This window comes from Lagenorhynchus albirostris, chromosome 17 (genome assembly GCF_949774975.1).
Source record: "Lagenorhynchus albirostris chromosome 17, mLagAlb1.1, whole genome shotgun sequence".
NCBI classification, from domain to species: Eukaryota; Metazoa; Chordata; class Mammalia; order Artiodactyla; family Delphinidae; genus Lagenorhynchus; species Lagenorhynchus albirostris.
Genome location: NC_083111.1, coordinates 27,882,449 through 27,944,226, shown reverse-complemented (window position 1 = coordinate 27,944,226; position 61,778 = coordinate 27,882,449). Strand labels below are relative to the sequence as shown.

The window sequence follows — 61,778 nt, the reverse complement described above, 5'->3', positions numbered from 1 at the left end:
AGGGACCACTAAATAAGGATCAATTTGAACTATTCTTCTTTAGACCTGACCTAAATACCCCACAGTGAGCCTGTAGCTCCTTCTGCTTATATAGTTCTTATTGAGGTTAGAATGAAACAGAAGAAATGCTGCACCTCATATAGCATTAAACACAATAAACTTTATGCTTCTCTTGCACCTAGGAGAAGGCCTAGGCTTCCACATTCCACATTCTGTGGCACAACTGGGTTCATTTATGCCAAGAATATAATAGGAACCAAACTTTTAAGAGTAATGTCTGATCTATATTCATTTTCACCACAGAAGACAATATGCATATATATTTATATACACACACATATATATGGGTGTATATAAACTATATAAATACATGTAAGATACATAAGACATATATAAGTATCTTAAATTTATTTAAGAATGTTATCTTGAAAAGTTAAGTCTGGGTTACTTAGCTAAGCACCCTTATTCTCCACTAAGTCTATAGATATAGTTGGGGATACATGTATGCACTGTATGAATGCAGTGAAAGAGATCGCGAAAGCTCAGAATTACATGAGCCATTTTCCCATGGTGCCCTTGTCTCAGATTAAGTTTCATATTTTATAAACCCAAGGAACCTCTCTGTAAGGAGCTTAGTATACCCACTTTCAGTAACTCAGATGATTAGCACATCAGGTGAATAATGCTCTAAGTAAATGTCAGTTCCTAATGCTCAAGAATAGTTCTTGAATGAATGAATACATGAATTAATGGACCAAAACTGTTAAAGAAGTTCCAATTAGTGGCTTCAAATCCTTCCCAAATTGTTACTTTTACTGCTTGGGTACACAATTTCCTCTGGTTTGAATGTATTGTGTAGTCTATCCAATTTTCCAAAAGAGCAACCTAACTATTAGAAACAATCAAATAACAATTTATAGAAACTGGTTAAATAATCTGTAGCACATCCACACAATGGGCTGCTATCAAGATTTGAAAAGAATGAAGATCTCCATGAACAGAGATGGGATGAGTTCTGGGACAGATTTGGTGGGAAAAAATAGGAAAAAAAAAAGCAAAGGTGCAAAAGAGTGTATATAATATGCTACATTTTTTATAATTTTAAAAAAGAGAAATAAGAATTTGTATACATATTTGCAGATTTTCTCCAAAAAAATTATGGAGTTTAAACCACAAGTTAACAAAAATGGATCCTTATAGAGGATGGTTGGGGATGGGGTCTATAGGGATGAAAGTGAGATTTCTCAGTTTATCTTTTTAATTTTCTAATCATAAATGTTTTATATTTTCAAAAAAATTAAAGAGGATTAAAAAACACTAAAATTTAATTTAGGCAGAAACAAATGAACTTAACTGTATATTAATGTGATAATATAACCACACAGAAAAAAAATATGCTTTGAATAGAGTACTCTGGCTATATATATCCTTAATAAAGTATATTACATATTAAGAAGAACTGCAAAACAATCTTGAACTTTACTGCTAGATTTAATTTTGGTAGTAATATCAGTGTTGTTATTGTGAAACCATTTTTGTGTATACTTCTTATATTAAGAAAGAACAATGAGTAAATATATTGATACCCGCTGGAACCAATGATTTTCACTCTGGTTTATACAAATATGAAAGGGCAAAAGCTACAATGAACATTGTCGTACTAGATTTGAATATTCTGTTCACTGAAAGATGCTAAAAGCAGTAACACCCCAATGCCAGTGAACCAAAAAAACAAACTTTATGGCTCCTCACTTATGGACTTCTTATAAGGCCCTATACCTAATTTTATATTTGTAATTTTGTATTCTTCTTTAAAAAAAAAAAGACAATTCCAAAATTATATTAGCTTCAGGCTCCACAAATCTGCATCTACCTCTTGCTATGGGACACCTGGCCCCCAGAATTTGATTTCTGAACTCCTTTACCCTTTACAAGGAATCGAGCCCCTTGGAGAAGTGGCTGGTTTCAGAAATGGAACAAGGAAAGATCAAGGTGAGAGCCTAGAACATATTTTTTATGCCAGAAAGCTAGAAAGTGATCAAAAACTAATGAGTCAAGAGAATGAGACACAAGCCACAGAATGGGAGAAAACGCTTTCAAAAGACACATATAATAAAGGGCTGTTATCCAAGATATACAAAATACTATTAAACCTTAACAATAAGAAAATAACCTGATTTTTTTAAATGTGCCAAAGAGCTTAACAGGCACCTCACCAAAGAAGATATACAGATATACAAATAAGCATACAAAAGATGTTCCACATCATATGTCATCAGGGAAATGAAGATTAAAATGAGATACCACCTATTCAGAATTGGTGAAAATCCAGAACACTGACACCACCAAATGCTGGCAACAATCTAGAGCAATAAGAACTCTCATTTACTGTGGTGGGGATGCAAAATGGTAAGAAGACAGTTTGGCAATTTCTTACAAAACTAAGCATACTCTTACCGGACAATCCAGCTATCACACTATTTGGGATTTACCCAAATGAGTGGAAAACTTTGTCCACACAAAAACCTACACGTGGATTTTCTTTTCTTTTTCTTTTTTTTTTTTTTTTTTGCGGTACACAAAAACACACCTCACCGTTGTGGCCTCTCACCATTTTGGCCTTTCCCGTTGCGGAGCACAGGCTCCGGACGCGCAGGCTCAGCGGCCACGGCTCACGGGCCCAGACGCTCCGCGGCATGTGGGATCTTCCCGGACAGGGCCACGAACCCGCGTCCCCTGCATCGGCAGGCAGACTCTCAACCACTGCACCACCAGGGAAGCTTCACATGGATGTTTATTGCATCTTGATTTATAATTGCCAAAACCTGGAAGCAACCAAGATGTCTCCTTCAGTAGGTGAATAGATAATTAAATTGTGGTACATCCAGACAACAGAATATTATTATTAAAAAGAAATGAGCTATCATCATGAAAAGACGTGGAGGTAACTTAACTGCATATTTCTAAGTGAAAGAAGCCGATCTGAAATGGCTACATACTGTATGATTCCAACTATATGACATTCTGAAAATGACAAAACTATGGAGACAGTAAAAAGATCAATGGTTGCTGAAGGGGTGCTGAGATGAACAGGCAGAGCACAGAGGATTTTTCAGGGCAGTGAAACTATTCTGTATGATACTATTATAATGAATACATGTTATTATAAATTTGTTCAAATCCATCGAATGTAAAACACCAAGAATGGACCCTAATGTAAACTGTGCACGTTGGGTGATTATGATGTGTCAATGTAGGTTCATCATTGGTAGCAAAGGTACCCTCTGGTGGGAGAATGTTGATAACGGTTGAGGCTATGCATGTGCGCTGGTAGGGGGTATTTGGAAACTCTCTGTACCTTCCTCTCAATTTTGCTGTGAACCTAAAACTGTCACCCAAAAATAAATTATAAAAAAAAAGACCCATAAAAAAACTAATGGGGTCATGTAAAACACATACACATACACACCTCCCACAGGAGCTAGCTTACAGGAAGTCCCACTGCCAGATTTGGGACAATTTGGCCACCAGAAAGAATAATGATGATAATACATTAATCCTCTCCCTCAAATATCTATGAGTCCATAGTGGTACAGAATGAGAGAGAGAGTGAGAGAGAGTGAACTTCTTTATGAGAGAATACAGATGAAATGATAGAATTTTAAACAACCATCTTTGCAAGGCCAGTATTTCAGGCAAGAATCAGTAATGGGCGCTAAAACTTCTGGGTGAAAGGTTTGGTTATTGGTGAATAAAATATTCACACAGTCTAGGATTAAAAGACAAAAGATACATAACAACAAAACATAATGTGTGACCCTCAATTAGATTCTAGATTGGGGGAAAAGCTGTAATAGATGCTTTGGGGACAATTGGAGAAATATAAGCATGGACAGCATGTGGTATTATTGAAATGATGTTAATTTTCATAGGTGCGATGATGGTACTGAGAATACTTTAGGAGATGAATGTTAAAGCTATAAGGCCGAAGTACCTTGATGTCTGCAACTGATTCTCAAATGTCTCGGTCAATAACTGGTGACACTAGTTGAGGCATGTTTGGGTGCTCATGATGCCATTCTTAGAATTTTTCTGTGGGTTTTAGTTTTTTCAAAAGAATTTGGGGGGGTCAAATCAATGAACCCTCAAATCAATGAACCTATTAACTTGCTAAGTAAACTTTTATAACTTTGTGTGGACTTTCTCCTTAACAAGGAGCCTCTGACTCTGGGATCACAGCCATCAACTGTAAACAAGTAAAGTGAGATTAACACTGGCCAGAGAACCCAGGATATGGTCATCAACTCCACTTTACTCTTGAACCAGTTAGATCCAGTACAAGCTTCCTTCGCAGAAAAACATGCTTAGGTCACCTCTCCTCAGTGAATCAGATACTGTATGTATGAGAGGCACTTGTAAATCACAACTCTAGCCACACAAATATTCAATTAAGTATAGTAGCATATTAAAGAAATATCAAGGTATGAATTAAAATTCTTTTGTTAGGGGAGATACACAGATTCTTCCTCAGAAATACAAATTCCCCCCCCCCCCCCCCGCCCAGGGATTCTTTATACAAATTCTACATGTGAACTGAAGTGGCTGTGTTCATCTGACTTTTACCCAGCAGGAAACTGACATGAGCAAGGTTCCTCATTCCTCAGTTACCTAGAGAGGCAAGCCTCACTGTCAGGAACATGGCCCCAGTCTGCAGAGTCGCAAGTCCGAGGTGCTCTCACTTTGTACCCATTTCCTTCATTCATCAAGTCCTGTGATTTGCACAGCTATGACTGATTAACCACAAGACTTGTCATTTGATTCATTTGATGTCTGGTGGAGAGTGTTAATTTTATGGAGCTGATACTATATGTGGTTTCAATTTCTTCAATTTCCCATTCCTAAGGTTATGCTGGGGTTAGAAATGCACAAGGCAAGCTCTCCAGATTACACTGAGGCCCAAAGGGGCTAAAGGTCTTGCTCAAGGGACAGAGATTTCACTCTAGGATGAGAATTCTTGTACCAGAATTGGAAAGGTGACTACAAGGAACCACCTCTTAAGTCACTTCTCAGATTATAACTTCCAGAAACTAGAGCAAAACATTTTGTCCCATATTGTCAGACAAGAGCACATTGCTAAAACCCTGCCTGCTATATTTTTGTTCTTTCGTTTAATCTCACACTGTTTTCTACAGTAACAGAAATGTATCCACACCCTATTTTATAGTACTTTGTGTCTTATTTGAACATATTATAAGAGCAGATAAAGTGTGAAAAAGGAGAGAGCTAAGATTACTTAAAAGAAAATGAAGGGCTTCCCTGGTGGCGCAGTGGTTGAGAGTCCGCCTGCCGATGCAGGGGACACGGGTTCGTGCCCCGGTCCGGGGGGATCCCACATGCCGCGGAGCGGCTGGGCCCGTGAGCCATGGCCGCTGAGCCTGCGCGTCCGGAGCCTGTGCTCTGCAAGGGGAGAGGCCACAACAGTGAGAGGGCTGCGTACTGGGAAAAAAAAAGGAAAATGAAGCTGTATAAACGTCAGAACAGTGTTGTGTTGAAAAGTCCAGATAATTCATGCCAAAATAATAATTCAAAATAATTAACTAAAAGAATTTAGTGCATTGTTCCTTGGTTTGGAATGAACAAGTCAATGTCACTCTATTCCTGCCAACTCTCTGAAATATAATGACAGAGAGAAATTAGGGTGCTGACAGACATTCTGTCATCAGCTTTTCTAAAGTTTATTTATCCTTTTCTGTCCTCTAGGAAAGGACAGTCTATTCTATCAAGAACGATTCCCATATCCCCATCTCAGCACCAAGGAAGGCTTGATACATCCTCACTCCAGTAAGTTCCCTACCTGGATCCCACCATTCTGCCACTGAAAACTTGATGCACTAGCCTTGGACACCTAGCAAAACCTCCCACTCCCACCAAACACATACCATTATATCCTTTATTAACCTACGTTACCAACTCCACTCCTTCTTTGTCACTGCCATCAGCATACTAATGTGTTCTAGAATTTTCTCCCTTTAGGAAGAAAGTTTCTCGCAGAACATACATACAGCTCCCATTTGCTACCCACCTGTCCTCTCTGGTGTTCCTTGAGTTTTTCTCTCCTATACTCAACTATATTAGTAAGGTTTCTCCAGAGACACAGGACCACACACTGCGCACGCACTTGTGTGTGTGTGTGTGTGTGTGCTATAAAGATATTTATTATAAGGAACTGGCTCACACAATTATGGAAGCTGACAAGTCCCAAAATCTGCAGGATGAGCCAGCAAGCTGGGGACCCTGGAGTGTCAATGGTGCAGATCCAGCCTGAAGGCCAACAGGCTTGAGACCCAGGGGGAGCCAGTGTTTCAGTTCCAGTCCGAGGGCCATAAAAAGCTAATGTCACAGTTCATAGGAAGTCAGGCAGGAGGAATTCTGTCTTACTTGGGAAAGCGTCAGGCTTTTTGTTTTATTCGGGTCTTCAGTTGAAGGATGAGACCCACACACATTAAGAAGGACAATCTGCTTCACTCAGTCTACTGATTTCAATGCCAATTTTTTTCAAAAACACCCTTGCAGAAACACCCAGGATAATGTTTGACCAAATATCCTGGCACCCTGTGGCCCAGTCGAGTTGAGACATGAAATTAACCGTCACACAAACCTTTAAATTTGGGGGGGTTGGGGCTTTCCACTAGGATCTCTCCTCTCTCTACACGCTCTTCCTAGGTACTTCTATCACTTTCTAGGATGTAATCTACATAGTTCAGCTATCTCTTCCAGCATTATCCAAGTTTTACATATTCAACTATTTACATTAAAAAAAACAAGTAGTGGGCTTCCCTGGTGGCACAGTGGTTGAGAGTCCGCGCAGGGGACATGGGTTCGTGCCCCGGTCCAGGAAGATCCCATATGCCGCAGAGCGGCTGGGCCCATGAGCCATGGCCACTGAGCCTGCACGTCCGGAACCTGTGCTCCGCAACGGGAGAGGCCACAACGGTGAGAGCACTGCGTACCGCAAAAGAAAAAAAAAAAGTAGGAATTCCCTGGTGGCGCACTGGTTAAGAATCCGCCTGCCAATGCAGGGGACATGGGTTTGATCCCTGGTTCGGGAAGATCCCACATGCCGCAGAGCAACTAAGTCCATGTGCCACAACTACTGAGCCTGTGCTCTAGAGCCCCGGAGACACAACTACTTAAGCCCGCATGCCTAGAGCCCATGCTCCGCAAAGAAGAGAAGCCACCGCGATGAGAAGCCCACGCGCAGGAACGAAGACCCAACGCGGCCAAAATTTAATTAATTAATTTTTTTTAAGAAGTAAAAAGAAAAGTGAAATTTGTTTAAATGATGTCTCTTATTTAACCTGATACATCCAAAATATTGTTTCAACATGAATTAATAGAAAAAAATGAATGAGTGTGTCAATTATCAATTTATAATTAAATTGATTAACATTGAATTAAATATCATTATGAAATTCAGCATTAATTACTGCTCTGTGATAAAGGAGCTTCAAGAATTTCTTTGCAGCAAGCACAATGTTAATTTTTTTTCAGTTGAGGGACATTGCAGGAGGGGAGACTGGTTTCCTGGTTCTGGTGTGCTACTTTTTTGTTTTTTTCTTGCTCCTCTTGGCTGCTGGCAGGAACACATGTGGGTGGACTTGCAGGGGCACCCTGGTCCAGTCTCACACCCAGAGGGTGCAGTCCCTTGCCAAGCTCACAGCCTCAGCCCCAGCCCAGTGACCGTCTCACTGCACTTCCTGAAGCAGGCACCAGATACCCCAGCTCTCATGCCACCCTGCTGGCAAGCAGATGCCTCAGCTCCCTGTGCACACCAGCCCACCAGCCTCAGGCAGCCTGCACCGTGACGGTGTCTGCCATGGTGCTCTTGATCCAGACCTGTGCATTCTAGGCTGTGCATCACCCCGCCAGAGAGTTGGTGCCCCGTGCTCGGAGTCCCTTTGCAATCTGCATGCCAGACTTATCCCACTGTACCCTAGAGGGGCGTTTTCTGCTTGCCTGGCAACCCTGGACCAGCTCCTATCTGGGCCACCCTTTAAACTCCTCTGCCACCTTGTGGGCTGCAACCACACTTCTCCAGAGATATGAATCCTAACCTTGGAAAGGAGGCCAACTACCAAGTTTGTCCTTCCTTCAGAACTCGCCCTTAGCCTAAGGGTATTCCTTAGCATTCTCCTTTACATCTTATTCCCTGTTAGAGCTGATAATTCCTTACAGTAAACTTTTCTTGTACAAGTTATTGTGTGATTTCTGTCTCTTGGTTGGCCTTAACTGACACAATATATCTTTTACGTTCTTTTTTTCTTACTAAGTGTTCTAAATCTGGTTTGTATTTTACTGTTACAGAATATCTCAATTCTGGCCAGCCCCTTACAAGTGACTGATGACCGTATGTGGTCAATGGCTACTACACTGGGCAGCACAGTTCTAGATCTCCCGAACTGATTCAACTTCTGCAACTTCAGGTGTCCAGAATGGAATTATTTATTCCTCTCCCCATCCCAATCTCCTTCTCAAAAATTTTCCTATCTCATTAAATGGCACCACCACATACTTGTTTGTCATATGTCAGAAGCTTAATTCTCATACTTCCTGCTTGTCTCTTTCTCCCCTCACCTCCTAAACAATCAGTTAATATGACAAAACCAGAAAAGAAAGAAAACTATACTTTAAGCATTAAATCCAAATCCGAAAGATGTATAATTTTATAAAAGTTCTTATGCCATTCCTTCCTAATCAAAATTTCAGTTTCTTAAAAAGTATCAACATTCCATATTAATTAGGATGCAGTGAAATAGGCATGTTCATATTCTGTTGGTAGAAATGTAAAATATATGATATTTCTGGAAGCAAGTTGGTAACTTAAATCAAGTATTTTAAGTATTTGTAATCTTAGATCTTATTCCTAGTCATGCTTTCCAAGAAAATATTAGGAGATTGCTCAAAGGTTTATGTAGAGGGATGTTCATCACAGTGTATTTATAACAGAAGAAATCAAGAAACAACGGAAATGCTAATGATTAGAAGAGAGTTGAAATAACATCGAACATCAAAAAGATGTAACTTTAGGAAGATATTAAACATATTTTTAAATATACTTAGTATATATGTTTATATTTATAGATTATACACTTTTATCTAGAGAAAAATTCCAATATTTAATAAACAACAGAGTATATTTGCTTAGAAAAAAAGGTTGCCAAGAACTATATTTTAAAAAATCTAAGTGGCTGGAATTTATTCATTGTTCAAAAATATTTGTCAGGTTCCCTCTATGTGCCAGACACAATGAAGAGTAGCCCCTGCTCGCCACAACTAGAGAAAGCCTGTGCACAGCAACAAAGACCCAATGCAGCCAAAAATAAATAAATTTTTAGAAAAATAAATAAAAAAATAAAAATACAGTGGAGGCGATATTGTGTAACTTCTGAGTCTAGAGCATAAAAGACACTGCAGTTTCTCCCTTGATTTCTTGGATCATTCAGTCTAGGGGTAGCCAGCTTCCACAGCTGAGGATACTCAAATAGCCCTGTGAAGAGATTCTCCTGGAGAGGATTTGGGGTATCCTGACCATAGCCAGCACCAACCTGCAGCCACGTGAGTTGCTTTGCAAGAAAACCCTCCAGCCCCAGGCAAGTCTTCAGATGACTGCAGCCTCGGTCAACATTTAACTGAATTTCATGAAAGACCCTGAGCCAGAACCATCAAGCCAAGCCACTCACAAATTCCATACCCACTGAAATCATGAGAAAATAAATGATGAGTGTTATTTGGAACAAATAAATTTGGGGGTGATTTGTTATGCATTAGAGAACCAATATAGCAGCAAACAAAACCAGATAAAAATGCTCTGCTTTTATGGAGCCTACATTCTGGCAGGAGGAGACAGATAATAAGCAAAGTAAATACATATATGGGATGCTATATGGTGATAATGGGATAGCGGAGAAGGAGGGCAGGGATGTAGGAGGACTTGGAATTTTACAGAGGTAGTCGTGGAAGCCCCCCACTGGAAAAAAAAATGGCATTTCAGAGAAGATCTGAAAGAGGTAAGGGAGGAGCTTTGCAGCTATTTAGGGGGAGAGTGCTCCAGAAGAAGGGTCGAGAAGCAAGAGCATGCCTGGCATGATTACAGAAAAGTAAGAAAGCAGTGCAGGCGGTGGCAAGGGTTGTCAAATAGGGCTTTGCAGGCCGTTGTAAGTACTTTGGCTTTATTCTGAGTGATGTGGGAAACACTGGAGGTTTTGAGCTGAGGAATGACATGAGCTGATTAACACCTTAGCAGGATTCCTCCGGCTGCTGGGTTGAGTAGAGATTAAAGCAGGGGAACAAGTTAGGAAGCTATTACAGTAAATACAAATGAAAGAAAGATTGTGATGAGTTAAATCAAAATGCAGTAATTGCTGGTTGTTCACATCCTTCTTTATACTTTTCTGAATTTTCCAAATTTCTACAATGACTCTTCATGACTTTTCTAATCCAAAAGGAAAACAATGTTCATGAAATACCTTACAGTCCTCAGTATTTTCTGTTGCATTTATCATAATATAGATGCCCATGTAATTCTTAGTAGCATTTCAATACAACGGAGTTGCTGTAAAACATCACAAAAAAAGAGTCAAAAACTGTCTTTAGTCTGTATAGACTCTGAACATAGTATCAACTGAAAAACAACTCAAAATCATTTTTGAGCTTTAGACAACTTGAGTGTTTACATTCTCAGCTAAAATTGATAATTACAAAGCACAGCAGCCTTTCATTTTGCTTTAAACACTGCTGAAATTTGGAGTGTCAAATGGTAATTTAATAGCTCACTGCCTCCTTTGCAGTTACCAATTTTCTGAGTCTTAAACATGCACCTGCTAAATATTTCCCAATTCCTATAATTTTTAACCACTACTTGCATTTTAACCTAGCATCACAAAAAATGTGAAAGGACTTCATGTACTCTTTGAATATTTTTATTGCTGTTGTGATATGGATTTGACCTTTCTTCACCTTCAGATATTTCATGTGTAAGCTGTCCTTTATGACTGTAATTAGTTCAGGTTCAGGATTTCTAGGCATTTGGCCAGGAGATTACTCTGGATAAAATCTGCTTAATTAAATTAAAAACATATTTGCCAAGCATCTATCACTTCCAAGGAACAGTACTACAAGAAGATAAAAAGAAGTGTTCTTGTAGGTATTTTTTAGTCATGCTAAAGATGATAGAGCTTTAAAGTCATTTTTAGTGTATTGGCTACAACCTCTTCCTGCTTTTTATACTTCAAGGAATTTTATTTCATTCAGCAAATGTTTAATGCCACACCTCTCATGCACTGGAAATATGGAATCCTGGCTGGAACTACAAAGGTAAGTAATGGACCTGGCCCCTGAAAAGTGCATGGACTAGTTGAGAGACTAGTAATATGATATTTGAATTTAAATTATAGAAAATAAATAATAAAAATATAAAGCCTGTGATCTACCTCCTACAGTTTTATAATAACCTGAGGAAGTGAGTCATTTTTCCTACACTGCAAAGAGTTAATCATCTCTTTTCATTTACTGGTTCTTATTTTCCAGATATTTCCAGGAATTTGACCTAGACAGAAAGGTTGAAGGTCCTGTCTGCTCTGCTCTTCTCTACTTTATTATATAGAATATGTTATAGATGTTTATTATGAGTCTGAAAATAAATGCTTCTGTCACTGAAGAGTTAAAGGAAGAAAAGAATCTCCATTTCTATAATCAATCATGAAAATTTTCATAATAATTGGCTCCTCACAAGAAATGCAGATTTCACTGAAGGGTAGCTTTACTATTTATTTGGCCCACAAAGAAACCATAACAGAAAGGCAGAATGTATATCATTTTTACTGACTGTTCTTCACGAACTGGATACTCAAAGGAGACACAGCAGGGACACGAACATCCCAGGTTCTCTATCTCTTCATTACCCCTCATCATCATTTATTTCCTGGACCATTGCCTCCCTGCCTAAAACCATCCTTTCTTCCAAACTATTTTTATGCTGCCAACTGAATTGGTTCCATACACAAAGCCATAAAACTCGTGTGTGTGTGTGTGTGTGTGTGTGTGTGTGTGTGTGTTGGGTGACACAGAGGGAAAGGGACTCCTTCATTCCCCATAGAATAAAATCCCAAACTTTGTTATTTGCTTGTCTTCCTTTTTCTCTTCCTTCCTCCTTCCTTCCTTCATAATTCAGTTTAAAAGACATTAGGTCTTAGGAGGGAAGAGAGGGAGGTGGCAGCAGGGTAGGGAAGGTCACAGCCTGAGCAGGGTGAGGAAGCCATATCTTCAGATGGCAGCAGCCAGAGCAAATTTTGCAATCCCATTAGGAGTTAGGAGGGAAACTGCATAGGGTGGAGTTGGGGGGATTGGCAACAGTGATGGAAGATTTGTTACAAGCAGGAAGATGAATCAAATGAGTATATATATTTATAATAACAGGAGTCAGGTTTCTCATTGATGGAGAAAGAAATTACAAATATGGAAAGGTAGAAAACTAAAATAAATCCTATGGTATTCAACTGGAACTGGAATAATTGGAATTGGAAATATTGGCATGAACTCATGGTTTGCACATACAGAAATACATACAGTTGGTGAGGTGTGTGAATGTATATAGGTAGGTAGCTAGACAGACAAATGGTATAAACATACATGCATATATTGCCTAGCTCTGCCCACTGAGAAGACGTGGAAGCATCAACATCCAAGATTTTGGTTTCCAAATATTAATCTCCTCTGAAAGGAAACAGAGCTCCATGGAGATTTGACTGATTCTAGGACTAGAAGAGTGTAGGTCCTAGATGAACCTAGAATGCTTTGTTGTGCAAGAAAGTATGGAGGTAGTCAAGGAATGGTGGGGACAAGTAAAAAGGATATACATGAAGGAGCACTCACTGGTCAAATATGGGGCAATGTGAACATCAAAATAAACTATGAAAATAATATCCATTGAATAATATCCACTGAATAAAATAGCATCTCATGAGCCCATACTTAAATAAATAAAGGAGAAAGTTTTTACTTACAATGGAATGTCAACTGATGACTGTAGAAGGAATGATAGAAATAAAAAAATTATAATTTCACAGTCATCATAGTAATAATTAATTCATCCAAGAAACATCAATGTGTACCAAAACCAGCATATAAAATGTTGATTTTGGCTTCAAGGAAAGGGATACTTACATAATGGGAATGGGATACTTACATAATTCCAAATACCTCCTCACAAAATACTTATTGATTAAAATGAGGAAAAGAGTAACTTTATAGTGAAGAAAGCTGGTGGATATCATCTTAAGTGATCAGAAGTTACATCCTCTATAATGGGACAAGTCAAAATCATGTACCACCTTATAGGATGCAATGAGAAGATCACAGTATCACTTCTGTGCTATTTCTCCCCCACCAAAAAAAAAAGTATGCATTCTGAATTTTATGATAAAGAAACAACAAAAAAAAAAAACAATTAAGAACATTCTACCTGGGGGAATTCTCTGGCAGTCCAGTGGTTAGGACTCCACACTCTCACTGCAGAGGGCCTGGCTTTGATCCCTGGTTGGGGAACTGGGATCCCATGAGCCACACAGTGCAGCGAAAATAAAAAAAATTCTGTCTAATAACTGGACTATTATTGTCAAAAGTGTCAAGCCAAGAGAACCAAGGCAAGATTGAGGTGCTGTTCCAGATAAGAGTTGACTAAAGAAACATGGTAACTACCTGGCAAGGCTATCATTCAGATTTGATGGGGAGAGAAAGAGTTTTACTCACAAGCAAAAGCTAAAAGAGTTCAGCACCACTGAAATAGCTTTACAAGAAAAGTTAAAGGGACTTCTCTGAGCAGAAAAGAAAAAGCCACAACTAGAAATATAAAATTATGAGAGGAAAAATCTAATTGATAAAGGCAAATATACAGTAAAGGTAGTAGATCAACCACTTATAAAGATAGTAGTACTTAAGTACTTAAGGGATACACAATATCCCCAATAAGTACTTAAGGGATACACAAAACGAAAGATGTAAAATATTATATCAAAAATGTTAAATGTGGTGGTGGCGGGAATAAAAATGCAGGGTTGTTAAAATGAGTTGGAACTTAACAGATCATCAACTTAAAAATAATCATGTATATACATATGATGATACATATGTATAAATATGTTATATATATAGCCACATATAAACCTCATGATAACCAGAAACCAAAACTCTATGATCGATACACACACACACAAAAGAGAAAGGAACCCAAACAACACTAAAGACAGTCAACAAATCACAAGGAAAGAGAAAATAAAAGAAGGAACCAAAAAAAACTATAAAAACAACCAGTAAACAATTAACAAAATGGCAACAAGTATATGCCTAACAATAATTACTATAAATGGAAATGGACTAAATTCTCCAATCAAAGGACACAGAGTGGCTGAATGGATACAAAAGTAAGACCAATATATACGCTGTCTACAAGAGACTCACTTCAGATCTAAAGACACACACAGACTGGAAGTGAGGAGACAGAAAAAATATATTCCATGCAAATGGAAACAAAAAGAAAGCTGGGGTAGCAATACTTGTAACAGATAAAACAAACCTTAAAACAAAGACTGCAGCAAGAGACAAAGAAGGACATCATATAATGATAAAGGGATCAATCCCAACAAGAAGATTTAACAATTGTAAATACATAAGCACCCAACATAGGAGCACCTAAATACATAAAGCAAATATCAACAAAGATAAAGGGAAAAACTAACGATAGGAAAGAGAAATTAATAAAAAAATCCATGTACCATTGTATCAAAAAGAATTCCTATAGTTCATTGTTAGTGTATAGAAATGCAATAGATTTCTGCATATTAATTTTGAATCCTGCAACTTTACTGAATTCATTGATGAGTTCTAATAGTGCAGTGGCATTTTTAGGATTTTCTATATATAATATGTCATCTGAGAACAGTGACAGTTTTACTTCCTCTTTTTTCCAATCTGGATGCATTTTATTTCCTTTTCTTATCTGATTGTTGTGGCTAGGACTTCCAATATTATGTTGAATAAATGTGGAGAGAGTGGGCATCCTTGTCTTTCTCCTGATCTCAGAGGAAATGCTTTCAGCTTTTCACCATTGAGTATGATGTTAGCTTTAGGCTTGTCACATATGGCCTTTATTATGTTGAGGTAGGGTCTCTCTATACCCACTTTGTTGAGAGTTTTTATCATAAATGGATGTCGAATTTTGTCAAAAGCTTTTTCTTTATCTACTAAAATGATATTTCTATTTTTCAATTTGTTAATGTGGTGTATCACATTGATTTGTGAATATTGACCCATCCTGCATCTTTGGGATAAGTCTCACTTGATCATGGTATATGATCCTTTTATTATATTGTTGAATTCAGTTTGCTAATATTTTGTTGAGGACGTTTGCATCTTTGTTCATCAGTGATAGTGACCTATAATTTTTTTTTGTAGTGTCTTTGTCTGGTTTTGGTATCAGGGTGATGCTGGCCTCATAGAATGAGTTCAGAAACACTCTTTCCTCTGCAATTTTTGGAAATAGTTTAAGGATAGGCATTAACTCTTGTTTAAATGTTTGGTAGTATTCACCTGTGAAGCCATCTGTTCCTGAACTTTTGTTTGTATGGGAGGTTTCTTTTTTTAAAATTACTGATTCAATTTCATTATTGGTAATTTATCTGTTAATAATTTCTATTTCTTCCTGATTCAGTCTTAGGATATTGTACTCTTCTAGGAATTTATTTCTTCTAGGTTGTTCATTTTATTGGCATTTAATCGTTCATAGTAATTCTTTATGATCCTTTTAATTTCTGTGGTGTTGATTGTAACTTCTCCTTTTTCATTTCTGATTTGATTTATTTGGGACCTCTCTTTTTTTCTTTATCAGGCTAGTTTATCAATTCTGATTACCTTTTTAAAGAACAAACTCTTAGTTTTATGGATTTTTTATGTTGTTTTTTCAGTCTCTATTTCATTATTTTTACTCTTATTGTTTTCTTCTACTAACTTTGAGTTTTTTTGTTTGTTTGTTTCCTGAGGTAGGCTTGTTTTGCTATACACTTCCCTCTTAAAACTGCTTTTGCTGCATCCCATAGATATTGGATCATATGTGTTTTTGTTTTCATTTGTCTCCAGGTATTTTTTGATTTCCTCTTGATTGCTTCAGTGACCCACTGGTTGTTTAGTAGCATATTGTTTAGCCTCCATGTGTTTTTGGTTTTTGTATTTTTTTTCTTGTGGTTGATTTCTAGTCTCATAGTGTTGTAGCCAGAAAAGATGCTTGATATTCTTAAATTTATTTGTGGCCTAGCCTGTGGTCTATCCTGGAGAATATTCCATGTGCACCTGAAAAAAAATGTGTATTCTGCTGCTTTGGGATGGAATATTCTATAGTCTATTAAGTCCATCTGGTCTAATGTATCATTTAGGGTCAGTGTTCCCTTATTGATTTTCTTATTGATATAAGTGGCGTGTTAAAATCCCCTACTGCTATTTTGTTACTGTTAGTTTCTTCCTTTTGGAGAGAATGTAGAGAAAGGGAAAACTTTTTGCATGGTTTCTGGGTATGTAAATTGGCGCAGCTACAATAAAAAACAATACAGAGCTTCCTCAAAAAATTTAAAATAGAACTACCATATAACGCAGATATAGCAATTCTGGGTATTTTTCCAAAGAAAACAAAAACAGTAATTCAAAAAGATATATGTACCCCAATGTTCATAGCAGCACTATTTACAATAGCCAAGATATAGAAGTAACCTAGGTATCCATCAATAGATGAATGGATAAAGAAGATGTGGCGCATATTTTTTCATAAAAAAAGAATGAAATTTTGCCATTTGTGACAACATGGACAGATCTAGAGGGTATTATAGTACATGTAATAAGTCAGACAGAGAAAGACAGACATCATATGATTTCACTTATTTGTAGAATGTAAAAAATAAAACAAATGAACAAACATAACAAAACAGAAACAGAGTTGTAGAGAAAATACAAGTGGTTGCCAGAGGGGACTGGGAGGGGATGAGTAAAATAGGTGAGGGAGAATTAAGACATACAAATAAATGAGCCATGAGCATGATATGTACAGCATGAAGAATATAGCCAATAATAATGTAGTATCTTTGTATGGTGACAGATGGTAATTAAGACTTATTGTGGTGATCGTTTCTGTAATGTATAGAAATATCAAATCACTAAGTTGTGCACCAAGGAATTAATAGTGTTGTAGGTCAACTATACTTCAGTAAACAAACTTATAGAAAAAGAGACCAGATGTGTGGTTACCAGAGGTAAGGTGGGGGAAGGGGGAATTGTATGAATGTGATGAAAAGGTACGCACTTCCAGTTATAAAATAAACAAGTACTAGGGATGTCATGTACAACTCGATTAATATAATTAACACTGCTGTACATTATATATGAGCATTGTTTTTTCGTTTTATGTTTTGTTTTGTTTTGTTTTTTTGCGGTACGCGGACCTCTCACTGTTGTGGCCTCTCCCGTTGCAGAGCACAGGCTCCGGACGCGCAGGCTCAGCGGCCATGGCTCACAGGCCCAGCCGCTCCGCGGCATGTGGGATCTTCCCGGACCGGGGCACGAACCCGTGTCCCCTGCATCGGCAGGTGGACTCTCAACCACTGCGCCACCAGGGAAGCCCCTATGAGCATTGTTAAGGGAGTAAACCTGAGTTCTCATCACGGAAAAAAACTTTCTTTTTCATTTTCTTTTATTTTGTATACATTGAATACATGAGATGATGGATGTTCATTAAACTTATTGTGGTATCATTTCATAACGTATGTAACATCACTTTGCTGTACCTCAAACTTATACAGCACTATAATGTCATATATCTGGATTAAACTGGAAGAAAAAAAGGTATGATAACTAAATGTAACACTTTATCCTGAATAGGATCCTTTTACTATAAGACATTACAGGGATAATTGACAGTTTGATGGTGACTGTGAAGTAGAAGGAATCAGTGTTCATGTCCTGATTTTTGATGGCTGTATTGTTATGTGGGAGAATATCCTTATTTGTAGGAAATACACACTAACATATGTGGGGTAAAGGGACCTCTTGTCAGTAACTTACTCTCAAATGGTTCAGAAAAAAACAACTTGTATTATTTTTGTGATTTTTCTGTAAGTTTGAAACTCTTCTAAAGTAAAAAAAATAAACCTTTCCTGGTTGTCAAGATCCTTCATTAGCTCATCTTACCAGCCTCATCTTCAACAGCATCTCCACACCCCCACTCCTCCACCCACATTGGACCTCTCCCACTCCTACAAGCATAGCATATCCATTTCTGGGTCTCTGGCTTGCTCGTGTCATGCTCTATTCCTATAAGGCTTTATAGCTCCACTTTTGCCTGTTAAAATTGTTGAGTGTAAGAAATATCATAACACACATTCTTGAATGTATGCATAACAGAAATACCATAAAACTTAAAGTTTTAAATCAAATTAAATCTGTCTCCAAATTTTCACTCTTTAATTTGGCATAAAAATTTCATCTCAGTCTCAAGTATATGGGAAGCGGGTAGCTTACCCTGCACACAGAAAAGAAAACTTTCTCTAGTTTTCAGTTCATCACAATGGCTGCTGTAATGCTTAATATCAAAATCCACATTTCACTTGAAGGCGGAAAGCTCCATCCATTCTGTGACATTTGCTGGTGTAGGGATCTTATGCTACTACTCCCCAGGCCATGGTGGCATGTGCCACAGGGTCTTAAGTCTCAATCACTTGCAGAAAAACCCTCACCACCTTCTCCCCAACCATTTCCTCAGTCTCCAGAAGCTCATCTTTTCCCCAAGCATTAGGTTATTTCCTTTTTCCATTCCCTAAGGAAGACTCAAGTGGGAATGCCTTTATACGTGGAAACTTCCATTTTCAGCCTAGAAACATAAAACTCATCGATAACCATTAGAGGCAAGGAAACTCAAACTCATTTTGTAAAGGTTTAGCTACCTTAGAATACTGGGAGGAAAAGTGGTTTCATCCTTTTAAGCCTCCTATTGCTTTGAGTATAAAACACGAATACTTCGACCAATTATACCACCATGCTGCTCATCCGCTAAGATGAGCTGGTAAAGTTTTTTAAAGTATTAAGTTGGTAAAGGGCCAGGTAGTAAATATTTTAGGTTTTGTAGGTTATGTGGTCTCTGTCTCAACTACTCAACTCTGCTGTTGTAGCGTGAAAGCAGCCATAAATAGTATGTAAATGAGTGTGGCTGTGTTCCAATGAAACTGTGCTTACTGACACTGAAATGTGAATTTAATAAAATGTTCATGTGTTGTAACATATTGTCCCTATTTTGATGTTTTTCCTCCATTTTAAAATGTAAAACCATTCGTAGCTCACGGGCTGTACAAAAATAAGCAGCGGACTGAATCTGGCCTGTAGGCTGTAGTTTGCCGATTTCTTCTCTAAGACAATCAGATGAGAACTTTTAACATGAATGTTTCCAGAATTCTGAATTATTTCCTTCCATAAATAGCTCATTTTTGTGCATTTATCATAGTCCTTACCACTTTCTGTCAAAAATGATCATTTCATATGCATACGTCTATCTCAAATGACTGTCCTCTTTACAAGAAAGTACTTCCTTTGAGGCCTCACAGAGCCTAGGTGTTCAAACTATTTCAGTTGAATGAAACTGAGTAGTGGGGCAAATAAGGTTGATGAATGAAACAAGTCTATCATGGAGCATCATCTACACAATGCTGGCTTTGTTCTGGGAGAGGGCTATGAGTTTTGTTGCAGATGATTTGTAATTATTTTTGTGGGCTCTCATTTTCTTCTCCCTAATTATATTTGTTAACTTGTTGAATTGCTTCCAAGACCGTTCTTTGAGGACTGAAGCTGTATAAAGGACTCCACATTGCTGAGTCTCAACAGGAAAGCTAAGGGTTCCAAAAAAATGTTTCTTTATTTATGATTTTATTCATCTTTAAGGTTTTTAGAAAAACTGGAAGTATGAGATTGGGATGAATTTTTAAAGATTAGAAATCTTGAAGCTATTTGGTTCATAGAGAATTAGAAAAACGTCTTTTAGAAAATTACGTGCTTCTTTTGTCTTAGTAATACCTTATGCTTTCATGTTTTGTATTTCACTAACTCTGTACAAAATCCTGTGAAGTAGGCTGAAGAGGAGTAGAGTTAAGACTCTTCAAGGTACAAGTGGTTAAAAAGAATAACCCAACAGGGGGCTTCCCTGGTGGCACAGTGGTTGAGAGTCCGCCTGCTGATGCAGGGGACGTGGGTTCGTGCCCCGGTCCGGGAAGATCCCACATGCCACAGAGTGGCTAGGCCCGTGAGCCGTGGCCGCTGAGCCTGTACGTCCGGAGCCTGTGCTCCGCAATGGGAGAGGCCACAACAGTGAGAGGCCCGTGTACCGCAAAATAAATAAATAACCCAACAGGGACTTCCCTGGCAGTCCAGTGGTTAGGACTTCGCCTTCCAATGCAGGGGGTGTAGGTTTGATCCCTGGTTGGGGAATTAAGATCCTACAGGCCTCGCAGCCAAAAAACCAAAACATAAAACAGAAGCAATATTGTAATAAATTCAATAAAGACTTTAAAAATGGTCCACACCAAAAAAAAAAAAAACAAACAAAAAAAGTAAATAACCCAATAAAAAAAAAAAGCAATGTTTTCATTCAGATAACTGAGAAGACAGGCATGGATCTTTCTTCCATCTATAGCTGAATCCAAGGACTCCAATGATATCACCAAGGTCCTGTGTTCTGTTGTTCAGCTCTGTGTTCTTTTGCATTGCTCTTGTTCTCCCCCACTGCAGTCAGGCTTCCCTCAAGTTGCTGGAGGAGACGGCAACTAGCAGCCTCAATTTCACATCATCCCAGCACAAGGATACTAAAAGCAAGAAGTGTCTCCACTAGCTCTGGCTGGAAAATCTTTAGACGAGGACTGTAATTATTCATTCAACTAGGATCACTTAATGGGAGAAGAGCGGTTCCCCAGAGAGGAATGCTGAGCAGATAATGAATGTTCTCTGAAGTGGGTATTTACTGAGCGGCCATCTACATATGGGAAAGGGAGGCACAGAGAAATGAAGTAACTTTTCCACAGTCACACTGTTGGTAGGTAACAGAAGTAAACAGAAATCATGCCTTCTCACTCCTACCTCATACAGTGACTCTGCCCTTGCCTGTATAACCATGTTATTTCCATGGTGTAAGTATCTCTATCTCACCATTTCCAAATGAAAGCTAGGCCCGTAAGTTTTCATAAAGACTATAATGTCATTCCATTGCATCTATTTCTTTGTCTTCTGCATATACATCAATAACTTCACATTCAAGGAACCATAATTATATTCACCTTTTAGCTTCAGTATTCCTGGATAACTGGCCTTGTGAAAGAATCTAATGGTTTTCTGTCGCTTTGATGTTACTTTGGTCTTGCTGCCACACATTATGGGCATTTTATAATGCATTTTAAGGTGTTTTTAAAAGTCACTCTTTAGAAAAAATACAGAATTTTAATAAAATTACATTGACAAGTAATTATTCCTCATTCCTTAACGTATTCTCTAATTTTTTGTGATGGACATAAACAATAAAGTGATTTACTGTAAAAGTGGTTCATCTTTCTATAAGCAGGCAAGTGGCTGATTTGGCGGGAAGAGGACCTGACTGACGGCCAGCCCTCGTGGATTCTAGTTTGGCTGTGTCAATTACTAGTTGTGTGGATACCGAAAATGGCTTAGACTCTGAGCCTCAGCATTCTCACTTGCAAAAGGGGAATGGTACTTTGGCCTTATTTTGATACTTAGAGCAGAACTCATGTACCGTTACAAAAATGATACAAAAATGTCAGTACTTCTACATTTGTTTAAAAGCTGGCTTTCCCTAAGACTGTAACAAAATAAGGAGAGAACATGTGAAAACTGTTACCTCAGTGGAAAGATCGTCTTGGAAGAAGTGATTCGATTTTCTAGAAAACTCAACCCAGAACACCTTAACTGGGAAATATACACACACAGACATAAAACTGGAAGGCAAAAATGTTTCTTCTAAGATTTTCTAAAGTTCCCTGATTCTTGTTTTACAACTTATTGATATTTTCTTGTGCCTCTGCCGTGCTGAAATTCTCATTTTGAAGCAAGGAAACTTCAATGAGAAAAGCATTTCAACTTTTGGCTCACTACAAATTTTCCCTTGGGAGATTATAGTTCTAGATCTGTTCCAGACATTAGGTTCTTTGTTGCTCCAACCAAACCCGGGACACCACCCAGAAGTGCGCAGCGCCACCTCCTGGAAGCGCGGACAGAGCCAGCCAGCAGTAAGCGGCTGAGAGCCGACCACCTGTGTTACGGTCTGTGTGGCTCTGGTGACTCAGACACTTCGGGTGGTTTCTGTACACATACCCCCGCGAGGAACTCCAGACTTAGCCGCGTCTTCGACGCCTCAGCTGAGTAGAGGTTCTTAACCCAGCGAACGGCAAGGCATGTTAACAGTGAGGACCCTGTGTTTAAAGAAGGGTGCTCCACAGCTGAGACGGTTCTGTGGGCAGGGCTACGTTAGGTGGGTGGGAAACCAGCCCGTGAGCGGAACGACGCTCGGTGGGCGGAAGGACGCTCGCTGGGCGGAACGACGCTCGATGGGCGGGGCTTATCTCCGTCTGCAGACCAAGCTCACGGGGCAGGACTCCGCCCTGTGGGCGGAGCTTATCTCGGTGGGCGGAAACTACGACCTGAGAGAGGACCCTTGACTGGCTGCCTCATTCCGGAACTTCCTGGATCCTGCGGGTGCAGATGGCGTTACCTGGAGCTTAAACCCCTGCACGAGGGTATCGGAGGACTGGTGAGAGACTAATTAAAAAATTTTCCGGCGCGCTGGCGTGGAGTTTCCGAGGGTTGAGACAGGATTGGCCGTCCGCGGGCTGCTGCCGTCTGGAGGCTCCGTTCCGTCGTCGCTTGCTGCCTTAGGCAGCCCTACTCGGCCGCAGGCCTGCTGGCTCAGGCCTGAAACCCCCATGCCTGCTGGGCCTTCAGCCCACGGCAGGGTACCAGCTTTGGGTTGTTCTGTTGTCACCAGTTTCCACGTGGTTGTTAGAGAAAATCCCTATCCCACTACCCCCCCAGCTAGGCTCTCACCTTCTCCACGAACCTTCCTCAAGTCCCCAACTCTATTGGATGTTTTCCTTTTGTGACTCCACTCGTATGCTGTCAGTTACAGCACCTATCTTTATGTTTCTTGTGTTTGTATATGTTTTATATGTATGTATATAGGTTCTGTACCACACTCGGTACATAGTAATTGATTAATGAATACTAGACGAATGGTTGGATTTTGGTTACTTATTGGAAGGATTTTAGATTATTTAATTTGGGGGTGGTTTATGTGTATTTTCTGCTTCTATAATAATCATGTATTTTCTACTGTGTTTATTTATTTATTTTTTAGAAGGAGTTCTGTTGGGGTTCGGAAGCATTGCTGTCTCTGTTGTTCCTGAGGCTAGACATTGAAGGAGGAGAGATACAATGTGAGCAAAGGGAAGAAGGGAAGAATGTGCAAGGTGTCTTCAGAGAGTAATTAGTAGACTAGAGTCGGTATAGAGAAATAGCAGGAGATACCTTTGACAGATTTATGCTAGAGTCAGGTTTCCAGCGATATGTCAGGACAAAGAATATTGCTCCTTGTGGGTTGGAGGAGCCACTGAAGGATTTTAACATTGGGACGGTTCATTTCGTACCACTACGCAGGATAGACTTGAATGCATGTGGCTTAAGCCAGGGGTTGACAGTCTTTCCGTAAAGGGCCAAATAGTAAATATTTTAGGCTTTGCGAGCCACAGTTGTCGCAGGAAAGCAGCCACAGACAAAACATACATAATCGAATGGACGTAGCTGCGTTCTAATAAAACGTCATTTACAAAGACAGGTGCCTGACCTGATTTGGTCCATGGGTATAGTTTGTCCCAACCCAGAGTCTAACCAAATAGTCCTAGGGACTAAAGCAGTAACCCAGTCCTGAACTACGCAGTACTAAATCATGCTTTTGTACTGCATTTTTATTTATATTTGAGAGACCACATCACATAATGAGAGCTCAGGATCTAGTCTGCTTGGCTTTGAATCTTGGCATTCTCTGACTACTAATAGTGCAGCAATGGGCAGATTAGCTTCTCTTTGCATCAGATTTTTTTTTTTAATCTGTAAAATGAGGATAAAATAGTACCTCCTACAAAGTGTTGTTGTAAGGAGTAAATTAGTTAAAATACATAAAATGTTAGCATAGTGCTGTACATGTAGTAAAAGCTTAATAAATCTTAACTATTAATATTTTTTAAATTGTTCCTCATGTGCATTGTTAAAGACAGGTTTGAGAGATGTTTCTCAAGTAGAATTTATAGGCTTAGTGTGTTTAGCTATAAAACAAAGATAATACCTACAGTTTTTAGGCAAGAGCCATTCACATAGAGGTGATGTGGAAGTCATGAAAGTAATTTAACGTGGGGGTTAGGAGGTGTAAGATTAAGTACTGGTTTTGAGGAGGTGCACACAGGAGTGAAAATGGGGCAAGTAAAAAGGAATGAAAGAAGGAGGGAGAAGGGAGTCAGTCCTAGAGTATGAAAGGAACTGGAATGGAATAGCAGTATGTAAACTAGCAGAAGGATGGATGGTGATGGTTAGAATTGTCAGATGCTGCAGAGAGCTGAAAAAAAAAAAACAATTGTTGTGTTGAGAATATTAATTAATCTAACTGGCAGAAACTAATGTGGAGCCTCTTATGGGTCAGGTGCTGGAGATGCAGAAAAGAATTAGCTACACACTCTGCACTGAAACAGAAAAATCTAGTAGGACCAAAAGGACATGGAGATAATTTTTATACAAGCAGCAATTTTAAAAATAATCAGGAGGAAGGTGGAACTTCTTAGATTTAATTGGTACCTTTACTTCCAAAAACTGAAATTGATTTACAGTTCATGAACATGGGCAACTTAATTGAGCTCCTTTTCTTTCTTTCCTAGACAATGGCCAAGAACAAACTAAGAGGACAGAAGTCCAGGAATGTATTCCACATAGCCAGCCAAAAAGGCTTTAAGGTTAAAAATAAAGCAAAACCGGTTACCACTAATCTGAAGAAGGTTAGTATCACTTACACACTCTGACTTTATTGTTTACAAGCAAAGCATAATTGTAAAGCTACTGAAAAACTGAATGCTAATATTTAAAATAGGTTCTTAGCCTTTCCTACAAAAGCATGATGATTTTAAACATTTGTTTTAAAAAAGAAAAAAAGATGAAGAAAAATAACCTCCCTTTCTTGAATTCAAATGTGCAAAAAGAAGAAAGCATTTTAACTGCAAATGTATGAGTCTCCAAGTAACAGTTTTAATAGTTTTCTCAGAGCATAGAAATCATAAAAAAACATGGTATGGAAAAGTTATCTCTTCAAGAAGCTTTCAACAGAGTCAAGACATGGAATGTCAGTCAACACCCATTCTTTTTTTCCTCAGTAATTCTTATTTCTCTGAAGATATCTAGAACTCAGATAAAAACCTAAAAATAGAAGATAAAATATTTTGTTTCTTAAAATACAAAATTTGAAAAGAAAGGAGTTACTTTATCTTTATTTCAAAATATTTGGGGAATGGGAAATTTCTTCAAGATTAAGTAGACTCCTTAAGAAGATTATTCAAGAAAATGTTTTCAAGCTTAAGTAGTAGGTAGAGTCACCTCTAGAGGACTTAGTAATTATCATAATGGTCCATAGAAATGTAACATTTTATCTTTTAGTCTTCATGAACTAGCTGAGTTAAAATTTTTGGTGGAGCAATTTCATGACTTTGGAAATGCTAAAAAGGAAATAAAGCTGGGTGATATGACTGGGGTTTGGGGGTGAGTTTTAGATAGAACTGTCTTCAGGGTTGACATTGAAGCCAAGACCTGCCTGATAGGAGCCAGTGATGCAAACTGCTGGGAAGTGTTGGAGCAGCATGTTCTAGGCAGAAAGAATAGTGAGTGCAAAGACCCCCAGCTGGGTGACGGCTTGGTATATTTGAGGAAAATTATTTTGTTTGGATAGGAAGTCCTAGAAGCTTTATGGATGCTAATGGAAAAGATCTGTGGGTAGGCAGCCTGGTTGGAGAAAGTATCGAACACTTTTCTGAGAAAGCAGCCTTAGGGGGAGGTCGTACAATCACCAGGTACTATATAAGTGGTAAATTGAAGTTGGTGGCCATGAACTTAAAGTGAAGCCAGTCAGCCAGCTCTGATTTTTTAGAGCTTCAGTTTTGGGCTCCAAAAGGCTGATACTTGAGTTTAACTAGGTTGCCAGGCAAGTCTGATTGAGGGAGAGAAGAGAAGTAGAGTTAGGGTGTGAAGGAGTGACTGATTAGTGGTCATGGAATCTGTGCAGGCTAAAGGAAAAAGTGGGGATATGAAAATGTGAACAATAGTGAACTTGGTGGAGAAAGATTTCAGTGAGATTTAAGAATTATTAATAAAATAAGTGAATAGAAGGATAGGAGGTAGTGCAGTAACAGGTAATGATGCAGCCTAAGGTAATGCATGGGAGTGATGGCAAGGTAGGTCGTGGAAAAGACCCCTGGAGATGAGGACCTGAAGAGATTAAGAAGCCATAGGATAGGTTTTTGTTGTAGCCACTAAAAAGCGACGCCAGGCGTGAGAGGGGTCAGTGAGCCATGGTTTGAGATCTTTCACGAAGGAGCAAGTAATCATGGTGTTGATAGGTGACAGTAATGAGGAGAGGGGTGTCAGAATGTCCTGATGCATAAGATACAAAAAAGCCAAAAGTTTTGAAGGAGAAATGGTTGGGGAGCAGCTGTGAAGAACAAGAATACCACCCCCACCTTTCAGATTCAAGTGAGGACGGCTACAGGGGCCGCTGTCCTCAGGAGACTGCCAGGCACTTCTATCAAGGAAGGATTCAGAGACGTACTGTTAGAAGGACACTGGAAGCATGCTATCCAGGTTCCTTATTTTACAGATGAGAGACGATAGCACCGTAGCTTAGAAAGATAGTGGTCACGTATTTTGGCCTGCTTATTCCAGGAAAGTCAAAGTATGAGGTATATTCACATAATTCTTATTTTTTAAAAAACAGAACCTTTTGTCTAAAATGTCCCAATAAGACTAAGAATTTTAGTGTAAATTGTCTCCATAAATTGGTAGGATTGATAAGAGTTTATAGGTTTGGGGGGTAACAAGATTAAATTAAGGTTGCCTATATTTTTATCCTTAATGGTTGTGAGATCATGGATTAATGCTCTTTTTCTTTTTTTAAAAGATAAACATCATGAATGATGAAAAAGTTAACAGCGTGAATAAAGCTTTTGTAGATATGCAAAAGGTACTTGTACAGTTCGTAAAAGGCCTTTCCCTTGAACCTCTGCAGAAACAGCTGGTGAGTGGAAATCACTTCCTTTTGTTCTGGCTAATAAACTACAAATTTTCAAAGCCTGTATTGATTGTAATTTTTAGTATTTGGCTCTGTAGTATGTATAGCTTATTCAGACTTTAAAACATTGAGTCTAAAATATGGGAATTTATTGTTCTATTTCCAAAAGTACAACTAGAAGAAATTATATTGAATAATAGATATGTCAGTAGATTATGTCATTTTTGTTTGCTATTGTTATCTAAATTTTTAAATGTAATTTTCTCTCCAGATTCCTCAGCAGTGTCATGAAAACGAACCAGTTAATGTTGATGAAGCTACAAGATTAATGGCTCAGTTGTAATACACTGGTGATGCATCAAATTCTCCAAAAAGACCAATAAATTAAATGTTTTATACAATTTTATTTTTAAAAATCTTGTTAATGTACAGGCATTGGCACATTTTAAAAACAAACTACATAAACAGATCTTTCCTATAACCTAGGAAAGTGGAATGTCAGAAGTCAACAAAATGTGATAAACTTAAAGTGCTAAAACAGAAGGCACTTCACAAAATCTGTTCACTGAAACAGTTAATATATCCTAGTTTACACCCTTCACTTTATAAGTGGCAGTGAATGTCTGGATCAGAGGATACACAGAAATACGGACAGTCTCGTGGCAGTAAAAATGTAAGACAAACAAATGATGAGCCCTTGGCCAACTTTTTTGTTTTTGATGACCTTAAGTCTACTTTAACTTTCCTCTCGTATAAGGAAAAAAACAGAAGGTTCAGAATGGGAGGAAAAGTTGAAATTCCAGAATGTAATTACTTGAGGGTAGGGAGTTGGTAGATATGAAATCACTTTTTCCCCTGAAGCAATCAGAATCCTTTGTTCTTATGGTTGAAGTTTTGTGAAGTAAAAAAGAAAGTATTAGGGAAGAACATTTCAGAATCAGTGAACTAAAAAGATGTTACATTCATTATTTTAAATACTTAGGTTAAGACGTCTAAAATGTTACACAGTTAGAGGTAGATAACAGTCCCAGGTTTCCATGGAATCTAATAATTTAGTATCTGGACATCAAACAGATCACAAACTCCTTCATTATCATCTAAATTAAAGTTGTAGTCATCTGCCGGGGTCGGAGAAAGCCGTAAAAGCGGAAACACTGCAAGCAAAAAATAAATTCAGTGTTAAAGATGGTTTCTACATACAGGTAATGATGTCTAACATAAAATACTATCAAAAACATCAAGCCAAATTATGTTTCCCCTGTTATACAGCAATTTTTTAAAAATATGTAATAGGAAATGTAATGATCAAATTAATGACTTATATTTTGTGTATATTTTGAAAGATTCTTCTTTAAAGACATTTTATGCATTGATTATAGGTGTTAGCTTGAGAAACAAGTTAGTTTTTATTGGTTGAACTTGTCACTAAAATTTATGATTCAGAAACACTGCTCAAAGTATTTTCTCTGATCTGCTAAATAAGCTACCACTTCGAAAACAGAGAAAGGAACTAGACATAAATTAATAAATATGCTGAAATTCTCTGCTTTTACAGAAGTGTTTGATAAATGTCTAAGTGGTTACTGTGCCATTGGCTAATTTAACAGCTGCTACTTCCTAGGTCTCGGCTATACATATTTGTTAGGAACCAGGACTCTGAATCCAAGAACTTTTAGAAAGGTGAGGCCCAGAGAGTAATTGCTAAAGTAACTACCATATTATAGCTAGTTGATTTTTAAGAATTACTTCAGATTAGACGATGATGTGGCTAATCTTAGTAATACTGACTTCACATTGGCAGCTTGAAGTTGGCCATGGTAGGAGTATTTACAAAACTTTTCAGATTTCCTGTTGACTCAGATACACTGTTTTACTCTTCTTGGCCAAATTCTTCAGGTGTAAAAAGGGCTAGTATGCCAACAATTTAGAACTTTATTCAGTAAAAGTGATGAGTATCCCCTTATGAATTCTTTTTCCTCAAAATGCAGGCAAAAAAATCTGAAGGATGCCTATAACTTACTATGAATCATCATAGTACATTAAGCAGTTAAAAAATATAGGTTCTTCATTTCTTTTAAATCATGTGCCACTCATAAATTCTAGAAAAGCATTATTGATGTATAAGGTTATATTTATTAAAATTTTTAACTACTTACCATCAGAAGACATTAACTCATCAATGATATCTCCACTAATAGATCCCGCTGGAAAAAGAAATGTGATAAAGCTTTTTTTACACTTCTCTTTATATATTTTAACAGCAAAAAGGCAGTTACATTTAAACAGCATATATTTAAACACAGTATATATTAAGCACAGTTATATTTAACATCAGCATCTTGATTAAAAGTACGAAATTAGGGCTTCCCTGGTGGCGCAGTGGTTGAGAGTCCGCCTGCCGGTGCAGGAGACACGGGTTCGTGCCCCGGTCCGGGAAGATCCCACATGCCGTGGAGCGGCTGGGCCCGTGAGCCATGGCTGCTGAGCCTGCACGTCCGGAGCCTGTGCTCCGCAACGGGAGAGGCCACAACAGTGAGAGGCCCGTGTACCACACACACACACAAAAAAGTATGAAATTAAAGTACTAGAACTTTATGGAAACAGAATTTTCATGACAACTAATCTGTACCTGGCATTACTTTTAAACTTCTGAACTCAAGATGTAGCCCCAAAACTCATCATTGTTTTCCCAAAACTGACTCCTCAGTTTTTAAAGTCAGTGTTACCATAATTCTCCCTATGACTCAACCTTAAAAGTGCAACATCACTTTACAGTCCTCCTGTTAACTTCATCTTCAGATCTCACACATCAAAGGTTACTTATTTTGCCTAAAGAGTATTTCTCAAATCTTCCTTATTTCTCTTTCCAGTCCCATTGTCATCATCCCACTTTAGCCTCAATGTTCTCTCACAGTTGCATAACTGCAAACATCTTATCTTCTGTCTTCATTGCCTCTAATCTCTTCTTCCCAGGGCCAGAAGTCTCTTCTTTCCTAATGACGTTACTTCTGTGTTCACCAGTATACAGTTCTAAACGTGCCACTTCCCTGGTCACAAATCTTCATTGGTTTATAGGTCAAAGTCCTAACTCAGTCTGATATTCAAGGCCCTCTCTAATCTGGCCCCAAATTGTTTTCTTTACTATTTCCAAATACAAAATCATGTACGGAAATGAAATGCTCTAAAGTTTCTTTAATGCTTTGTGAAAGCCAATGTACTAATTGTGTCTGAGCTAAACCATAAACCTGCCTACTTTATTCTTCCCAATTAGATTATAAGCTTTTGAAAGATGACACTTTCTGTTGTGCATCCCTGTGGCCTATGGTGTGGAAATACTTATAGGGGAAGGACATGGGCAACAAGAAGCTGAAAAATATTCTGTGTCCAGTAAGATCTTTTTAGGCTCACTCTTACCTATTGTGAACTCAAAGAGTAGACCACATCCCAAAAGGATAAAGGTAAAAATAAACAAAGTGGAATATATACAATATAGTTATTTTAAATTATCTGCAATACTACGTCTAGATTGCATGGCAATCATTCATTCAGCAACCATGGGTCCTTTATTTGCAACCACTAAGGAGTTGGTAAATACCTAGCCATGTAATAACCAAGGGAAAGGACTGGATGCTGAGGAAATTTTATAAATTTAAGAAATGTGGCCCCTATTCCTGATGCCCAGTTTTTAGCTATTTATCATTTCACAGATCAAACAACTTAGGAAGGCAAGATTTCCTAAATAATTGGAGTTGAGACCACTTATCAACTCTATAAAACTAAGCTTTCCAAATAAAAAGTATAACAATAGAGAATACAGAGAAACAGGAGACATAAGTCACTATAGTTGTCCCTAGTATGATTTTTATTAAACATAGAACAAATTTCAATTATATATACTAGAGTTACTAAGAGATAAAAGAACCTTACAAAGTAAATCGCAGATAAAAAGCTGACATGTAAATAGTAAAAGGGGGGTGGGGGAACAAATCTGGTTTAATTCCAAAAATGGAATCCTAAGGAAAACTGCAAATATATATATTTACACAGTCTATGAAACAACTAGTAGTAGTATAATTAAAGACAGGATCTGTTTTTTAAATTTTCCTCATAATACATATTCCAGTGCTGGGCACACAGAAGACACAAAATTAATACTTGTTGATCAGGTTTACTATTTTGCCTCCTATACTAGATAATAAAATAACATCACAATTGAGAAATTCAGAAAAGCTCTCCAACTTGTTCAACACAGCATTCATATTTTCCCCTCTACTTTTCTGTTTGTTTTTTTTGTTTTTTGCGGTACGCGGGCCTCTCACTGTTGTGGCCTCTCCCGTTGCGGAGCACAGGCTCCGGACGCTCAGGCTCAGCAGCCACGGCTCACGTGCCCAGCCGCTCCGCGGCATGTGGGATCTTCCCGGACCGGGGCACGAACCCGTGTCCCCTGCATTGGCAGGCGGACTCTCAACCACTGCGCCACCAGGGAAGCCCTCCCCTCTACTTTTTAAAACAAAGGCTCTGAACCCACCTGAAGATAAGTCTGTGGCTGGAGTCTGCTGAAGATTCTGGCTTCTTTCGGAGACATGTTGCTCAGGCAAGTTCTGAGTTGCCATGTTGGATTTCTGTGGAGGCACTGGAGTCGAGGGCTGAGAGGAAGGCTGTGTGAGGTCATCAGGTGGGGGAACAGGAAAAACCACGGGCTTAGAGGAGCTGGACTCTTTATTTATAAGCAGCACGTGGATAGGTCCGGAATGACTCTTTAGATTGATCTGGTATTTCTTTTGTCCATTCTGACCCTTTGAAGTTAGTGGGCACAAACAAATGAATAAAGGCCAACATTTCTAGGTAAGCTGAAACATTAAAAATAAGACAGGCAAAGCTATAGGGACTAACTACGAGAAAATTAAGCCGCTAAGTCAAAACATAGAGACCTAGAATGGGATATTGAGTGCTATAAACCACTTGCCCCTAAAAGTAAGCTTTTCTTAAATACTGGGCAACTCCCAGTTGTAGAATTCTGGAAACCATCTATTTGTGTGTAATTATACATGTCAGTGTGCAGCAGCACTCCAAGCATTCTCCACATATATGGAACCCCGTCCCCTGGCATCGGCCGCCATGGATGTGGTCATCTGAATGTGCGGTCTTAAATGGCAGCTATTTCACAGGTCGAAACTTTTCTTCATTCAGCAAAGCACAAAGACAACTGAGTTTTCCTACAGAGATATAAATGTAAAGTCCCTCCATTTCAAAAAGGTAATTTGTATCCCGAGGCTTCAGAAACCAGTAATGTAAACGCCTAAATACAAAGTTCTAGAATAGCTGGGAGAAGAGAGGGAGGTGATAACAGTCATTTTTTCTACCTCTTTTTTGATTGTTATAGTTTTCAAATCAGTTTGTTTCAGGAAATTTGAATCTGAAAACTAAAATCATGAAATTTATATTAGCATAGAGTCAATAAATATCTCTGACTCAATAAGCCAGAAAATGTTTTTTAAAAGACCTAATTTAAAGCAATATATTATTGTTGATATTTAAAGTGAACTTTTTCCTCAGGATTGTTATATTGGTTATAGATATAGTCAAACTGATCTTTTAAGATTATTGACTATATCATTACTCATTCTTGATGTCTTCTAGCTCAAATAAAATCAAATTTTAAGAAAAGTTAAATGTTAAATGATTCATTCAGTCACTTCCATAATTTTACCAAAGTACTGAAGACATCTAAATTCAGATATCAGTACTTTCAAACAGACACCTTAAAAGCAGTAACTTGAAAGTGTTTGCAATTAGCTCATGTTCAGCTAAAGAAAATATATTTGTCCCTCTTGGAACAGTAGATCCATTTTAACAAAAGTTATCCTACATACATACCATTTCTGGAATAGGTACCTCCAGCTGTGTACCAGAAGGTGCTTGAATGGCCAAAAGTGTATCACCTGGTGAAAAAAATTAAGAAAGAAAGATTTTTACATTTTAGAAAATACTACTGATCCTGTAATACAGTGGCCAAGAGTGTGGGTTGGCCAAGAGTGTGGGCTGTGGAGTCAGAATGCTTGGATTTGAATCCCAAGCTAGGTAACCTTGGGCTTTGGTTCTTAATTCTGTAAAATGGAGGCAATATAACTTACTGCATAGGGTTTTTTTTGAGGATTAAATGAGGCAATATATGTGTTAGACCTTAGAACAGGTTAAATGTGTTAGCTCTATTCTCATAAACAAACTGCTTTCACCCAATCTCATGTCAAGTCTGAGATTCTTGAAACCTTTTAGCCTTAGTTAAATAACACTGTTTAGTTGAAGTATTTATACTACTTAAATGACTGGAGACACTAAAGATTAGGTATGATACAGTGAAATCTTAAGCTTAAGTGAACTTACTTTTGAAGCCAAATTCTACAGCAGTCTCTGCTGAGTTGAAGATTAAAAATACTTCCCCCTTTCTTTGAAAACTTGGGAAATATGATGGCAAAGTAGAGCAATAAGCCCACATATATTACCAACGTAATCTTAGATGAAAGTCAGATTCCACTTGGCAAGGTGTTCGGCAGATTATTTTTTGTATGTGCATGATACAAGACTGTCCTCTTTTAATAGGTCATGCACAATTAAATATAAATCTGTATGCAAAATTTCATTTTACTTGTATTATATATATTATGGAAATACAGCCCCCACCGCCCATTTTAGTTACTAATATATTGTCATCTTAAGGGGAAAACATGGAGGCTGGGGATGGAATAGGGTGAGGAATAATTTTCCTGATAATAAAATGGATAAACCTCACTCTGTCCTCATGCTTTCTTTGGGTTCCATTTGTGACCAGCACACTTGCTACATATATTTTCATAAACAGTGCCAATGAGAACCGTGTTCTAGTTCAAGTTTAGTCATTGACTCTGTGATTCTGTGACTTTGAGGCTGTTGCTTAATCGCTGACTTAGGTGCCTCTCCCACACATAGTTTATACCTACTGATGTGGGCAATGAAGTGAAAGCAGGGAAAAGCAGTTATTGTCATGGAAACAGAAATGAAAGCAGCCTATCAACACATAGCACTGTAGAGTGAAACCCAAAAATGTCCACAAGTCCTGAAAATAATGACTTAGGGTGAGTGCATGGAGAATTTTGAATCACGTTACACTAAATAGGTTGATTACAGGAAGAATGTAAGAAAAAATTTACTAACAGTACTTACCATTAAAGCAATTACAGATGTCTTCATGAGTTACATAGGAAAATGTACTGTCATAGAGTTAAGGAAACAACATTTATATCAAGGTCTAGACATTTAAATTAAGATAATAAATCTGAAGGCCAAAATAAAATGACCAAATGCATGAAGGGACTGTCACATATGGTCAGATGAAAAACAACACAAGTCTTCAGTCTGAAAAGGCAAAGACAATCACATAAAGGTCCATAAGAGAAGTGTCCATCCTTTGCTCTAAGAAGAAGCCACTTTTGATTTCTCTGTCATTGAGAACTCTTGGGAGAGAGATGGAAAACACATTCCTCATGGAGACAGGAGCTTCAGGGGGAAGGATATTGATGGGAAAAAGGATGCTCTCAGTGGGAGTGAAGAGCAACTATACAAGCCTCTGCATCGAGAATCTTCTTGGGTCATGGTTTGGGGAATTGGGAGTGGCCACAATCTTGGAAAGCAGTGCAGCAAAGTGCATGATCAACTAGTTCAATGCTTTTTGAATCTTGGGGTTCCACAAGGCACAGTTGAAGACCCCCATTATTATCAAACTGTTAAGGAGTTCTGATCATAGAAAGGAAATAACAAATGAGATCATGGACTTGTTCACCAAAGACAAGACAACACGAAAAATAAATTGTATACATTAGTCAAAAGTTCCTAAGAGGTGGTACAAGATAAATGTAGTTAAAATGTTCCATATGACTACAGGTAAGTTCACAAATCAAGAGAGTCACAGATATCTAAGAGAACACAATGACTATAAGAAACACATGGAGTATATCACTAATAATGTTTCCTCCCAGTACAATAGATACTCCAGCCTTGGAACCCCACCCTCCAGTCAATACTGTCTTTGGGTTCATGTTAGGCGGAATGTATCCTGGACTGATTGCAGGCCTATAATATTTCATTTTCAAACCAAAATTAATTTTTCAAAACTTTGAGAGCTGCTGAATTTTTACTACTTCAGAACACTGAATGATTTAAGTATGTCTATGCTCTTAACAATGACTTCCAAATTCGTAGACCCCCTAAGCACACTTTAGCTAGCATGTTACGTCCTATCAATGGGTAGACTGAATGTAGGTGAATTTGTTTTTCTCAATGCAACACAGTAATGGTGCTAACTGATGCACTGTATAACTTAAAAAGGTAAAAATTTTAAAATATTAGTATAAATCAGAAGAATTATAAAATTAAAATGTTATATTCACTTGCAAAACTGAACTCTAAAAACACTAGAATAAAGTAACTGATCTTCAGACTGAAAGAATATGTAGATATTATGTATATGTATAGCGTATTTAAAAGGATATCTATTATTAATGGAGTCGTCCATCACATTTTTGATGCTTTGCTGTAGCCACAACTTCTGCTGATCAAGTTCTCTTTCCTTCAGTTCTAGATCTTCAATTTCGGCTTTAAGATATCTTAATCTATCTATGACTTCTTTAGTATTACAGCCAGCACCTACACCTCTTAAAAACATATGAGAATTAATATCCCCAGTATCAGACCCAGTTAAACATCACTTAATTTTTGTAGTAGTAAAACTCACTGAATATATTCAAGACAAAAATCTTTACACTCTTCTAAAAATCAAGCATTAAAATCCTTAGAAAATTTAAGCACCATATACCTCTGAATATGTTTGCTTAGACAATTTATTGCCAAGAACAACCAAAGTACACAAATTCTCAACATGTTCTAGTGTGCTTTTTGTCTTCTAGAAGGTCAGGCTGGTGACTGAGGCACCAGAGGATGTCAAAGTCAAATTGTCACACTGGAAGTCTCACTATATGGACTGAGATGCTGGTAAAACACATTATAACCTTTTAATATATTTTGGTGGGATTTTTGGCTAAGATAAACCAAAAAATTAAGGCTAAAGGGGACAAATTTGTGGAACAGAAAGTGTTTATCACACTCAAACATACAACAGTTAACAAATGACAACATGCATTTCAACTAACCATTATTTACAAAGTACATAATCCTGTGTATAAGACACAGTTCCTGTTTTCAAGGAGTTTATATTAGGCGGGCAGATAAATACTTAAGCAGAGAGGAATTAATAATACAAAGCAGTATGCAGTGTGTACCAAATGAGTAGCTTGAGGGAGAAAGTAAGATCTGAATTTTAAGAGTGTAAATTAAACAGTGGAGTGAGCAAGGGGACATCCCAACATAGAAGTGACACATACAGAAGCCCAAAGAGGTGTGTCCAGGGACACAGGTGGGGCTGGTGTGACTAAAGTAGATGGCTGAAATAGAGGCCTTCGGAGAGGCAAATGGTAGAAAGGTCAGATCTTACAGAGCACTGAGAAGAAAAACAAAGGTTTTAGAACAGAGTACTGGTTTGTAACTTACTTCCATTGTATACTATTTTTTGACTTTTTTTCAATTAGGTCAATTCCTTCCAAGACATTGGTGATATCATAAATTCTTCTCTTTTGCCTCACTGCCAAAGTATCTGCAGCCTGTTTAAAAAAAAAAAAAAGGAAAGAACAATGAAATAAATTACATTTCCTATTTTAAGGCCAAAAAGGCTTTGGTTATTAAGGTCACAGCATGAGAGCCCAATCCTAAATCTGACCCAGTCAGCTGCTTGGGTATGCGCAAATCAACCCTCAAACACTGAAAATACCAAAGAAATTATTCCATTTAAAAGCCAGCAGATGTTGGAATGGAAAAAAAAAAATGAAGAAGTCGTGACACGAAGCCCACAAAAATTAAAGAACACAATAAGAATACTTCATATCACCTTATGGGCTAATCCTGAAAAGGCACTGCTAATTGTCACTTCCTATCTTATTTCTCCGTTCATAAACAGTCTTGTCTAAAATCAGCCTTAATTACTTTTTAAAACTTTGAAAAATTATATGTCAGCAGCTTTTAAATAATGAAGTCAAGATACGTGGGGGAAAATTCTGAATTATACACACACTGTAATACCTTGAAATACACAACCTGCATTTTTTAAACTCACAGTGAAAAGAGAGGAATGATCATGCCATCCCAACACAAAGCATAAAATCTACAAGAAATCAAAATCTATAGCACAAGGTTTTGGTACTAGCAAACGCAAAAACTTGGTAGTTTCACTCACATTAGGTAAGACCAATGAAAATAATTAATGCTATCATGTCATGAATGAATTGAGGAATGCTGGACAGTTCTTCTAACTAGTTCTCACTCACATGTCTGACATTTGTTCCCCAATAGTACAAACAGAACCTCTAAGACGAGGTTACCTTACAGCTCTTTTTTCAGAGTGGATTAGACAACAGACTATCTTGAATGTGGAGTCACATTTTAAGATTCATGGTAGTAATGAAAAAACACATTTATGTCCTTACTGACAATATTCAGTACATATGTACAAGATTTCGTTTCATATAGTTAGTTACCAACTACCCCAGGGCTTGTTTCCTTCCACAGGGGGCATGTGCAACCCACAGCAACTGCTTGCTTCACAGGCATGTGGAATCTGTAAGTGAAATGTCGGTTCTATCAATCTAGTCGTTGTGTTACCAAAAATACCGGTTACTGTTGTCCAATCACACAGGTCTTCGGGAAGGGGATTCATGCCTCAAACAGTGGACTAAGAGGGTAAGTAGGAAGTGGCAGAGAGAAGGAAGAACCAGAGCGTGAGGCTGTTTGAACCCCCAACTCTGACTAGAGTTTGGCTCCATCTCTTCTAGAAAATGAGCAAATGAAAAAGAGGACTAGGCATTGTTTCATTGATATCCTCTTCCTTGTACTTAGCAATTTCCTCTCTGTTTCACCTACCATCGTAGAGTTTCTGTCCTTGAGTGTGAGGCTGTCTTTCTGAAGAGCAATCATCTACCGCAAAGCTAACTGTAAAATCTTAACTTGTGAATTAATGTCTCACTTCCCTCTTGAGAAGTAGCCCACAGCACTCCAAGCCAGCTCTGTGTTATCCGTAGCTACAGACTCACACACAAAAGCCGTCACAACCACAGCAACAGCTCACCAAGTAGGGTATTAAAATATGTTTGTATGAACCAGATCACACAGCTATTCTAGGTCACTGGGCAAAGAGCCATGAGATCTCACTTTTAGCTCAAAATTTGTAAAAAAGTATCTCATTTATAATTTATTACTGCTTAACAATTATAAAATTAAACACTTGATTTCCAAATCTAAGCATTATTTCTTAAATATCTTTCTATTTAAATATATATACATGACCAACATTAAAAAGGATCTCCAGGAAGCTTTTATTTTAGCAGCCGCATCATCCTTCTGAAGTCAGGTTCTGGAGCTAGGCACACCACGATCCAACCCCAGCCCTGCCACTTCCTGTCTTCAGTTGGCTTCAAACTCATTAAACCTCACTTCCTTTTTGGAAAATGGATAACAACACATGCTGAATTGTGGGGATTAAACTGGATAATCTTAGCACAGTGTCTGCTGCATAATTTAAATATTGGTAAGCAACTGCCTCATCATCAAATAGAGGTTGAAACAAGAGATCGTGGGTAAGTTAGAGTTTGCATGTATACGAACCTATCATATTTTATGTAGTGTTTTTAAAAGTTGCGTGTGAATTCTTAAAGATTTATTAAGTAATCCAAGACCTTTGTACTTAATAAAATCATACAATGAATCACCACCACCTTCATTCATTCATTCAGCACCCACGGGGTGCCAGGCTCGTCTGGGTCTTAAGGATACAGTGGTGACAGAATGAAGTAGCCCACAGCACTCCCTCTTTTGAGGTCAGGGAGTTAATAATGTACAAATAATTATGTTAGGAGGAATGCATGTAGGAAGGTGCTATATTTAACAGGATTTTCAGAGAAGAGCTCCCTGATAAGGCGACATTTGAACGGAATGAAGTGACCCCTGGGAACACCTGGCAGTAAGTGCAAAGGCTCTGAAGTGGGAGAAGCTTAGGTCCTTCAAGAAAAGGCAGGCAGGCCAGTGTGGCCAGAATAGTGATTGAGAGGGAGACTGGTAAGGGGGTGTGTAACAAGAGGAGGAAGAAAGGGGAAGGGGAAGAGAGACAGGGAGACAAAGATGATAACCTGGAAGAGGCAGCAAGGGGCCAGATCACTGGGGTCTTGCAGGCCACTGTAAAGACTTCAGCTTTTACCCCCAGTAAAACAGAAAGTCACTGGAAGGCTCTGAGCACATAATGATTTGGCTCCACATTTTCAAAGGTTCTCTCGGGCTGCTCTGGGTGAAAGAAAAGAAGCCAGTGAGAAAGCAATGGCAATAATCCATTCAAGAGATGGCCATGGCTTGGGGGAGGGGGAGATTGTGAGAAGTGGTGAGATTCAGGATCTGTATTTTTTAGAGCTTTTAAAAATTTTTTTACAGCTTTATTGGATTATAATTTATAATTGCTTTACAACATTGTGTTTGTTTCTGCTGTACAACAAAGTGAATCAGCTATATGTATACACATATCCCCCCACTCTTGAGCCTCTCTCCCACCCTCCCCATCCCACCCCTCTAGGTCGTCTCAAAGCACCGAGTTAATCTCTCTGTGCTATACAGCAGCTTCCCACTAGCTATCTGTTTTACACATGATAGGGTACATATGTCAATGCTACTCTCTCAATTCGTCCCAGCCTCCCCTTCCCCGACTGTGTCCACAAGTCGGTTCTCTACGTCAGTGTCTCTATTCCTGCCCTGCCACTAGGTTCATCAGTACCATTTTTCTAGATTCCATATATATGCATTAATATATGGTATTTAGGATCTATTTTGAAGGTACAGCAAGCAGGCGATCCTGAGAAAGGAATCAAGAGTAACTCTTTGGTTTTTGACATGAGCAACTGGAGATGAGGAAGGTTGCAGGAGGAATATGTTTGGGACACTGAAAATCAGGAACACGGCTTTGGACATGTTGACTTCCAGCGGGGGAGAAATCAAGAAGGTCACTGGACATTGGGAGTGTGTGGGTTAGGGGAGAAGTCCAAGCTAGAGATACAAATTCAGAAGCCATCAGTAAAGAAGACATTTTAGGACACTGGATGGAACCTACTGGATTCACCTAGGAGGTGAGCATAGAAGGAGAAGATGTCTAAGGGCCAACCCTGGGGTTCGCCAGTATTTAAGATCCGAGAAATGAGGGGCAACCTGCCACTGAAGTAAGAGAAGTAGGAAGAGTGGGGTTTTGGAAGCCAAGGGAGGAGTGTAAGAAAGAGTGACCATGTTAAGTATCGCTGGCAGGGAGACCTGATTCACTGAGACCTGATCCATGGATTAGACTTTGGAAAGATCACGAGTGACCTTGGTCGGAGCCGTTTTGACAGAGTGGCGGAGTAGAAAGCCTTCATGGAGAGATTCCAGGACAGAGTGGAAGGAAAGCTGGAGTGGACAGCTCTTCTGAAGATTTCTGCTGCAAAGAGGAACAGAAATGGGGCAGTAGATATAGGGAATTGTGGGGTTTCCCCAGGAAGTTTTTTTTTTCCCTTCATTTCTCTTTTCTTTTAAAGGTGGAGCAATTTCAACATGCGAGTATGCTGATAGGAATGAGCCAGTAAAGGGGGAAGAGGGATAATTCATGATGCAGGAGAGAGAAGGGGCAACCAATAAAGAAACAGCAGTAAGTAGGCAAGGGGGGATGTGAATCCAACTAGCTGAGGATCAGCCTTACATAATAAGAGGGGATATTAATAACTGAAGCTCATCAGAGTGCCCAAGTGCAGCTGTGGGTACGATAGTAGACAAGGGGAGAGGTTAGACACTTCCTTCTGGTTGCTTTTTTTTCCTCATCAGTGGAGGTGGGAGTGGAGGAGTGAAGGGGGAGGGGAGTTTAGTGGTTCAGAGAGGAGAAGTGTGAAATCCTCATCTAGGAAAGCCAGAGAATAAGTCATGTAGAAGGAATGCTGGACCTCACTATGGTCCTGTTCAAGTTAGTGGTCCTGAATTTAAAGTGAGAGCCATCAGAATCACTGTGCATTTTCCTGCGGCCCTGCAGAAAGGCTGGGGTGTTGTCAAGGGACAGGCAGAGAACAAAATGGGTGCATCCTCATCCCATGCTGGCACTGTGGCTGTTGAATGCACATGAGTATGCATCAAATTTACTTTAAAAGTTTACATTTATTATTCTAGGACCTGACCTATATAGCCATAGGGAAGCATCCGTTAGATGCTCACTTTTTCAGGAAAAACAAACATAACCCTCTGAAAGACATAGATCTCCCCTCCAAATATTAAACTCTTTTCTAAAAATATGTCACCAATGGTGAACAAACTGATATCCACAGGTGGAACAAAATTAAAACTTGTGATGCTTTTAAGAGGTGGACAAGTCAAATAAAACCTAAGAGCTGAGAGGGATCACATATAAGTGCTAAAAAGGGCTTTAAGAATTTTCTGGCCCCACCCCTTCACTTGAACAAATGAGTCCACTAAGACCAGTGTTAATTCTGGGAGGGAGAGAGATTATGTGGTAGCTTTATTTGGGTTAGGATTAGTTGCGGCTCATTTGCTCAAGGATGTTCTTCCGGTGCAGCCTGATGCTTCATTCAAAAGGGCTGACATAAACACAGTAACTCTGGAAACATCCTGTCTTTCAGGTTCTCCATCTGTAAAGCAGGTACTTTACTCTCTTCCAGGACAACAACTGTTGACACACGTGCACTCAATGTCTTAGCTACTGTGCTACAGAGACTAACGTTACAGTGAGGAGGGCCACATCCAAAAATCAAAACTGTGCAATACAAACACTACAAAGGACTTTCCTGGTGGCCCAGTGGTTAACACTCTGCGCTTCCACTGCAGGGGGCACAAGGTTTGATCCCTGGTCGGGGAACTAAGATCCCGCATGCTGCATGGCACGGTAAAAAAAAAAAAAAAAAAAAACACTACAAAACATCAGTTAGTTATATACACATGCATACAGACATGCCCAAGTGATGGGATCCTGAATATAAGGTGGAAGGACACCAGGTAATACACCAAGATTGCCTATGAAATATTTTAATGAGAATTTAAAAAAAACTGTGCTCGATGGTATGTTGCTTTATCTCATGGTAAGATTACTAGCTAATTTCAAACACTGTTAAAGATAATTGAGATGTAGAATGTTTGATTTCAACCCACAGTTAAGAAGAACCATTTATAAGCCAGTAATTGGATAATTGTGTAATAGGATCTTTCACAGATGTTATCTAACTTAATGCTCACAACTGCTTTGTAAAGTAGGTATCATTCTCCCTGTTTTATAGGAAACAGACTCAGAAGGCTAATGAATAATCAGGTGGAATCTGGCATTAATTATATATTCATGAAATAAATTTGTGGCAAAACATTTTCAAATGGACTTCTATTATTTTAAAAGACTGGTGGACCGTCATAAGTTCCCAAGCTATACAAATGCACTGAGTAGCAATTCGAGTACCACTAGTCTGCAGGTGGTTCCATCTAGAGTGTATAAAATGGTCTGAAAAGGCAGAAAGATTTTCATTTCCACTTATTTATTTATTCAAAAATAATAACCAGTAACAAAAAAACTGTAAGCATATCTAAGTCTTCGGGACCATGGCTAACACCTGGCAGAATGAGGATGAAAAAATGAAACAGTCCTGTAAAGTAGAGACAAAGTGTTATAGGAGACTGAAAAAAGAGAGATTACTGGAGGTGGGGGCAAAACAGGAAAGAGTTCCTGGAGGAGGCTGCTGTGTGCTTTCAATGCATCTGTAGAGGATGTTACATCAGGAAGGAAATTAAATACCCCCAAAATAAATAACTTACTTTAAGGCTACAAAGGGCTTCCTCCAGAAGCAGCGCTAAGCACACAAGTGTTTTAATGAGTAAACCTCCCCCGAAGAAATCTCTCCTAAAAAAATCTGCAGTGCTTTCACTACCTCAAACTAACTACTACTCTATATGATATTTTTAAGTGCATAAGCTTTAAATTTGTTCTAATTCTTAAATTTTTTTAATAAACTCTGCATAAGCTTTTGAAAAGAAACTTCATTTGTACTGCCTTACTCAAGTCACCCAAGATTTCTCAAAAGAAAAAAGAAGACACTTGATAAAATATCTATTTAAGTAGGAAAAGCCTGCTGAAACTCAGCTCTAGAGATTGCTTGCCTAAGTCCCCAAATGCATGCTTTGTAATTCTCATATGTGTTAAGTTTCTAAAACAAGAGCAAAATTAAGCATGCATCTGCTATTCTACCACTGGGATTTGTATCTGCACATTTTCTATCATCCTGATGGTTAGAAGTTAGGAACCAAAGAAGTGACACAGAAGTTAGGAACACGGGCTAGCCTGTAAGATAACAGTTAAGATACTGTTGTTGTGAAGATTAAATGAGTATATTTGAAACACTTACGAGAGTGCCTCGTACATCACGAGTATTACATTCGTGTTAGCCATTATCACTATTATAGATCCAATTTCTCACCTATAGTAAGAAAACATTGTTCTTTGAAAAGTGTATCATGGAACGTAACAGACCACATTTACTTACTTATCTGGTGTAACTCACTAACTGTAACACTTCAGAACACAGTCAAGCACAATGAAGTAGGAAAAAGGGCTTCTGCAGAAGCAAAACTAGATATAAAAAGGTATGTTTTATTACTCAAATAGTTCACGCCATTTGGATCCTATTTACTCCTTCTCTTCTATGATTCCTAACAGTGGGGATATTTAATTTCAACGTCCACGAGAAAACTGGAAGTACCATCTGGGACACTGGCGAGGTACCTAAGCAGCAATCAAGGGATGTGGCAGAAATTATAGAAAGGATAAAAAACTCACTAAGCAGACAAAGCTGAGGTCACTGGACATGGCAGTAATCCAACACACTTAGAAAAGCTTTGAGGTTATCACCTCCAAAGGATACAAAAAATCATATTCATCATCACTATCCCAAGTTACCAAAAGAATAAAATCAAGCACAAGGACATGTGTAATGCATTTTGGAAAATTTTCAAACCAAAATGGTTAAATGTTCTTTTATAAGAAATAATGTTATTAATAGACATAAACCCTTAGGTAATCAGAAAACTCAGCTATGGACAAAATCTCATTATCTAAAGGATAAACAACGGTTTCAGAATACCTGGACTTGTCATTATCAAGAAGAATATACTAGTCAGATGTGGATTTTAAAATAAATCCAAAAATCTCAAAGGGATTACAGTTGAATGTGACCAATGACTGAGTTAAACTCAATTTTCAGGTCAACTTCCTTCACAACTGTGACCAGCGGCCTATTCTGAAAACTGATTAAACCCCCCCAAATAACTGGGGCATCTCTGTCTCAAACACACATATACACACAGACACGCATATGTATATACATCAAAATGTCAAAAATTTCCTTCACCAAGAACTTCTAAATGTCAAATCTATAGAAGAAATAAAAATGAAAAGATAAAGATTTGACTATCTCAATTATTAAAACTCAGTAAAAGAAAGTATGAAGACCACGAATTAAAACATGGACAAAAGATAAATTTCACACCAAAAATTTGTTAACATTCTTGAAAAAGTTTTCAAACTTTTAATGAGTTAGCAAAAGAATAATAAAGAAATGCAAATTTAGGGCTTCCCTGGTGGCACAGTGGTTGAGAGTCTGCCTGCGGATGCAGGGGACACAGGTTCGTGTCCCGGTCCGGGAAGATCCCACATGCCGTGGAGCGGCTGGGCCGGTGAGCCATGGCTGCTGAGCCTGCGAGTCTGGAGCCTGTGCTCCGCAACGGGTGAGGCCACAACAGTGAGAGGCCCGCGTACCAAAAAAAAAAAAAAAAAGAAAAGAAATGCAAACTGAAACAATGAAAATATATGTCTACACAGAGAATTGTACCTGAATATTCATAAAAGCCCAAAATTGGGAGCAGCAGGTGAATGGATAAGCAAAATGTACTATATCCACAAAACGAAATACCAATCAGGGACAGAAAGGAATGAACTATTGGTACAGGTAACAATGGGCGTGAATCTCCAAAACATCATGCTGAGTGAAAGAAGCTAAACCCAGAGCACATACTGTATGAGTGCATTACCATGAAACTTTAGCAAAGGTCGTTTTAATCCATGGAAAAGAAAACAGAGCAATGCTTGCTTGGCGGGGTGGGGAGGCTGGAGTTTGGCTGGGAGAAGGCAAAAGGGAGCTGTTTTGGGTGATGGAAATGTTACACATCTGGTTGTGGTGGTGGTTACAGGTACAAGCATTTGTCAAAACTCACCGAACTGTACAGTTAAAATGGGAGCATTTAATGGGTGGAAATTATACCTTTACAAAGTGGACTTAAAAAACAGAGATACTATTATTCATCACCTTTCAAATTTGTAGAATATGAAAACATCAGAATACCCAATATTGATTCATTCTATCTATCCATCACTTATCTAACAAACACCTGGAAACAGCACTTACTATGTGCCGGGTACTGTTTAAGTGTTTTAAAAGTAAAAACTCACTTTAGCCATTCCTATAATGATAATCACATGAGACAGATACTATTATTGTCACCATTTTTGCAAAAGAGGAAAGTGAAGCTCAGTAACTTGTCCAAGGCCACCGAAATGGTATGGTAAAGTCAGGATGTGAACCCGGGCTGTATACTTTTAGCCGTTGCAAAATGCTATTTCTGATGTGGTGAGGTAGCTGGTCATGATTATATGCTGCTAGTGGAGTATAAGTACCATCTTTTTGTAAAGCAATTTGGCAACATCCATCAAAGGTTTTACATTTTTATGATCCTTTGATCTAGTAATTCTTTAGTATAGATTATCAGAAACAGAAATAATTAAAAAATGTCTGAATGCCAAAAATGTTTCCTGGACCTCTGTTGCTAAATCCAGTGGACGCTACAAAGTCTTGTATCCTCTGCAGCACTTGACTCTGGTTCTCTCCTTCCTAAAGCACTGTTCCCTGGCTTTGCTGTCACCACAACCCATAGGTTTTTCCTCCTCAGTCTCGGGCTGTTTCTTCTCAGGTCTCCTTTTTCTCTGCTGTTCCTGAACTGAGTGTTGGCCCAACTTCCATTCTTACTCCTCTTTCCACTCTAAACCTTCTCCCTTACATACCTCATAAACCAATCATTTCCAGATCAAACTGGTAGCCCTGGTCTTCTTCTTGGGCTCCAGATTCATAATTCCCACAGGCTGCCAAATATCTACTCAAGGATGGCCTATGGGCGTCTCATGCATGCCCAGAACTGAACTTCCCTTTCCTCCAAATTCCTTTCCTCTTTTCGTAATTTCTAAGTGAAAACCACCACCATCCAATCAGCTGACCACGCCATGACCTGGCAGTCATCCATGATTCCTTTTCCTATAGACTCAGCAACCAAGTTCTGTCACTTCTACAATGAAACATCGTATCTCCCCACTTCTTTACATTTCCACTGCTCTACCTTAGTTCAAGCCTGTAATCTTGCCTAAATTACAACCTTGTTCTCTAAATTCAACAGTCATCTAATTTATAGCTTTGCAAATGTACCATTTCTTTCTCTGGCCTCATGGCTCTGGCACTTGCTGTCTTGCTGGGAATGCCTTTTCACCTAATGCAAATCTGATCACATCCATTCTATTTGTTGAAAGCTTACAACAGACTGGCTGGATCCGTACTGGTAACACACAAGACACAGTCCCTCGCCTCACAGAGCACTTGGTCTAGAAGGGAACACAGCCAAATAAATAAATGAAGAAACAATCCCATCTTGTGATAAGGAGTATTAAGGAAAAGAACAGGTAACGGAGAAACAGAATAAACGGGAATCAACTTCAGCCACTTTAGATTAAGAGGAAGAGTCAGGAGATGCATCTGCATCAGTTTCCTATGGCTGCTGTCAAAATTATCACAAATTTAGTGACTTAAAACAACACAAATTTATTATCTTATAGTTCGGTAAATCAGAAGTCCAAAACGAGTCTCACTGAGTTTGGATCAAGGTAAGGCTGTGTTCCTTCTGGATGCCCCAGCTTCTAGAGTCTGCAGCATTCCTTGGCTAGTGGTTCCTTTCCTCGAGCAATGGTCGGGCCAAGTCCTTCCATACTGCCATCTCTCTGGCCCTCTCTCTTCTGCTTCCCTCTTCCACTTTTAAAGACCCTTATAATTATCATAATTCAGAAAAAGCTCCCCATCTTAACGTCAGCTGATTAGCAACTTTAACCTTAATTCCCCTTGACTGAACAGATTCATAGGTCCCAGGAATTAGGCCATGGGTATCTTTCGGGAGTCATATTCTACCTACCAAGCATCTAAGACAAGGAAACATTTAAACTGAGACCAGAGGGTTTAGAGAAATGGCCAGTCAAGTAAGGGAGAGAGTGTCTGTGTGTGTGTGTAAATGTGCTCCAGGCAGAAGGAAAGGCCTGTGCAGCAGCCGTAAGGTAGAGAGCAAAGGGTGTGTGAAGCATTAGAACTGGAGCCATGGAAGGGGCGAGTGTGCGAGAAGAAGGGAAGGACTCCCAGAAGAGACAGGGTCCTGTAGGCACTGGATGTTGTTCTAAGTAGAGGAGCAACACGACCTTAAATTCTTAAATTTTACATATATCAATGTCACCTGACTTTTTGAGTCCCTTAGTCCCAGGTCCACTCTCACTGCTCCCTGGAGCCGTCAATGGCTCCCACATCACCGGTCACCAGGGCTCAGCGGGTGCTTCCACACCCCCTTACAGTGTGAAAGTGTCCAACTCCCATTTCCCTCACTTTTCCCCACAACCATAAGCTGTAAGCTACTAAAGGAAGGGGCTAGGGCACACATTGGTTAAGTTATATTTATTGAATGAGATAGAACAAAACCTAGAAACAACTAATACATTACCAACCTAAAACAATGGTGAATTCTGGATAATATGATAGATCTAAGTTGAGGCCCTCACAATTTATGTTTAATTTGGGAAAGTAAAAGTTTGACCTCAGCTATGAAAAGGTGTAACAAATTGGGAAAATACTGAAAATTGAAAATAGTGGCTCTCTTGGGGTGGTGGCATACTGGGTAATTTTTATTCTGGACTATATTAATTTTTTCCAAGTTTTCTACTATTTGTATGCTAGTTCAACAGATATATTTTAAGTTTAAAAAGGTAAATCAGATAAACATACCCTTCCTTGTACAAACATATTAAGTTTAAGACATAAAGGGAGACTCATGGACTAATAATTGGGGAAAGTTAGCCTTAAATGGCAAAATCTAAAAGAAATGTATTTATAAGAAATATTTACCATGTCAATACTTACCATACTCAAGAAATGGCATAACATAATACATACATCCAGACAAATGGATGTGTGATTCACACTGAGAGGCACTATTTAAACACTGACTTTTATGATTCATCCCTAGATTATAATCTCATTCTTAAAAATATCAGTTTATACCATTGAGTGCACTTGATATTAAGGTAGACATTCTCTGGAAATTAATACTTTCACTCCTGATTTCTTCCTCTTCCCCTTTGCCTGGTATACCTCAATTTAAAATTTTTGAGTCCTTTTCTTTCTTGGTGCTTTTCTTGTACACAATGGATGCCTGAATTTTTTCATCTAAACAACTTTATTAAAAAGAAAAAGGAATCGGATACATTCACATACTGGAGAAACTAGCAGGTTTCAATTATCACTCATTTGATGTTTTCTGTATATTATGCTTTAATGCTTTTACCTTTTCATCCTTTTTTACGGATTTGTTACGTTTTCTGTGTTATTTTTTCCCTTTGTAAGATAGCAATTCAAAGTGTATTTCTAGTCTATTAAGTTACCTTTAAAATTTTAATAACATATTTATAAAAAGAAAATGATGCATAAAATCAGCAAAAGCTCAACTAAAATACTTGGGCACTCTGCTAATGAAATCTCTCAGTTACCTGAGCGTCTCAACTAGACACTCCTTACTCTTATCCTTGTGAGAATCTTCCTAAAATGTCTACAGTCCTGCCTACACATACTCTCCATTCAAGGAAAGAATCTTTCCCAGTGATGGAGGCCCTCGCATCATCTCATTCACTGCTCAGTCCCCTGGAACACAGATGATGAAGATGAGCTACAGCTGCACTGATCTTGCTCTTTTTTTTTTTTTTTTTTTTTTTTTTGCGGTACGCGGGCCTCTCACTGTTGTGGCCTCTCCCGTTGCGGAGCACAGGCTCCGGACGCGCAGGCTCAGCGGCCACGGCTCACGGGCCCTGCTGCTCCGCGGCACGTGGGATCTTCCCGGACAGGGGCACGAACCCGTGTCCCCTGCATCGGCAGGCAGACTCTCAACCACTGCGCCACCAGGGAAGCCCTGACCTTGCTCTTTTTAAAAATTAAATCCAAAATTTAAAAATTTTATAACTTTCCTATTCCCCTGTAAGTAAAACAATTTTACTGTAAAAGTGGATTTTACTTTATTCCATTATAGAAATGACTCTCAAAGCTTACTCATTTCCACTAGAAATTAGGTCCCTTAATTAGTAATGTAAGATTTGAATGCCGTAATATGCTGCCATTCAGACATGAGCAGAGACTATTCCAGAGCAATTAAATGGGGAATTTCTTCCATCCCTAGCCTCCAACATTTCCCCAAGAGTAGCTCTCATCAATCTTAGTGAACTCCTAAAGGGTCAACTCTGTTTGACATTAATTCCTTCTACTACCAGAACAGTTCTTTTTGATGCGTGAATAATATGATTGAAAAAGAAGAGGCAGTAGAGCTCATTCCATGGTTCTCAGATGTCAGTAGGTATCAAAACTACCTGGGGTATATATTTAAAATGCAGATTCCTAGGCTCATCCCCTGGCCCTACAGAACCTGATTTCCCAGGTCTGACATTAGAATCTTTTTTTTTTTTTTTAAAGATCCATAAGATGCTGACATATTTGACCACTGGTCTACACATTGAGAAAGCTGGTGGAATCCCTTTCTTGAAGTGTGAGGGTGGACAGACTGTACAGCTTAGCACAAAAATAAAATCTGCCTGGGGCTTCTCAGTTCACAACTACTGCCACCACTTACGGTGGCTCATCCCTTCTTCCTTCCACTTTAAGGATAAGATATAAAGGATGTGGAACATGCCCAAGACACACTGCTGATAGGTGGCAGAATCAAGACCAAGAACTCACTAGTACTGTCTTAGCTATATGCCCATTTATCCTGCCCAGAACTGAAAAACGCGATGGCTGGCTTTTTTTTTTTTTACTTTCTTGTTCTCTAGAAAAGTTATTCTTCACATTATACCAAAACTTCAGAGGTAGGTACACTTTGCTTAGCATAGCATCAATTCTGACATCAGACTATCTGGGCTCTTATCTCCTTTACTGTGGATATTGGCTGTAACCAGATAACGTCATTAAGCCTCAATTTCCTAATCAGCAAAATGGAGATGTAATATCTCCCTTAGAGTTTTGTTACAAGAATTAAATGCGCTAATACAAGTAAAGCATCTGGCATAGTGTCAGTCACTTAGTATTAGCTACTAGTAATCATTTTTATTAGTGTTGTAGAGCTTTAGTCTCTTAAGAATTTTCTTTTCCCATTTGGTCATGCATCTTGTATTTAACAGATGTTTAATAATTAGACCCTGGAATAGATGTATCCAGAGAAGCTTTATATATGCATCTTTAATATATTTTATTTTTTAGAGTAGCTTGAGGTTCACAGCAAAACTGAGTAAAAAATAGAGATTTTCCATAAATCTCCTGCCCCCACACATGCACAGCCTCCCCCACTATCAACATCCCTCATCAGAGTGATACATTCATTACAACTGATGAACCTACACTGACACATCATAACCACCCAAAGTCCATAGCTTACATTAGGGTTCACTATCCGTGTTGTACATTCTGTGGGTTTTAATAAATGTATAGACATGTATCCACCATTATAGTATTGTACAGAGTAGTTTCACTGCCCTAAAAATCCTGTGTTCCACTTGTTCAACTTACTCCCCTAACCCCTGATCTTTTGCTGTCTCCACTGTTTTGTGTTTTCCAGAATGTTATATAGTAGGAGTTATATAGGATGTAGCCTTTTCAGACTGGCTTCTCTCACTTAGTAATATGCATCTAAGGTTCCTCCTTGTCTTTTCATGGTAATGACTCATATTTTTCAGCACTGAATACTATTCCATTGTCTGGATGTACCATAGTTTATTCATTCATTCACCTACGGAGGGACATCTTGGTTGCTTCCAAGTTTTGGCAATTATGAATCAAGCTGCTATAAATATCCATGTGCAGATTTTTGTCTGAACATAAGTTTTCAACTCCTTTGGGTAAATATCAAGTAGTGTGACAGCTGGATCATACAGTAAAAGTATGTTCAGTTTTTTAAGAAACTTCTGCAACATGTCGCATTCCCACCAATAGTGAACGACAGACAGTTCCTGTTGCTCCACATTCTTGCCAACATTTGCTGTTGTTAGTGTTTTGGAATTTTGCCATTCTATTAGGTATGTAGTGGTACTGCAGTATTGTTTTATCTATTTTTTTTAATTGCAGTAAAATACACATAATATAAAATTGGCATCATAACCATTTTTTAAGTGTACAATTCAGTAGTTTTAAGTACCTTCACGTTGTTGTGCAACCAATCTCCAGAACTCTTCTAATCTTGCAAAACTGAAACTCTATACACACAGCATTAGTTTGCTAGGGCTGCATAATAAAAATACCACAGACTGGGTGGTTCAAACAACATAAATTTATTTTGTCACAGTTTTGGAAGCCTGAAGTCTAAGATCAAGGTGTTGGCGAGTTTGATTTCTTCTGAAGCCTCTCTCCTTGGCTTGCAGATGGTCTCCCACATTGTGTCCTAGCATGGGCTCCCCTCTGTGCACAGGCATCCCTAGTGTCTGTGGGTCCAAATTTCCTCTTCTTACAAGGACACCAGTCAGATTGGCTTAGTGCTTACCCTGGTGGCCTCATTTTAACTTAATCATCTCTTTGAAGGCTCTATCTCCAAATATAATCACACTCTGACTACTGGGGGTTAAGACTTCAACATATGGATTTTGAGGGAACACAATTCAGCCCCAAACGGCAAAGAAGCAACAACTTCCCATTCCCTCCTCCCCCAGCAACCACTCCTCTACCTTCTGTCTCTATGAACTTGACTGCTCCAGTTACTTCATAAAGTGGAATCATACAGCATTTGTCTTTTTGTGACTAGCTTAATGTATTCAAGGTTCATCTATGTATGTATCAGAAATTCCTTCCTTTTTAAGGGTGCATAATCTTCCATTATATGTATATACCACATTTTGCTTATCAACTCATTTGTTGATCAACCCTTGGGTTGTGTCCACATTTTAGCTATTGTGAATAATGCTGCTATGAACATAGGTATACAAATAACTGTTCAAGACCCTGTTTTCAATTCTTTGGAGTATATACTCAGAAGTGAAATTGTCCTGAGAATTTTTAAGCATGCACTGAAGTTCTGGCTCTCCTACTCATATCTCTCTCCTTAGGATAATCCTTGCTTTATTCTGTGACATCACAATCTAAGACCTTAGATTATTTATTTCTTCCACAGTGTGTATTAATCAGCAAATCATAAATGGGTATGAGTCAGGGACCTGTGAGATAAGAAACACCATAAATATTTTATCATATTAATCCAGGTATCGTTCAGGCAATTGGTAACTTGAACAATTATAATAAACAAGATAAGGAATCTTGAGCATACTTTAAAAACTTGAAGGTGGCATCAAAATGGCAAATCTAGAAACTCAGTTATAAATTAATAGGAATTTTCAAAATAACACATATAGTCATGACTATCCTAACTTACTTAAATTTTTAGTTCTATAAAAATAGAACCCTAGTTTATTTTGTGAAGTAATATGAATTTGTCATCAATATCCTCATTTTAATGCAGAAGCTCAATACCTTCTCTTCTATCATGAGTAGAGGTATAAAAATAATCATGCATTTTTCTTTACAAGAAAGATTCCATGCCCTACACAGATGAAAAATTTAAGAAATTATTTTTTTTTAGGAATACTGAAAGTCAGTATAGCACAGAGAATAAGAAAATATGGTCTAGTTTCAAGTCATAGCTGTGACTTTCTACTGTGTGACATTGGGCAAGTTACTTAACCTATCATTTTCTCATCTGTGAAATGGGGATGGTAAGTCCAAATTTCAACTGTTTGGATGATAAAATTAGTTAATATATGTTAAATGCCTGGCACATACTAAGCTCTCAATAAATGTCAGCTACTAACAGCATAAATTGGCAAACCACATAACTGGAAAGGACCATGACATAACTTGTCATCTCACTAGAATAAAGAGAGAGTAACTACCCCACTCCCACTATCGTAACAAATTATTAGAATTTGTTTTGTTAAGCTATGTCCTCAATTAGTTAAATTACTAAGAAATGTATCACTAAGATACAGCATTATGTTCTTATTCTTCAGTAGTATATGTCACAAGTTAGAAAAGAAATAGCATCTAAGTGGTTTGGATATATTATGGATATCTAAGATATTTGGATGTGATGGCTGATATTTTTTATATTCATGATATTCACAAAAATGATGTTTCATTAATTGCTTCTTAAAAAATATCAAGTGTATAATGCAAAAGTACCAATAACTTATGTTGAAATACACCACCCCCAAGTAAGAATATAAGGAAAAAATGTGATTTTATAATTTCAAATTAGAGAAACTTTATAATTGTCAGTGTTAATCCATCTTCAACACATCAGAAAAAGTCTTTATGATCTTTTACTATGGTGTACAATAAGAAACATCATTGGAAAGATTTCAATATAAGATTTTTACAATATAAGATTTTACACATATATATAAGTAAACATATGTAAATAAATGATATCTATCCATATTTATGTGAAAAAGAATGATACTCAAACTGTTCTCTACAACTAAAATGTCATTAATATAATGAGACCTAATGTCACTGCAGAAACCTTTGAACTTTTAAGAAAGGATGGATGAAACAATGTTGTTATGATATATTAAACTCCATTTCCCACTCATTGCCTCTCTGACTTCTGGACAGCAAAATGTGGCCAGATGAAGCAGGAAGAAGCCAAAGAACTTAGGGGAAAGTAAGGGCAAAGTTCCACCATTCCAAGGCAAGTTGCAGAAGCCTTCACAGCCCTCAGAGTTCAGTTTCATCTGGAAAATCCCAAACTTTCCTGATTCCTTACTGAAGTCACAGGCTACAACTGAACTTCTAGATTTTGAATAGTAGTTTGCAAGCTATGCTTTGTAACATCCCTGGCTTTCACTGATGACCTCATGACTTCCTGTGAAATTCTTTAAACAGAATCCAATTTAGTTCACAACAATTTAAATACTATATATGCCGTAAAGCACTTTCAGGGAGGGAGGTATGGAGGAAAGAGTGGGTGGGGGAAAAAAAACGAGAACAAGAATTTCCAAGGGTGTGGGAAAATTCTAGGAGTAACACTTCAAAAAGAAGAGAGTAGAAACTACTTCCGGAAATGCAAAATATGTGCATCGTGCCTCATTTGTATAAACTAGAACAATTCAGATATTTCAACAATCACATACTGAACACCCAGGGAAAGGAGACGGCATTCAGTGACATACCTCACCTCCTGCACTACACTGAGAGGAGGGCCCCTAGCAGAGGCCATCAAGTTGGCCTTTGTGAGTTCAGGTCAGGGAGAACTAGAAGATGCTCTCCTGCTCAGATGCTGCTTCTGTTACTTTAGGCACTGCCTTGATGACTGCAGTCACACTCTCAAGCTAGGAAAGGTGGTCCTGACCCTCCCCTAGGTGCTGGGACCAATCCTATGCAGTGATTACTGACTCGTTAGTAATTTTTGTTTTTATTGCTTTACTTCTTACTTAAACTGCGTGTGCTGGCTGAATTTTAATTCAAGTGTGATCACAGCGCCGTTCCTCAGCGCTGTGGAATCCTTCCAAGTCCTGCCTTGAACGGTTAGGTCATTTTGTTTAACGGAGCAGCTTTTGATGCATGTTGCTGTTTGAAAATTCCAAACTGTAGTAAAAGACGAAGCACACGGTCTCGTGAAATAGGAGTTTACTGAGCGCTTCCATCTTTTGGGGTGAAAATTATAAAACACCCCCTTTTCGTGTGATGGCAAATCTCGCTTTTAGAAATTTATATCAGATACCAAATTAAGTCACAAGTCAAATATCCCTCTTAATCATCAGGATGATGAAAAGAAGTGCACAAGGAAGAGGTTTTTAAAATTACTATTATTGTTTTAACGGGGAGGGATGAAGAGTTCACCTTTTTGTGTGTGTGTCATCCAGAAGAGGTGGCAAAATCGGATTTTGTTTGCTTGTTCGTTTTAAACAACCGAAACACGGTCTCAGCAAGAATCGCCTATTAAAACCATCAATTCCCAACAGCAAAATCAATCCCAAGGGTGCCTCGGGGCAAAGCGCCCTGGTAACCCCTGCGCCTCTGCCACAGGTGGACGCGGAGCAACAAGGACACTCGGTCGCCCTCGGGTCCCTACGCCCAGAGTCTGAAGCCACGCGGGCGCGCCCGAGCTCCTGGGCTCTTTGTCGAGAGCCCGGCGCAGCGCCGGGCCCCATTGGTTAACGCGGTCGGTCCGGGCCATCCTGGTCCCGCGTCCCTCCCCCATCCCGGCGTCCAGGGCCTGGGCGCCGGCCACGTGGCCCCTGCTTGCGGATTTCCCGGTCTCCGGGATGCGCGTCCACGCCGCGCCGCCCAACCCACGCGACAAGGGGGTGGTCTTCTCCCAGGACCGCGGGCTCGGAAGTCCGCCCCCTCCCCGCCTCCCGCACTCACCGCTTTGAGATCCAGGACGCCGTCCTTGGCCTCCTGAAGCAGCGACACGAACTTGGTGGTGAGCAGTCCCAGGCTCTTCTCGTGCCTGCTGCTGCCGCCCCCGCCGCCCCCGAGAGGCGGCGGCGGCGGCGGCGGGGGCTGCGCCTGGGACTGCTGCGGCTGCGGCCGCTGGCCCTGCCCCTGGCCCTGCGGCGCCGGCTGCCCGGAGCCCGCGGGCTCGGCCGCCGCCATCGCGTCCCCGCGCCGCGGTGGTGCGGCCCCCGCGCTCGGCCACCTGCCGGGTCGGCTCCGCGGCGGCCGCTGCCGTCGCCGCCCGCCGAGGGCGGGACGAAGGGTCGCGGGCTCCTGCAAACAACAGGTGCGCTGCGCCCACCCGCCTGGGGGCCGCTCGGCGCGCCGGGCCTCCGCCCCCTCCCCGAGCCTGGGGACGCGAGAAGGAAGCCCACGATCGAGGGGAGGGGGAGTGGAAGCGAGAAGAAGGGGCGGCTAGGGGTGGGGACCCGAGTTTAAATGGCAGGAAGTGACGCCGCGGCCCGCCGTTGCTTGGAAACGCATTTTTCTGTAGGAAGGAGGGGCGAGCGGAGCGGAGGGCAGCGTCGGTGACTGGGTTTCACACTTGCCTCCCTGCTGTTGGCGAGCCGACCCCGGGAGCGGCGACCTCCCGCAGCAACGCCGGGAGGAAACAAGGGCTTCAGGGCAGGAAAAAACCCTGCCGGGTGGCCATCAATTTCTGAGCCGCTGGGTCCGTGGAGCCACACGAGATTAGCCTTCGGTCACTTACCTTGATTGGGCGGTTTCTGCTGTCTGCTCTTTTCGAGCTTTAGGATCCTTTGCAAATATTTCAGTGACTCGGACCAAATGCAGGGTTATATTCCATAGATTATCTTTTTGGATTTGAAATACAGGAAAAACAGAATCATGGAATCATAGGTAGAGATACTGGGGTGTGGAGGGAGAGGTCCTGAATTGCTCAGACTCGCCGCTGGACTCCAGATCTCCTGCATTTAAAACAGTGTTCTTAATACCTTACTGGAACCAAATTATATTGTGTTATTTAGAATATTAGGCACCCGCAGGTTCTTGTGTTTCGTGATACCCCAAACTATTGATGGGAAATGAGATAACACACAGATCTGGGTAAAAGTTTTTTCTCATTTGATTACAAACTCTCGAGAGTCAGAACTAAATTTTAAATGAGTTGGTGTCACACACAACACTTTGGATATAGTAGATGCTCAATAAATATTAGGTGAATGAAAATTCCATATGATGGTAATTAATCAAGAAAGTTTCATGCAAGAAATATTTTAAATTTAAAATAACAATAAACTAGCAAAAAAGGGTCACTGGAATGAAGTGAAATACTCAGCAGCATTAGCTAGTAAAACTGGACACACCATTTATAACAAAATATGCTTCCAATTCATAGGTACAGAACTTCATTAATAACCAGACAACCTTTATTTAATCAAAGAACTCTATAAGCAAAACTTGGAATTAAAAACCTTTAGTAGGGCTTCCCTGGTGGCACAGTGGTTGAGAGTCCGCCTGCCGATGCAGGGGACACGGGTTCGTGCCCCTGTCCGGGAAAATCCCTCATGCCGCGGGGCGGCTGGGCCCGTGAGCCATGGCTGCTGAGCCTGCGCGTCCAGAGCCTGTGCTCCGCAACGGGAGAGGCCACAACAGTGAGAGGCCCGCGTACCAAAAAAAAAAAAAAAAACTTTAGTAAAACATGAAAAATTCAATTAATAAAACCACTCAATTTAAGTTATCTCAAAATGGGTTCTGCTATGTGATTTGGCATTAGCAAAATTATTATTTTACAAATTAAATTAATTTGCAAATTAGTTTTAATTTATTATTAATAAATTAATAGAATTAATAAATACAATAGTGTTTCTTAAGGAGGTTTTAGTTTTTTGTTTGTTTGTTTGTTTTGTTTGTTTTTTTTTTTTTTTTTTGCCGTATGCGGGCCTCTCACTGTTGTGGCCTCTACCGTTGCGGAGCACAGGCTCCGGACACGCAGGCGCAGTGGCCACGGCCCACGGGCCCAGCCGCTCTGCGGCATGTGGGATCCTCCCGGACCGGGGCACGAACCCATGTCCCCTGCCTCGGCAGGCGGACTTTCAACCACTGCGCCACCAGGGAAGCCCAAGGAGGTTTTAGTTTTAATTTGAAGTGGTAACATTGTGCTATAGATGCAGGGACAGGAATTGATAAAAATAAAGTTGTTATTTTAAAAAACTTTTTTATATATGTCTTAGCTTGGTCTGCCATAACAAAAATACCATAGACAAGATGACTTAAACAACAGAAATTTATTTTCTCACAGTTCTGGAGTCTGGAAGTTCGGGTGCCAGCATGGTCAGGTTCTGGTGAGGCCTCTCTTCCTGGCTTGTAGACAGCTACCTTCTCTCTGTGTCCTGACATAGCGGAGAGAGAGAGCAAACAAGTTCTCTGATGTCTTTTCTTATAAGGGCACTAATCCCATCATGAGGGCCCCACTCTGTGACCTCGTCTAAACCTATACCTCTCGAAGGCTCTCTCTCCAAATGTGGTTAAGGCTTTAACATATAAATTTTGGGGAGACACAATTCATTCCATAGCATGTAGTATTAAATCATAATAACTATTTTGGTAATTTTTTAATTGTTCTTTTTAATTTCAGTTTTTAAAGTTTTTCTACAATGCAGTTATTATTAATGATGCTAATAGGTCATTTGAAATTTATTTTGCAATATTTTTGTGTTTTTCACAATGAATTTTTCATTTGTTTAAACTCAGTAGGATTCAACTAAAACACATTCACGAGTTAGCAGCTATTTCAATTAGCCTTCAAAATCCTATGTCTGTGAGAGAAACTACAAATTACTTACACCAGTGGCTTCCAAACTTTAAGGAGAAAAATCATCTATGGTGTTTGTTAAAAATGTGATTCTTTTTTCCAAATTTCAGAGATTAAATCAGCATTTGATATGAGAATTTGACCTGGGAATCTGCATTTCTTCACAGATAGTTTCAGGTAATTCTCATGCACACAGTCACCCCTTTGAAAACACTGAATAACACAATGAAAAATAATAAAATATATCATTTTTCCTAAAACTGCTAAAGATCAGAGCCTGATAATGCAAAAGTCTTTTTAATATTTTGAAACTTTTTGGAATTTCTGCTAATGAATTATTTAAAAATGTGATTTAAAAAAATCAGAATATAAATAATCTTTAAGAAACTGATATTGGTCACTGTTTGAAGTATATTACTCTGAATTTGATTTCTGTATCCTTTTGGCTATAAAGGAGACAACTCTAAATGGCTATCAATTGCTACACTAGTTCTTTGTACCAATTCTGACAAAAGCCTAATAATTCTTTCCATCAAAAGTTAGGACTCATAGCATATTCTCAAGAAGTAGGTAAGATTTTTGTGCACTAGAATAATCCAGTTAAACTAAACCGTATTGCATTGACCTATGTAGTACTAAATGCATGACAGTAATCCTTTGTTAAATTCAGACTAATTACACTGGATTAACTGGGCAAATATTATGATCTATTATAATATTGTTTATATGCTCCTGATTATATTTTCATTATTTTTATGCATTTTGGAAGTGCAGCTGCTTAGCCAATTCAGGAGTAGGAGGGAGAACTTCAGTGTTTTGAGTTCGACGGAATGACTTATTAGCCCATAGTTCACTGGACTGAGTGTCACATTTGTGGAATTTCACATATGTTATTTTCATAGAAGTCCAGGATCAGTTTAATATATGTGCAGTTGTGTCATAATATAGTAGGTAACTATTCAAGAAAATTCAACCAAATTTTATTTTGTTCACTGGTGGTGGCATACTGATTTTCAAATGCATCAGCCTATCAGTTGGAAGTGATAGGTTGGAACTTCCAACTCTCAGGTGTCCTTTGAGCTAAGAAACTTCATCAAAAGGCTGCTTACATCAGCTTTATTACTCCCTTGTTTAATCTGTTCTAAGTTAATGAAGATAAAATTTGGCTTTCTGTTTTTCCTTCCAAATCTTACAACACACAAACATCTATCTTATGCAGTTTCAAGATTAAAAAAATTAGGTAAACACATATGTTTCAAGGATTATTAATCGTCACATTATGACAAACAACATTATTTTTTACCTACCTATAACCTGCATGGTATAGTGATAATATGATAGATAACCCAAAGACCTTGACTTCAGAAGTGTGTACCCTGTAAGCAGAAACGGGAAATGAAGATTACATTCAAACACCTATAGAAATATAATTCACACACATTAAAGAGATTTTAAATTTTATTTAGTGACTTATACTCTACCTTATTGCCCTATCAAGGCAGCTTACCGAAAGAGGGAAGCTTACATTCAGAAGGCAGCTTACATTAAAAAATATGGCATGATATTAAAAGAAACAAATAGTTGCTTCTAAATCTTCTTCAAGAGTCAGATTGAAAATTCGAATTCTCATCTTCATTAAGTTAAAACTTACGATTTGATGTTGGGGTTTGAACTTCAACCACACATATTCAAATTTAAGAACAAGAGATCAAGTTTGTTGTAACAAAAATAAACTCAACTAATATACACTAGAAGCTTCTATTTACTAACACCTGAACAGTCCTCTGACTGCTCTTGTGGATAAAAAGGGAAGGTAAATATGGTCAAACATTTACAGAAACTGTATGTCACTTAGACCTTCCTGAAAAATCAAGTTGCTCAGCAACTCTCCCACTGGAAACACTGTTGATAACACTGTTTTTTTGAAATTTCAGTAAGGTAAAAGTGTTTATCACTAAACTACCAAAGCAAGATGACTGCCGTGCAAATAATAAGCCATAGCATAAAGACCTCCTATTCACAATACATTGCCCCAATTAAGACACAAACTTAAAAATCATACGCTCTGATACAAACCCTTTGGTAACTAATACCCTGTGTCAACCTAGAGTTGACAATTTTTGAATTTATCACCGAGAGAGTAATTCTAAGTCAAAAGTGGTTTTATCAAAAGAATTTCTCACCAGTGAATGGTCCCCACATCATTCAATTCCTTGTGTAGTGTCACATCTATTCCCTAGAATGAAAAAATAAAGCACTCTAAAATAAATCCCTCAAGATAATGATTATAGGTACCCTAGAATTATCTAATGTTAATAAATGTACCATCCTATCTTGCTCTACTGTAATTGACTATTTTATTTATAAAAATACCTATTTATTTAATTATATGTGTGCCATTTATAAAAATTAAGGAATTTATTCAGCAAAAATTAAATTCAGACTCTCAGTGGATATCTCCCAACTAAGTCATGTTAGCCATACACGTTACAAAATGAAATAATACATTCTTTTAGAATCTCTGAAAAAAAAATGTTTTGTAAACTGGAAA

At 38.8% G+C, this 61,778-nt stretch overlaps 2 protein-coding genes across 2 annotated transcripts; one reads left to right on the top strand and one right to left on the bottom strand.

The window, feature by feature from the left end:
- The first annotated feature begins 22,752 nt into the window (after positions 1–22,752).
- RBIS (ribosomal biogenesis factor) lies at positions 22,753–27,855 on the top strand. Its single transcript, XM_060128124.1, has 5 exons — positions 22,753–22,891; positions 23,495–23,573; positions 25,062–25,178; positions 27,344–27,460; positions 27,726–27,855. Exons 3-5 carry the CDS (start codon positions 25,065–25,067, stop codon positions 27,795–27,797), a joined length of 303 nt encoding a protein of 100 aa, XP_059984107.1. The 5' UTR covers positions 22,753–22,891; positions 23,495–23,573; positions 25,062–25,064; the 3' UTR covers positions 27,798–27,855.
- Positions 27,839–56,613, bottom strand: E2F5 (E2F transcription factor 5). Its single transcript, XM_060128123.1, has 8 exons — positions 56,383–56,613; positions 37,034–37,143; positions 35,980–36,141; positions 34,655–34,698; positions 33,332–33,396; positions 31,983–32,250; positions 29,611–29,658; positions 27,839–28,608 (listed from the first exon to the last, which is right to left on the bottom strand). The coding sequence occupies exons 1-8, from the start codon at positions 56,611–56,613 to the stop codon at positions 28,499–28,501; spliced, it is 1,038 nt and encodes a 345-aa protein (XP_059984106.1). The 3' UTR covers positions 27,839–28,498.
- Between the last annotated feature and the right edge of the window lie 5,165 nt (positions 56,614–61,778).

Coding starts and splice junctions, on each gene's coding strand:
- E2F5 (XM_060128123.1), bottom strand. CDS start 56,613: ATGGCGGCGGCCGAGCCCGCGGGCTCCGGGCAGCCGGCGCCGCAGGGC. Junction 37,144..56,382: donor GCGTCCTGGATCTCAAAGCG/GTGAGTGCGGGA, acceptor TTTTTTAAACAG/GCTGCAGATACTTTGGCAGT. Junction 29,659..31,982: donor AGCCACAGACTTATCTTCAG/GTGGGTTCAGAG, acceptor TTCTTTTTCCAG/CGGGATCTATTAGTGGAGAT.
- RBIS (XM_060128124.1), top strand. CDS start 25,065: ATGGCCAAGAACAAACTAAGAGGACAGAAGTCCAGGAATGTATTCCAC. Junction 25,179..27,343: donor TTACCACTAATCTGAAGAAG/GTTAGTATCACT, acceptor TTTTTTTAAAAG/ATAAACATCATGAATGATGA. Junction 27,461..27,725: donor AACCTCTGCAGAAACAGCTG/GTGAGTGGAAAT, acceptor TTTTCTCTCCAG/ATTCCTCAGCAGTGTCATGA.